Source organism: Aythya marila, assembly GCF_965140915.1.
Source record: "Aythya marila genome assembly, chromosome: 3".
Classification (NCBI taxonomy): Eukaryota; Metazoa; Chordata; class Aves; order Anseriformes; family Anatidae; genus Aythya; species Aythya marila.
In genome coordinates this window covers 24422023-24482970 of record NC_139044.1, presented here as the reverse complement: position 1 = coordinate 24482970, position 60948 = coordinate 24422023, and the positions used below count along the sequence as shown (strand labels likewise).

General features: G+C 41.1%; 1 protein-coding gene across 1 annotated transcript; it reads right to left on the bottom strand.

The window, feature by feature from the left end:
* Positions 1–5362: 5362 nt before the first annotated feature.
* Positions 5363–38609, bottom strand: KCNK1 (potassium two pore domain channel subfamily K member 1). Its single transcript, XM_082757185.1, has 3 exons — positions 38050–38609; positions 10994–11389; positions 5363–8523 (listed from the first exon to the last, which is right to left on the bottom strand). Exons 1-3 carry the CDS (start codon positions 38402–38404, stop codon positions 8264–8266), a joined length of 1011 nt encoding a protein of 336 aa, XP_082613311.1. The 5' UTR covers positions 38405–38609; the 3' UTR covers positions 5363–8263.
* Between the last annotated feature and the right edge of the window lie 22339 nt (positions 38610–60948).

Below are 60948 nucleotides of genomic sequence, written 5' to 3'. Positions count from 1 at the left end.
GTGTTAAAAGAAGACCGAGAGAAGGCTGGATTACGTTTGAACAATAAATAGAGGAAGAGAGAGGAACTATTTCCATTCACATAAAAGCTTGTACAAGATCAATGAGTTGTATACTGACCCTGAAAGAATTTGGGTTGGAAAGAAGAAGAAGAAGAAGAAAAAGAAGAAGAAGAAGAAGAAAAAGATATTTAACTGTAAGGATCAGAGTGCCGGAGCAGCCTTTGAACAAGGAGGCTGGGAGCAGGTGTCCAGCTGTCACAAGACAACGCCTGGTCAGGTTACAGAGGAGATTGTGTGAATACAGGAATGGTTGTCAGTTTTGGAAATGATGGTGTAAGACATGGGGCTTTGGAGTTTTGGTTCTTTTGGTGCTATTCAGTGTTCCAGTTGAAGTGAGATGTAGCCACATGCATCTCTGATACTACATTCAGCCACTGAATCCCACGTTAGGAGAGTTTCACAGCTTTTCCCAGGGTTCAGGAAGGATTTTCTTTTTCTTGCTTGGTGATTTTGGTTTTCACTTGTCTAGGCCACCGGAGCAGTCGTAGGCAGCAGCAGGCTGCTGGTCCAGGTGTATGATGCCTCAGTGACACCAAGGACACTTTCAGGCACCTGAGCTGTTGGTGTCCCCTGATCCAGGCTGACCCAGGCCAGCTGAGATGATGGGGCACTGAACTTGTTCTTCCTGGGAGGAAACTCACATTTGGTAGCTGACAGAGCATGACACTAAAGGAAAGAATATGGGGAAGAAAGACATTGCCAATTAAGAGCTCCTTGCAACTGGTGGACTTTTTCCTCTGACTTAAACTGAGACCAGCCCTGCATTTGTTTGCACATGTCAATACACCTGGCTAGTAGAAGCGCCTTGATCTATGAGAACTTTACCTACAGAAGCCAATTCATAGACCAGTATTTGAAAAGTGAAGCTTTCAGCCCATACCACTCCCAAGCTGAATGCTCAGCCAGGCTTTCTTCTTTTACTAGAAGAGGAGAACTAAATCCTGGTAAGTGACAACAAATAGAAAATGATGCATAAAAACACTCCAAGAGGTAACAACCCATGTAAACACAACCAAAGGAGCCGTTATTTGAAGTGCCTATTTTTTACCCAAGAATAATTGTCAGCCACTAATCTGCTGTGTAAATACGTAGAAACTCTTTTCTGCTCAGCGGGAGCACTGCTTACCCCAAACCTCCTTCAGAGTCGGTATTGCCCAGCCATTAAACGGTGGGGGTCTTTAGACTAAACCATTTGACAGCAGCATCTCTCAGAGGACTATAACCAAGTAAAGACTTAAGCCTGTTAGAAGCATATACGACTGCTTCAGCTTTAATACACATGTACAGCCAATGTGAAGCCTGCCTGTTTGTTTTGAATCTGTCCCTCTACATGCTAAATATTCATCGAGCACCTCCCAGCCTCTCACAAGGATTCCCATGTAAAGTATTTAGCCGGGGTTCAGATTAAGCTGTACCTTATAGAAGTGTTAATGCTCCAGCTTGTGCACAGTGTTGAAGTTTGAATATGAAATAGTCTGAATTTATGTTAAAATTGATTTGCTCCCAGGGGATTGTGTGCCATGGATGCAGTGTGGGGGATAGAAGAGGAACTGAATCAAAGCAGAAGAGGTACAGAAATTCACATCCCAGCTCAACACCTGTTCTTACTTTCTCACAGCCCTGCCACCTCCAGAGACAAGGAAGACCACTTGGGCACTAAGAGGCTGAATTTGGGCTCTTGGGATCTAGGAAAAGCCCCGGTTCTCATATATGCCTTTATTCTGGGGTAACCTACCAGTGTCAATAATTTCCACATCTGGGAAGTAGCAGCACAGATAAAAAGAGGACAAAATCTGCATGAGATACGAAGGGTTATTAAAGTACCAAATCGCCCACACAGCCTCAGGGAATGCCTCACAGAGCTGCCAACGTGATGGTGTTAGGACACTGTCACATTGCTGATGCAATGCCTCTAAAAATCATTTAAAAATTAGTTTGGATTGCGTTCAAGAAGGGTGGTAGCCCCTGGATCACAGGTGATCATAAAGTGTAACTGTGATAAAAAGGTAGAAAAAGAACAGAAGCAAATGTTTGCAGCTGATAGTGTTAGCTATCCCTCATGTCAGGATGCAGACAAATTATCTTCCTGAGGTCTTGCCGAACAGAGGTTTCTGTGCTTTCCATTTATTCCCACTTCTCTGCTGCTGTGATCATTTCTGGGAGTTTCCTGCAGGCTTGGATTTTGCAGCTGGGGAAGAAAGTCCTGGGTGACTATTTGCCAGAGGACATATTTTTGTTCAAGCATTCAGTCCCAGCCTCCTGTTTGCATGCAGATCAATACTTTACTCTGTTTAGTCACCAAACTCGCATTTAAGGGCATTTGGGACTAAAACCATTGGAAAAACTATTGATGTTTTGAGATGAGTTTTTGTTTCAATGTGTAACATGCAAGGAAACCAACACCTTGTTAGCTCCCCTTGTGAAAAGAAGAGCTAGCAATACTTGTACCATCACAACAATCAGCTTCTTGGCAGCTACTTACATGGGGGTCCCCGAGGTGATGGAAAGCACTGGTAGGGGTATGGCAGCTAATGCTGCCATAGTTGTCTTCTTGCTTTCTATTTTTGTTTTCTCTTAATGTACAAAAGGAATTTGCATTAAATGGTGTGTGGATTTGAATTTTTGCAAAACGAATTTCAAACAATGCTGGATTACCACATGCAAACGGGAGTAATCTGCAAAAGCAGCTACCTAAACATTTTGGGGACTTAAGCCCACAGGTGACACTGTACTTTACTACTGGGTATCAGTATTTTTCACATCTCTTCAGAAAGAATACCTCAAATCACACCTGTCAATCACAAAACAAATTGAACAGGTCTTTGCCCATAGTCAGGACACCAGCCCTGGACAGCAGAACCAGGATTTGGTAATTTCCACTTAAACCAACATTACAGTTTGGTGCCTTCTGTTTATGCAGGCACCTTAATTAATCTTTGCCAATGCGTGGCTGAGACAGCCACTTTACAGTTGTAGGATAACACAGCATCGCAGGCTAGGATAAAATTAGTCTAAATAACAGCCAGAAGCACAGTAATAAGGAACTTTGAGAGAAAAAGGAAAGAATGTAATCCTTCCAGATGAGCTATTAGTTTTTATAGTCTTTGTTACAAGCAGCATGAACTTTGGCTGGCGTACAGAGAGAGCAGCCGGGTGAATTGCACAGTCCTTGCGTGGCAGACGTTGGGACCAGCTTTAGGACCAAGCTGGCAGGACCAGCGGTGGCTGCAGCCAAGCTGCCGGGTGCTCATGTGCTCAGGGACGGGGAGGTCTCAGCAGCGATGCTGACCTACGCTCCTGCTTTTAGGGCTGATCACTTAGTGGACTTAATACAGGAAGATTTGTTATTAGAACAAGTGCAACATGATTCGGGGAGCACAGAGACATACGTACTGTGGAAACTGCTCTGCTGATTTGTGGTACATGCAGTGCAACCAAAGTGACAGCTGTGGATTATAAACAAATTGCAAAAAGGCAAAATTCCATTGAGTTTAGCTTCAGATGAATTTTGGGCATATCATTCTTCCTTCCTCTAGGTGTATTTTCCTCTTACTCCCAGTGACAGGTAACGAAGCTTGGTGAAAACTACATGGTCACTTAACAGCCTGCTGGGATGATTTCACCCTGACATTCACAACTGCTCAGATTTCTGCTTCCACTTGTGACAGGCGATGCGCTCTGCTGTCAGCCCGCACACCTGCCCCCAGCCACACTTTCCTTCCTCATTCCCTAAATCTGTCATTTGGCACAGATTCCACACACGTGGCAGTCTCTTTGTCAGCTAAGGCAATGGCTCTGACAAATCCACATCATGACCAGCAAAATAACTGCATCACAGCACACATCATCAGTGGCAACGCAATGGCCTCTGAGCGTAATTGGGATAAGAAATCCACAGCAAAAAGCAAACAGAATGGTATCTTAGGAGGTGATGAGATTTACACCATTGACACTAACAGTGCTGCACATTGAGTACTAAATATGCATTAGTGAGCACATGAATTTATGGAGCTGGTCACAGTGACTTCAAAAATTACTCTTTGAAGCAAGCAACATGAAGATGCATACTTTTTGGCTACGAGCTTCTTGATATACAGACTACAATGATAAATGATGACCATTACTAGTGAAATGCTCTGAAGAGAAGCCCTGTTCTTCTGCACGTCTGGAATGACACTGCTTGCAGGAATAGCAACTTAATTTTGTCTCCACAGAAAGCAGATCTAGAAGAATGAATAATAATGGCATACCATCGGGGCAGTGATGGTGTAAGCAAGTTACAGTTCATCTCAGTTCACTTCTGACTACAAAGCAAACGGTAATGTGAAGTTACAAAGCTCTGTTCCTACCTACCCAGTGGACAGCAATGTCCAAGTAACAGCAGGTAAAAGGCATTCCCCTGCCTTTTTTGAAAGACCATCCCATGCAGCTGCTTTGTGAATGGGAAACCTTCATTTGATCCTGTGTGGGACTATCTCTTGCTGAGACAGAGCACGCACATCAGTGTAGCAAGTCTTACACAGCACGCCTGAGTCGACTCTCTGCACCTCCCAGATACTGTCATGGATGCAGAGCTGCACATTGCTGGGAGCCAGGAGAATATCCTGGGGAGCTGTTGCTACATGCTTGCCCCCTCCTTACATGAGCCCACATGTATCAGCTCTCGGCCAAAAAAAATACTGGCCTGCACAAACACTTAGAGTAATGCAGGACTCTGACATAACCACCAAGCTAGGTAACTTTTGTAGTACTGGCATTAAAGCTGCAAACCACCCCAGTCTCTGAAGTTACCTACGTAAAATAAATAAATAAATAAATAAATAAATAAATAAATAAAAATTACTCATTTCATTACCCATTAACTTATTTCAACTTTCAGCAAGTCTTGTGTTCACCTGCAGCAGATGCCATTGGTAATCCTTCGGAAGAAACTCTTAGGGGACTGGACATGTTCTCAGAGGGACAAACACGGCCATCACTCTGCTCCAACATCAAAACTCAACTGGTTCTTCCATTTTCTTCCCCCCCTCCCCCCCCCCATGCAACTGAATAGCCCGCTAGTTCTTTCCCTTGAAATAGTAAAAAAACAAATTTGTATTTAAACTGGAAGACAAAGATGGAAAGTGTCAGTTGTAGCACGGGAATAAAGCTAGTAATGGGATATGTGACTGGATCAACTGGTAACAGGAGGGTGGCTACATGATGACAGGACCCAAACAATTTTCTCTTATGTATGAGTTACACACTCACTTTTCTGACTCCTTCTTGCAACTTTTATTTCAGCACTGATGACCCATGCTCTCCATTTGGGTTTACATATGCCTACTTCATAGTTTGCTCCCAGGAAAGATGCATGTTTCTTACCAAGGTACTTGCACAAGTCTGTCATATTCTCATCTGGATACCTGCTTTAAGCACCGTGATATTCTGTGTTGGCTTCACAACATGTAAAACCAGTAGGAATTGAAGCTCATTATTTTGATTAGTGCTACTGATAACCAACAATGACAGTTTTTTATTGATTCCCTCAAATATTGGAGTAGTTGGGTTATAAAGACAAGATAAATGTTATGCCACTATTTTTTATTTGCTATAATCAGCATCTGAAACAAAAACAAACACACTTTGGAATGCTTTTTTTTTTTTTTCCTATAGGAATAATCAATACAATGCTAAGCTACAATCAATATCAAGGTTAGGTAACACACTCTGGCATTAACCATCCCTCCTTATGGTGAGGAAGACTAACTAAAGGATGCACAATCTTGACAAATGCAGACAGGCTTTTTGCACAGTATGTGCACGTGCACACACACTACTCAAAAAAATACTCCCCACTTCATAGTGCAGGCAGCCAAAAGCCATACTCTTTAAGTTTAAAATAACAAATACTCACCTATATCACAGTACACTGCTTAGTTTATCGCTTCCACTGTGAATTCTGTGCTTTCATTTCATGTGTCTACATTTTGCAATTGTGTACACACTGCAAAATTACCTTTGTATATCACTTGGCATCTGTGCACACCCTCTAGAGCTTAATGTTATGCTGACATCAAAAGAAATCTTGAATTTTAAGGTACTTAAAACAATCAATAAAATTTCACTGAAAAAAAAATCAGTATACATGTTTCTTGTAAGACAGTATGCTTAATTTTATGTTGGTGTCATTTTAATGCCACAGTTTTTGATTATTCATTGTATAAAGAGTAACCTAGGAAAGAAAATCTAAAACACTGTGCCTAAGTTGGTTAAACTCTGGTGATTTATGATATATGTACTGTATATAAATATATTTATGTATATATGTACATATATATTGGTTAACATTCATTATAAATAGAACCGTGTTAACTTCGGCGGTATAAAAATAGCCACTTTCCTGGGAACATGCAAACACAGTATGCTCTCACCTAATCTACAAAACCCAAAACAACCAAAATCTTTTAGCTCTGGTTTTCTACAAATATAAATTGAAGACTTTTAGCGATTTAACCATAAAGTAAGTTTTTTCAGTAAAGATACAAAATCTGTATGATGCTAGCTATAATTAAGCTCAAACACAGAATATTTCGGGTTATTTACTTTCAAGTATTTTCCCATGTGAGCTAATTCTAGACACGCTGCAATATTTTTTTTCTTTTGCAGTAAAATATTGTTCAGCTCTAAACACTAAAAGCCAAATTACAGGCAATCTGGCATGCTTGCACTGCAGGGAAAAGGCTCTCCTCAACACTATTCCTATGTGGGAGGCTGTCCTAATATGGCTATTTGTGCTCCAGATCTTTTGTTCTTTGCAAAGCATTACCACGATTCCATTTCATAGATACTTAAGGCCAGAAGAGAGAGTACTGTGTCCACTTAGTCTCATCTCCTGCTCCCTGAAATTCACTCCGAGGTCCCTGCATTCAGCACAGTGACTGGTAGCTGGACTAAAATGCCTCTCCTGTAATAGCCAAAGAGGTTCCAGCTTCACAAGTTGAGTGGGATCTTGACTTTTTAGTGACTTTTCCCAAGGGGAAAAAATTTCGGTTCCATCCGAACCAAATGTGACATTTTTCCTTTTTTCTTGCCGTATGAAAAACTGAAAAATTTTTTTGTTTTGCCCTGAAACTTTCCATTCTCCTTCAAAGTGTTCTGAGTACCAGTTAGAAAGAAGAAGGGGCTGTGTTAAAAGTTGACGCTACTTCTGTTCTTCCCAATGCCTAACAGCTCAGTACCCCCAGCTTGGGCTATGGAAGCAGCAGAGCCAAGTCCTTCCTTGCTGAAAAGATTTCAGCTCTCTACTACAAGGATGCCTTAAGCACATGACTATGCCAAATATGGCACATGCTGAATTTCAGTTTTTTCATTTTGTTCCACTTAGCTAAAAAAAACATTCCTAGCCATTTCAGAGGAGAGAGGACTGAAATGCAGCTGGTTTCCCATCCCTAAGACTATCTCATCCAGCATCCCTAACACTCCCTCTCATCTTGCTAGCTCTCAGAATTGACAAAAGTATTTTTTCAAAGCAAAACAGCATGGAAGACTCAAGGCACACTCTCTTCAGGATGTTTTTCTTGTTATTAGGGGACATTTTACAGAAGTAGGATATTTAAATGTAAATGGCCTGGGCAGAGGAGGAAATGGCGCCTTGCTTTTTCATTCCTAGAGTTATTGTTTACACATGCATGTTACTGGACAATAGGGGGATGATCTAGATATTCGCCTCCAGCAGGTCTACGGGTATTGGTCTGGAAATGGTTTCCAGAGTAAGATATTTGGTGCATTTGGGTTAGATCTATGACTACCTTTCTGTGAGAATTAAAAGTGCACATCCCAAAATTTGCTGTTTCACCCACTTGCAAGATAGGGCGTGCAACTAAATGAGTTGGAAGTCAGCGAAGGCCTACTCTCCTAAAGATATATGAAGTTGCTTGTGCAAGCTTTTCTCTCTGGCACCTTTGAAAGTGATACTCCTAACTCCTCATCTCTTAAGCAAAATGGTCTAATGTTCCCAGCCACATCCTACGTTTCTTTCCCTGTTCCCAGGATGGCTCCCACATTTTTCCCAGAAGTCTTTTCTATGTCAGAAGTGATGAATCCTTGTTAAAACAGCACAGTCTTCCAGCTTTAATATTTTCAGGAAAAAAAACGCGAGGCATTCTATATCTTATGGTAAGTAGCATAAGTGCACCAAAACAATGTTATGGACGCCCCTGTATTAATTATTTAGAGAGCTGTCATTGGAAGTTGGAGACTGGGAAGTCACAAAAGGCTCGTTTGCCTTCTGATCGTCCTTCATGGAGGCTGCTTGGTCTGAGATGGAAGAGAAGGAGAGCTGGTCATGTTCCATTATGTTCACTTGGTCTTCTTCCTTGTCCTTCTTCACATAAAACAGCTTCCTAAACTTTTTGAGCTCATGGAGTTCACAGAAAGTCTCAAGAACCACCAACATTGCGATAAGGCCAAGCAACAGATAACCTGGGTACAAAAAAAAAAAAAAAAGTTTTAATTATTATTGGAGTAAGTAGGGCTGGAACAGTTTTAACTCTGTACCTTTTTACCTTTTCCCATCCCTGCCATCTCCAAAGATTATGTTAGTTTTCTAAAAAACAAAGCAACTAGAAATGCGTGCAAAACCAATAAAAACAAAATTAAATTTTACTGTAAAATTGCTGCTGATATTTTAAAAACCTGACAAAATTGCTGTATCTGATGAAACCTTGAAGATCATTTACAGCATTTTACTAACACATAGAAACTATCCCAGCTTGACAGTGTTATTTAAATGTTACTCATGACTTTGGTAGCATGACTCTGACTTTTAAAGGTATTAGTTAGCTCCCATAATGTGAGACTTTTGGAAATGAGGTTTTGTATGGTTAGCAGATCTTTTGTTTTCCACTCCAAACATATGTATCCAGAATTTGAGGGAAGGTGTTAAAATGAGCATCTCTTAATCCCAGTTTTTCATTAGATAATGATCATTACAATCTAACAAGGAACATGACTACTTAATTATTTTATCATTTCAATGACTAAATCAAGCAGAAGCTAAGTGTATAACTATTAATACATCAGGTTAATCCAAAGGCTAAACATTAAATGTACTGAAAGATGAACACAGATTAATTATTATAATTTACACATGGACAGTGCTTTGTTACCACAAAAGCATATATTTTACATGCAGTTGCACGTTATTCAGTGAAAATAACACTCCTCCCTCTCTCTCTCTTCCAGGAGCAGTGTTAAATCAATACCATGATGCCAGGTACTGATCTAAATCAACAGTACAGCTAAAAATTTATGAATTGTTTTTAAGCTTTATCTCATGAAATTAAATGGGAGCTATGCATTAAAGCAGGGAGAAAATAGCAAAGCTATGCCAATTTAAAAGCATCTATAAATTTGCACCGATAAATTTTAATTAGCTCTGAAACACAGTCCAGCTAATCAATGGTTGATTTAGGGAGACCTGTGTTTCCCTTGAAAAGCCTGTAGCAATCATCCAGCATTTTCAGATCTGAACTCCAGAACTGTTATTGGAAAAAACTTAGGTTCAGAAAGAGAAAACATTTTATACAACCTGTTTGGTTCTACAAATTCTTTCTTCTTTCATGTGAACAATAATTCAAAAGTTATGACTGTAGATTATTTAACTTCAAAAGTTTTAAAATACATAACTTTGCCTACTTCTTCCATTTAGAATTTCCTTCAATATATTTCTTAAGCATTCTGAAGCTTGAATTTGAAAATTTATCTCTGTCCAGAAAAGGAAAATTTGACTTTTCAGTTGGGGCGAATGGGGAGGGAAGGAGAGGATTTGATCCAACATATTCTTTTATGGTTTTAAGCTTTCAGAATGTCTACAAGGCCTTTATTATGTATGACTTCCACTCCTCACTTCATCATTTAGCATCCCCAAATCAACTCTGCAGATCAGCAGGGTAATCATTAAAATCTGCTGGTAAGATAGACAGAACGGGGAGAGGAAGAAACCTGCAATGACCATGAGTCTGGGGGGGACTGAGGAGAAAAAAATAAAGTGCTCTTTTGGCTAGTTCAAGGCCTTGCTTCAAGGAATGCAAACTGAAGGCACAGTTTTTCTTTAGGTAAAACATAAAAACAAGTTAATGGACCCTTTACCTATATTATGATTGCTGGGTCACATACAGGAGCACAGACAGAGACATACCTGACATGAAAGGTTTGTTTTGTCTGTCTAGATCTTTTAACGAGTGCTTCTGCTGATCCAGGACCGCGCAGACTGATGCCGTATCAGAAAATATATTCATTCAGAATGTTAACACACAGATAATTTTCTCAGCTGTACTCTTTGATCAAACCACTGTGCCTCTCTTCTGTGTCAAACATAATTAAACTACATAAATTTAACATTCACGGTCTTGCTTTGTTATCACCTCAGTCTATTTGTCTCTCTTTGACAGCTGGTATGTCCCAACACCAGCTTCAGCTACCTTCTGTTACAACCAGAGTAAGAAACTTTGCTCTTCTGCCCATTTTTCACTGCTCCTTGATTCACCTCTGTCTGTCATCTCACCTTATGAGTTGACCTTAGGTTACATGAACCAACTCCTGACTCTGTGATGCGCTGTGAAACCTTAGCCTGATATGCTCCTGACCATCTCTGTAACAGTAATGTGAGCAGTTTTTGCTATTATTAGTAGGAAAGAAGTAGCTATAGATCAGCACAATGGAATTCTGTTTTCAGCTTTTCCTTTCTTTACTAAGAAGCTGACCTTATTTAAAACTTTCCTCTTTACATGATTACCTACAGTGCCCAATTTGCTAGCTGATGCCTCAAAGCAATCACCATCCCTGGAATGGATAGGTAAAGCCTGTTTTCAAATTATTAAGAAAAAAAAACAACAACTAAACAAAAGAAAACCAAACAACAACTCATTTAATTGTTTAGTTTGACACTTACATGTAATTCCAATTTTATACAGCTCTCGGAATTTTTGATTGTAGCCTTCTCCTGGCACATAGTCTCCTAGGCCAATGGTGCTCAGGGAAATGAAACAAAAGTAAAAAGATTCCAAAAAATTCCAGTCTTCTTCCAGAACAGAAAATATTGCTGCTGGAATAAAGAAAAAGCAGGAGACAGTGATGAACCCAAGGACTACAGCATGGATGATTGCAACGATCTGCTTGGAGAAGCCCCAGCGGATGTGGAAATAGAGCACAGGCCGCCTGGTGACATAAACAATAATGCGCTGCACCACTGCTGTCAGGAAAAGCAGCGTAAACGGGATCCCGATGACTGAGTAGATGATGCAGAAGGCCTTTCCTCCATCAGACAAAGGCACTGTGTGTCCATAACCTGAAATAAAGCAAAGGGAAGACAGACTGAGCCAAATCTGGGACCCTCATGTACCTATTTGATATTGACTATAATGCACAAGGTAAAGAACTGCTTTGCTAGTGCTAAGTCTGAATTCTGCTGTTCTTGACAAATGCTATTCAAAGAAGGTCTGCTTTAAGCAAGCAAATAGAGCCTAAGTGCTGGCAATAAAGAAGTAAAAATCCAAAAATATTTTTGGATTTCAAAACTGTGAACAAAATTGTATTAATGCTTATTTTGGAGAAGAAAGTAATGCCTACTTGGGAGCAGGGAACCTGTGGCAGGAAATCTGAGTTTTAATCTGGGTTTTCCTTTTTGTTGAAGTTTTACAAATTGATGCAACTTTTTCTTTTACCCACTTTATCAAGTGGTATAATCTATACTTCAGGAAAGCATTCCTATATTTACTTTGTAGTAAAATACTCTGAGACCTCCTGTGAAAAGCATTTAAATTGCACTTAAAAGCATTTAAATCAGCATTCCACATGGCACACTTCCATATTCCCAAGAGGTGTTTAGATGATAACCCATCAAACACCTAAAAGCAGAACAACATTTTCACAGCCAAACTCCAGGATCCAACCATTGTGGTTGGATTTTTGCCTAGTCATTTGCGTACCAGAAATATCAATAGTGATCTGTTTCAGCTGCAGGAATGCATCCACTGTTTTACAAGCTGATCACGGCCAGCAACCTCAATTCCACAAATGTGTGCAATTACACTCGTATACAGCTCAAGCAGCTATGCTGCCAAAGCACACCCTGCCAGACAGCCTGGTTTTAAGTGTGAATCACGGGTGCAGAAAAGAACAGTAAAGCCAGCATAAACCAGGAATGCTTTCTTCTGTTTGCCAGCCAAGAAAAATTTGTTTTTATTGCAGCAAGGAAGGAGAAATCTCTTGAAATCTTGTTTGTAGTTGCAGCTCTTTATCCTGATATTCCAAGCAAGTGCAGACAGGCCCTAGTAATTCTGCAGTATTCCCCCCTAGTAATTGGGGGCCTCCTACCTTCTGCCCCATTAAACCAACTGTTCATGGAATCATTAAGGTTGGAAAAGACCTTCAAGAATATCTGATCCAACCATCACCCTTCTACCAATATCACCCACTAAACCATGTCCCTAAGCACCATGTCCAATCTTTACTTGAAAACCCCCAGGGACAGTGACTCCACCACCTCCCTGGGCAACCTGTCCCAGTGCCTGACTACTCTTTCTGAGAAGAAATATCTCCTCATTTCCAACATGAACCTCCCCTGGCACAACTTGAGGCCATTCCTTCTACTCCTATCACTAGTTATCTGTGAGAAAAGGCTGACCCCCAGCTCCTCACACCTTCCTTTCAGGTAGCTATAGAGAGCAATACCCCTCTTATATGAACACCTGGTATTTCTCCTCTAGATTAGTGAATGTAATAGTAGAAGTATTGCTCTTTTAAGTTTTCCAGCAGAGTAAGAAAAAGTAATATATTTTTTTTTAATACACAGAGATGCTTCCAGACAATGAAAGATGGGCAAGATGTTGTATCATTCCAACACACAAAATCATTCCAGAAGAAATCTATGACACAAGTCTTCAGTTGTATTTGAATTCTAATGACTACCAAAAATTCATCTAAGTTCAGTCTTTTGAACCCCAGAAGATCATAATGGCTTTTTTCTTGTTCACCTTCTGTTTGCTGTATGTGTTTTGAGATGAGAGAACTGAACCACACAGAGCATGTCAGATGCAGCTGAACCAGATTTAGAAACTGGCCAAGAACACTTCCAACACTTCCCACTTCCTGATTTACTCTGCCCCTAGTAATACCGGATATCTGGCTGGTGCTTCTGACCACGAGTGAGAACTGAGATGACATCTTCTTGGCCCTGTCTATCAGAACAGCAGGGCCTTGCCCCTCAGAGGTATCCAGGTATTCATCTGTGCAGATCCCATCGCTCCATATGTGAAACTATGATGGTGTCTGCTGTGTGCATCACTTAACATTTTATCCCACTCATTTTCAAGTGATATTTTATGGCCCAGCTGCCCTGTGGTTCTTACAGCTTTTTTTTTTTTTTTTTTTTTTTTTTTTTTTTTTTTTTTTTAATGAAAGTAACCAACTCCAAGTTTCAAGGAAAAGAAAGGTGTGTTTGAGTTGATCATAGCATATCAAACTGACTCACGTTATACAAACATGAAAACAGCAACTGCAATGCTTTATCACATCACGGGAGCTTCAGTAAAACAGCACTAGAGATGTGTTACTTGATTAAGACATAGGGCAGACCTCATTTGGTCTAATCTACCTCATTCTCTACATCCATGCTTAAGAATGAATTCACACTGACAGAAGAACAGGGAAAGGTTACTAAAACAACCAGAGGAATAGAAACTTTTCCACGAGTGAAAGATAGAAGTGGTTGAATTCCTTGACACAGCTGAATGGAGGCTGAAAACTGATATACTATCTCCCTGTTAAAGCAGCAGCAGACAAGTGCTACCAAAGGAAAAGAAATGTTTCAGATGAAGAATCATGTTACCACACAAACAAATAGTTTTGATGTAGCCGTAACTAAATTTAATCTAGGAATTAGAAATAAGGTTTCTAACCTTCAGAGAAGAGTTTTGCAACAGCCACACACATGCAATACCAGGGAAGGAACACAACTATGTTTAGGATGGAGTCCTGGTTATTCATCATAACCAGATTATGATGAAGCTTGGTAACTTTACAGATGGTGTTATACCATGAAGCTATACATGACAAGCAGAAATGGAGCTTGCAGATCTACAAAAGCCCTTATGAGCTCAAGATTCCTATAATTAATGTATGCTTGAACCGTACAATTCATCCAAGTTTTTACTAATTTGAACCCAAATATCTGTATCATGTGTAGAAAAAAATAAAAAAAAAATAACCCCCTGATGCGTTTGTCAGTTCTTTAGGCACAGGACAGGTTGATGGCAATTTAATCCCAGCCTCTGTGCTGACCCAAGCAGTGATCAGCTCATTTCTCAGTGAGGACTGCTTCTGGTGCTGTTACCTCTCTATCACTTCTCTCATAATTCCTGAAGGACAGGCAAATCATCTCTCCAGGTGCTACACAGGATACACCCAGATTCAGAGGAAAGTGTAAAATCAAAGACTTCACTACAGGAAAGTTTGCAACAAGGTTTGGTTAAGTTGGGTGCTCAGACCAGCCTCTTGGCTAACCCCTACCAAAATTTTCTGAATTCACAGAATTAGCTGAGATGCCTAAAGCAGATGCTACCTTCTAAGGTCTGTTCTGCCATACCACATAAAGGTTAGAAAGGGGATTGTGCATCTCTCAGCTGTTAACAGGAAGCATAGCAATGCTGAATGCAGGCTTCAGCTTCAGACCAAGGAGAGACTATACACTCCCCTCAGCCAGCCACAGTAAGAATATGACATCTTCCAGCAGCAACAGAGGAGGGATCAACACGTGCTTGCTCCTCAGGATCCAGAGTCACTGGTTGGGAATAACTACACTGAAAAGCTTGAGCTAAAACAGTCACAATTTAGAAGGCTGTGGCAGGCAGGGAGGAACATGGCCCATATTTTTTCCCAGTATGAAACTGCTTGCATGACTTATTCCTAGCGATTCCTATATGCTTTAGCCATCGCTGTACAAAAGTCATTAAAAACCAAACAAAAAGCCTACAGCCATGTATTAAAACACAAGAAATTACAGATCCACGGAAGGAGACAACACTCTATGTGTGCCTTCAGCCATTTACACTTTGCAGCCTGTTCAGGGAAATGGCTTTCTGTGATCCCTCCATAAAGCGCCTAGCGTACGCTGGTTCTGCATTAACAATAGATAACACAATGTATGGCAGTGTGCCTTTTTCAGCAGAAACTACCATGCTCAGAAGCATTACAATTGCAATCCTGAGACATCATTTTTGTTATGAGAACAGGATGCTCACAGAAAGCATGCTCACTATTTATATTCTGCTTATTAAAATGAATACGTCTCTTTAATCTATCAGAGAGGAGTTGGATAGACTTGCTATGGGTGACTAGAATTAAATTGCCCACGTAGCATCTCCACAGCATTTCATAATTACTGATTATAAGAGAGACAAGATTTACAGTGTGCCATATCTTCATGTGTATAATCTGAACATCAGACCACAAGCACCTGTTTAAAAGCACTAACCTTTGAAAAACCAAACCTTCAGATAAGCTGCCCAAGTGCGGAAGCAAAATGACACCAGGGATAAAAACATATTATTCATGCACAATCCCTTCTGTTGTCTATTCATACATTAGAGGTACAATTCCTTCAAGAAGCTCACAAAGAAGCTCATACAAGACCAGCAGGATTTACCACATTTAATAAGATCAACAGTTCATCCAGTTCAGCATCTTGACACAGACTGGTGTTTGATCATGCAAAGACCAAACCTTACAGGACATGCGTAGTCGGGCTTCGGTTCTGCTAATGTAAGAGGATTTTTTTTTTCCTTAAAAGTCATTTACCCTCTTATGACTCAGAGGACTTAAACTGGTAGAAGTTTACATAAATATACAAAATATCTGTATCTGTTCTGATGTAATTTTGAATGTCCCCGCAATCCACAAAGGTGCTTAGTTTTAAAAGTTATTTACAATTCTTAAATCTCTTTATATTGATCTTGGTGCAGGGAATTATACAGGTCAATTATACGTTCAATAAACTATTTACTTTGTCATTTGCTGTCTTTCAAGTTAGTCTTTTGTTCTTATATCTTTCTAAAAAGGCTTGGTCATGACTTTTCTACACTTTTCATTGGTTTATATCCCTCATGTGTGAGTTCTTCTATTAGTAATTTTCCTCTTCATTCTTCTCTATATCTAATTGTTTCTGTCGCAAAGAGATGCTCAGATCATTCTATTCCAGGTAAGAAATATTTTCTCCCTCCATCTTGATATACCACAACACTTTGCTTGTTTTGCAGAGCCCCTAGGTAGCTCACAAGACCATCCAACTCCTAGCAGACTGTCAAACCCAGCATCATGTACAACCATTCCATAAAACTCTTCTACCCTGTGTTAGCTTGGTGCTTGTTGGCACTGTGTTTTAACTTTCATCTTTCTCAGTTACTGCCTTTGACCAAGCTAAGCAGTTCTGTATCATAATAATTGCTTTATCTCTTCATAGTTCAGTCCTTCCTGGAGCTTATTAAGTAATTGGACTTCCTTTTGTTGAGAAACAGCAGCCCTCAAAGAGCTTCACCTGGCCAGCCTCTCTCAGGCTGTGGTGATGAAGCCCAGGTGTGTGAGCAGGCTGCAGGACTGGCCCTTTCCCTTGCCCATGTTAGACCCATGGGCACTGGCTGCCCATTATTGCTCTCATGAGAACGGGGCCAGCCCAGAGATCCCAGCCCATGCCTCTCCCTTCATGACTTAATCAGTCAATGCCAGCTAATGAGTTTGGGTTGTCTGTCTGCTTCTGCCAGGTGGTGTTCTTCTCCCCACCCTGTGTTTTGCCAAGCCACTGCTCCTTCAGGTCCCCCTGCCTAAGGTGACCCATTGCAATGCCAACAGCACCGAGCTCTTCAGGGCAGGGAGCGGGCCATCCTTGGCATGTCCAGGTGGCAGAGTCATAACACCCAACCCAAACGTGGTGGCACAACACTACACACACACTCATCCCTTTGCTGCTTTGAGTCAGTATCCCTGAAGAGAAATCATCCCTTTCAAGTCCGCTCACAATCTCCAAACGCCCCAACAGATGAAGGCAATTGTGTGCTACATATTAAAGTCATGTAAAAGCCTTTTTCATTCATCCCAAGCATAACACGACTCACTGGAATATGATGATGATGGAGGCCAGAGATTACATTTACGTAATTTCTGCACAATTGTTCTTATAAACCTTTGACATTTTCCATGTGTTAAACGGTGAAATACATCCTTCTTCGTAACTGGCCTATAACCCTCCGAAATAAAAGGGAAATGTCAGTTGATGGCAGACCCATGTGGCAGAGAGATCAAATAGAAGTTTCAAGTACTTTTTCTACTGCAAGGAGGAGCATAGCAGTAACCAGTGATCAGAAACTTGCCCTACAGAATTCATATCAACAACACAATTAAAGTAGCTGATTAGGAATTTTATGTAAAGTCAAGCAGTTGACTGGGCCATAAATTAGCAGGCAAAAGTCACCTACTATACAGAACGAAAGCAATTCCAAAGACATGCTGCATTATGCAGTATATCTGTACATGGCAAAGCATCTGCTGAGAATCGAGTTGTCTTTCAGGAAAGTTATTTTGACTTCTCTACTTCTATCAGGCATGCATTGGGAAGGACATAAGTTACCAACTTTAGAGATGGCAGATAGGTAGGTAGTTAACTAGCATTTTAGTGCACCACTGCAGGTAAGCCTCTCTTCCTTGTATCACAGGTGGGAAGAAGAATTTAAAAGACTTGTAAAAGACGTGAAAATTGGTCCATAGCTTAAAAAAGACAGTGCAAATCAGTAGCGCTGTGCTGCTAGAAATGACTTTTAGTCAGGTTTGAGACACGGCAAAGCCATTAAAACAAAACATTTAAAAGAGAGTTTTATGTGAAACAGCAGGAGTGAAAATTAAAGAGGTCACCAACACCATTTCAGTGAACAAACCTGAGAATTCTGATTTCCAGCCAGGCTGAGACAAACTACCCTACATGGCTGAGAGGAGAAGGGGAAAAAAAGTCTATGATGGGCATTTTTAAGCAGAGGAAATCCATCTGGATGTCACATTTTGCTGCCTCCTCAGGTGAGTCATTAATGGAACTGGTTTTGTGTGCACTGGAAGGAGGAGGAGGAAGATGCGCTATAAACTGTTAATTAAACAATCTGCATGGAAAAAATGAGGGAAAGTGAGAAGGAAATTTGTTTGAAACCTAGTTCATTTCACTAATTAAAGCATACAATGCTGTCCTCAAACAGCTGCATCGGCATAATTAGGGAGGTGATGAAGGGTGTGGCAGAAACCTCTTAAACCAGTTTTGCCATGAAGGAAAGCAGTCATTACATCCATCCTCACACAGCACCAGGAGGGGCGATTTAAACCTCCAGCCAAAGTGATCTGATTCAGTGCTGCTCCAGCTCCCTCCAATGATGTAGCCCTCAAACCTTGCTAGAATAAAAGTGGTAAAAGAGTATTTAAACAACTAAATTAACCTCAAGGGTTATTTCTTCTTCACAATGATTTCTCACCTTCTCTCTTCTCAAAAGACCAAATCCTGTTTTGCCAATTTCTAGTTACGATTTCAGTGTGATATTTATTACAGGGACGTGTCAAGGGACTTTTTCCAAAACAAAGAGAGATTCCAACATAGTGATCTGCATGTACTTACTGTGTGTACACAATTTCAATTCCTTATGAGACTACTTTTTTGCTGCCATCAGTCATCAGTGCCCACGACCGCTAATTCCTCACAACCAGTGTCCTGCCAGCTGAGTTTGGAGTTAGCTCAAAGAACTGCTTCATATAATACCCTCACTAATGTCATCTGCTGCACCAAGAAAGGTAGAATGGCTTTGAACACTGTCAGTTTTATAACTAGATTGATTGTATGAGTAACTTGGACAGCTGTCAGGAACATCTGAACCCAAAATATCAACCCGATAGCATCTAAATACAGGCATCTATATTCAAAGGTAGCTTCAAAACCAACTTCTACCAGAACAGCTGTACATCAGAACATTTATAGCTTGCAAATCATGTCGTCTATCACATCTGTTCCTACACAGGAAACAATATTTTTACCCATCCAAAGAAAGAAACGGGGCTAGAAATTCTATCCACAGATGCTGGGAAAAGAGGAGGCTGATGAATAAAGCCATGGAAAATGTTTGAAGGAGAGCAAGAGATACTCCCCATACTATTTAAGGGGAGCAGTTCACTTTACGGTTTTTTATATTTGGAATTGTTTAAACCAATTTGCATCAGACCTAGCAAATCACTCAGGTTTAATTCCCATCCTGACCAACATGACATGCATCACCCTAAATACCCAGTGTGACAGAGGTTATGAGGTTATGGCTACATATTCAGACTTAAGCTATCTACTATCAGAAAGAATGACAATTGTTGACTAAAAACAAACAAACAAAACCAAAAACAAACCAACAAAAAAGTTTTTTATGCCAAGAGCAAAAGGAGTAATGACTTTTTTTTTTTATGAAAAAATGTGAGGCTGAATTTGTGACTGGGAATGAGAAGGGCTGAGGTTGGCAGGGCCCTCTGGAGCCCACCTGGCCCAACCCCTGCTCCAGCAGGGACACCCAGAGCAGGCTGCCCAGCCCCACATCCAGGAGGCTTTTGGAGATCTCCCAGGAGGAGCCTCTCACACAGCCTCTCTGGGCAGCCTGTGCCAGGGCTCTGTTACCCCACAGCACAGAAGTGAGGCCTGGTGTTCAGAGGGCCTCCCTGTGCTCGTTTGTGCCCACTGCCTCTTGTCCTGGCACTGGGTGCCACTGAAAGGAGCCTGGCTCCATCTTCTTTGCAGCCTCCCTCTAGGTGTTCACACACATTGATGCAACCCCCCTGAGCCTGCTCTTCTCCAGGCTGAGCAGTCCCAGCCCTCTCAGACTTCCCTTGTGGGAGGGGTGCTCCTGTTCCTCCATCATCTTTGCAGCCCCATGTCCCTCTTGCACTGGGGAGCCCAGACGTGGAGCCAGCACTCCCCAGTGCTGAGCAGAAGGGAAGGATCACTTCCCTTGGCCCAAGGCACCGTCAGCCTTCTTTGCTCCGAGGGCACCCTGCTGGCTTGTCTGTGGCCATTAATTATGCAAGGAAAGTTGAGAGTGCATTAGGGCTTTCCACTTGAATATACCAACGGACAGCAAATTGATACATACATTGTGCATCTACTTATTTATTTTTAACTCTAGAAAAAACGCAGTGCCATCTGCTGATAATGATAACTTGTGTCTTTTTATGTGTGCACACTATTATAAGTCCACTTACAAGTTTCTAGAGGGATACGCTCTCAGCTTCTGCGGCCTCACAGCCCTGGAAACCCCCAAATTCCAAAGCACATTTTGGAATTCCAAAATTCTGTCAGTGAAATCCTCACATTATTCATGCTAATCAGTAATCCATTTCTTGTCCAAGGCATGTCTAAGGAATATTCTTCTTCTTTTGAGCTAGGAAATGTGTTAAGATGGTTGTTGTCTTGGTTCCTCCCTAGCTGCCAAAGCAGGCTAAGTCTGTTCTAGGAGAAATTTCTGTACCCTGTATGATATCAAGGTTGCTGTACACCTCTATATATAGGAAGAAGATGGTAAAAGTGAACGTTGTGTCCTGGGGATGTCTTTGCAATTCCTTTTTTTTTTTTTTTCCTCCTGTATCAATTATGTACAAGAGGAACTATTGCCACTTTGAACATTAAGAACAACTGACAATAAAGCACAAATAACCTTTAATTTTTCTGTCTCTGCATTCTGGCATACTTTCATATGAATTATTATTAATCTTTTTTTCTCACTTGGAGCTGGAAATTTATAAATATATTTTCAAACTAGGAAAAAAATGTACATTCTTGGAAACTGATGAAAATACTGTCACCATGCACCACCTGTGAGTTAGCTACTCTCATAATCCACAAACACTGACATAAGAACGCGTGTTAAAGGCATTTTTCAATTAAATTCAAGTGACAAAACAAAGCAGTACAAGTACCCTGTTATCATTTCAATGTCTGAGAGAAAAGCTGAAGCCAATGCAGGCAGGGAGATTTAAAATTTTTATTTACAGATGGTAATTTTCTATTAAAATGTGATAATTTTGCTAACTCTCTACTCTCTAAAGAGGTAGTCAGAGAAACAAGGTGCCATGATGAAGAAAATGTTTTTGTGTTTGATTTGTCAGAAAACCAAGCCCTTTAAAATCGGAAAATAATTTGAGTGAAACGGGAGCTGAGGTCTTATTTAAAAATTTCATCTCAATTTCATGAAAAAAGCTACATTTGATCATATTACTTAAGGGATCAAGTATCTACCAATTTCTGTCCAGAACCAATTATTTTCACTATTGGAATATAAAGTATAGCAATGGAAGAAAGAAATGGGGGAGGGGGCAAGAATTCTAGGGCCACTTTGTTTACATTATATGCCCACACTTACTGTGCTACAGTGGAACAATCAGTTGCATGGACCTAAGGTCATCATTGTAAGTGAGGGTTTACCTTCAGGTTTGCTCTACTTTGTTCATGAAGACTGGATGTACATTAACAGGTGAGGTGCACTTTGCTGCTCTCCAAGACTACCTCCTTCAGCTTTGTTCAATTGAAGAGGAGTCCACTTTGAATGCTCCAAGACTGGCCCACAGCGTGAATCACGAGCAGAAACGATCCAGGGACTTGTGGCACTGCATGCCTGACCTGAACCAAAACACTACTGCAGATGCACTGACTTGGGACCAAGAAATCAGGCAGACCTCAGCTTCTTTCAGAGTTTAAATTTAATTGATGCTCCTCTAGCATCACCTCCTGCATTCATATTCTGCAGGGCCTTGACAGAGCATCTTAAGAGTATAGCTCCCTAGACAGAAAGCATTTCCTCTTCTGATGGGCTCCAGGTTTTTGTATGAAAGCCCTTCACTTCTCTAAAGTAACGTTTCCGAATTGCCATCATGACTCAAACACAGCGATGCAAGATGAGTGATGACAGCATTCACACTGTGAGGCTACCTGAACCACAGCTCTCAAGAACATACAAGGACATTCCATAAACTGGGGAGAAATTAGACAAAACTCAGCACCAACCCAAGGGAGTGCTTATACTTTTTTAATTCTAATACAATATCCTACACTTCTTTCCACCACAAGGTTCACTCTATGCCTCATTCATCACAGCATGTAACTTGATGCAAAGATTAGAGCTGGATGGGCAAACTGAAAGGCTAGCAAGCGGTAACATTTGGTAATTTACAGTGACTGCTGTTTTAGTCAGTTATTACCTATAGTTTCTATTTAAAGTAGCAAAAACACCTTCCAACTGCACAGCAGCGATGATAATGCTGAACCCATTCGCACACCAGTAGCTCTAAGGAATTGATTGGTACTGATGCTACTTGGCAAAAGGCTGCACTGTACTAGAGCCACACAAACAGCAGATCCACTGCATGGGAACCAAATTCAGCCCAAAGAGTAAGTACAGAACTCAGTCCCTCCCACACATCAGATGGTTATTAGTGAGGGGTCCTCACAATAGCATCTCTTCTCAAGCAGAGTCAGAGAGAAATACAGCTCAAAAGGTAATAATTAAGTGAAAAACAATAGCATTGTTTCATGCCACAGACAGACACTGCATCTCCTTAACCCCGCCTGGATACATTACATGGGAGTGCAGCGTACATTATCAGCCCAAGGGAACTGTTAGACCTTTCTGGCACAGCCTACGTGAAAGCACATGTTGCTTACCACCAGAAAGGGACCTGCTGTGTGTGAGACAAAGGTGGCAGGACTCCAGGTGAGGCATATAACCCATTTCCTGGGCTATTAAACACACCTTTAGACAGGACACGTAGTCTGTAGGACAAGCTTGGGCTCCCCAGGCATTCCCACTTACCCTTTGTGAACAGTAAGCCAGATTTTTTAAACCCTACTGCCCCACAGTAAGCTACATAGTACCTACAAAACTGTTCATTGTGGACCTTTTTTGTTATGACAAGCTAAACCTTCAGCCTGGTATGAGATTTGTGTGGGCTGGACCTGTGTTCTCTCAGAGTCCTGGTAGCTTCAATAATGCTTTTTGGAGCAGTGTCATTAAAGACTTCATGCTCTGTGTGCATGGCTTCAAACAGTGCTCAGTGCAGGAACAAAGACTAAATATGCGAGCACATTCAGCAGACAGAAGTCTGCTAAACCTCTGAGGAAGCATTCAGGCTTCAGTTCTGTCACAGATGGTGGTCAAAAGATATGTGTGCATTGCTAGGTTTGCTTGGTTTTACCTTAAAAACAATTTTATTTTACTTTTTTTTTTTTTTTTTTTTTTTTCCCCTAAATCTGAAGTCTGTATACTAGAATTCGGGTCCTCTCAAGAGTTATCCCGGATTTAAGACCCTATAGGGTTAAACTGCAATCAAACTAGGATCCATCTCGGGTTGGGATTTTGCATCCCCTTCCTCCCCCAACCTCTCAATAACAGCATATTTCTAGAAATACCTATCCAAAACCAGAGCATCATATTTTTAGATCTGCCTCTAGCAAGCAGTTAGCATAAGTAATGAAACACGTCTCTTGTATCAACAGCTATTTTCCATGAAACCTAGGATTCATTTTTCAGTGGGGGGAAAAAAAAGATGAAAATGACAAAAGTCTGCTGAATAAAAGCCAACCCCAACAGGTCAAAAGCAAGGTTAGACTTCCTGAGGGCTCCTCTGAGACTTCAGCAAGGAAAATTCCAATTATTCTTTTATTGCTTTACCTGCCCGCTAGGCAACAGATGGTCAAAAATCTGTATCAAAGTGGGGCCCCCCATCAGATTACTTTATTATGAATATTTCCTGACAGAACAAACTCTGCCTGGGAAACTAAAATTTGATTAAAAAAAAGAAATGTGAACAGGCTTTACTAGGGAAGGTCTACTTGCGGTCCTCTGAAATGTTAGAAAACAAGGCAAGGTTTTGCGCTTCTCTTTTGTTAAGGGTTTTTGTATTCTGTTTAGCAACACATGTGCAGCAACCTTCCCACAATAATGGATTTTTGAAGCCACAGATCACCAAGATCAATATGTAAAGAAATGGATTCATTAAAAACCTTCTTAAGATCTTCAACACCAATTTCAAGGTATTGAGAAGAGGTAAAAACCCTTCTGCAGTTCTTCCTAGGATTCGCATCCTTGAATATCCAATGTTGGAAAGAAAAACCTTAACGTGGAAAATGTTTTGGCAGAGAGACCAGGAAAGAAAGCGACATTTTTGACTAGATTTAGTCATTAGTTTGCACGTGATCTTTTCATTTCATGTGTTCATTTAATAAAAAGCTCGATGAGACTTTCACCTTGTCTATAGCATAAAGGTGATATGTTTAACACAACAGTAATACTTCTAGATTTTGTCTATAGATATGGCAGTCTGCAACAATATCCCCTACAGAAAAATTCATTTTAGCAGCTTAGAAATGCATTTAGCATTTCATTTCAATGAATGTGAGAAGATAAACACGTTCTGAAGAGACTGGCAGAAGATAGAGCTTTTTCTTTCTTGGGAAAGGTCTGGAACCATGATTTCATTTCATGCTGTAATTTTCTCTTTCCCTACCTCTGCTAATCGTTCTGTAACAGGTTTTAAAGTTCTATCAATTACTTCAGCCTCCACCACTTGAAAGACCTTGTTTATGCACATACTACAGGGATGTGCCAGCTGCCACTGATGAGCCCAGCACCTGTGCAGTATGGTACTCAGCTTGAAGAAAACAAGTCTGGTACTGTGTAGTGGGAAGAGGTTTCTAAAATTGGTAACAGGCACCTGGTGCCATTCCAAATCCATCTTGGGAGGTGTCACAAGCTTTAAATGTGTTGCAGTGGCACTTACTGCAGTGCTTTCATCACATCTAATTAGTGAAGAATACCTATCTGGTCTTGCTATGTTATCATTTCTTGCACTGAAACGAGCCACAGTTGTTCTTCCAACCAGCTGGGAATAAAAAGAAACAACCAGCTGCAAATTAGTATGCTTCCCACCTTCACTTCTGAAACAAAAATTGCTTTATTGGACCATCAGGAAGAACAGGACATGAAAACAGTGAATGAAACTGGTATTATGGGCAGTAAAGAATTATCACACAACATTAAAAATTAAGCAATTTCATGCAGGAAAGTTAAAATCAAACCTGTAAGCAGCATCTTTGCATTAAAACACAACCTCACGTAGAAGAAAGTACTATCTACAAAATACAGCAGGGGAATAGGAACGTATACTTCTAATCTTGTAGATTTGACATGTGGAACTTGGGGAAATTACTAGCATCAGCTCCCTTGTTGACAGAGGAAGACACATAGTCCTTACATATCTCTGTAAGATAATTCAGTATTTCATGCTTACATCAGACATAATAATGCGTTTGCATACAAATAAGTCGTATCCCTACCTTTTGTTTTAATAGCTGTTCCTGAGAAATATGAAGGATTCAACAGTATGTGGAGCAAAACAGATGCAAATCAACACAAATAGCAGAAATCAGTGAACCAACTAACTGAAATACACAGTTAGAGCGCATCAATCTCCAGTTTTATGGAAGGTACGTTCCACCTGGAATATTCATTCCTAACTTAAAAAGTAATCCTTATCACTTCTGAAATTAAAAGACAAAGTTTAATCAATGGCCAAAGTGAAATATCTTTCAGATTAGATAGTTTATTCCAAATCACAGTCCATAACACGATGTTTGATGGTACTCTGCCATCCAAATATAGCCTAGCTGAACAGACTCACACTTTCACATTCAAAACAGAACATTAATTTACAAGACCCAATGGGGAAATACTTTAACTGTTGCGAGCTGGCTTACTGAACTGTAAACAGGTTTTACAGATATTGAGTATTGAATCATTCACACATTTAGGACAGCCCATACAGCAAACACCAACTGCAGGAACCATGAACTAAATTAATCACACTGGAATCAGGATAGCCAGCATAATCACGACTGTATGCCCTACCAACAAATACAGGGACAATAGAAGAAAAGAACAGCACTGTAATTGCACATACTATTTCTGTTCATAAGAGGAACCGTAGACAGCTTTAACTAGAAATTCTTTAGAAATAAATCACAATGTAGTGCTTAGAAAGGCAAACTACAGACACAAGACATTTAGCCAACAACATTAAGATAGAACAATTTAAATGCTGTGGGGTTTCAAACACCATTATTGTCTGTTTAGATTAATGGCAATTTGTTTTAAGATGGTGAATGTCTTTCCAGCTTGCTAGCAAAATGCCTCCTGGTAGGGTATATGATATCTTCAGAAATTCTTGCAACTATAGTATGACTGACCTAGTGCAGATATATCATCCTAGCCTCTCGGGGACAGAATAAGATAGCCCTGCACACAGTGAAAGCAGGCAACATTAAATCCATAGGGCAATTCATCAAAAATGCAGTGCTCTATCATAATTCTGGACCTACTGCATCAGACCAAGACCATCAACACCGATCAATGATTCTGGGTCCCGTTTCCTCAGGCTCCAGTACCTTAAGGCAGCATATACATCAACCTGCTGAGCATCTGCCCAGCCTGAAAGACTGAATTGTGTGGGGGGTTCACATTCAGCACTTTCCTATCAGTGCTTGCATGTGCAAACCAAGGCCATCAAGAAAAAGGCTCTACGTGGGATGCTGTAGATGGCAGCTCTCAGATGCCAATGTACTGGCAGAGGAAGAATGTGATAAACTGGCTGGTGGTTCCAAAATAAAGACAGGCAGTGAAGAGCCAGGGTCAGCAATGTGCAAATTGATAGTTAGCACATCTTTTCAAGTGAGGTATTTCTTTGCAAGAGCCTGGCCCTATGCAAACATCAAGTTTCTCATAATTTTCAAGGATCAGGACTTATGAACTAGTTACGGTAACTAAACACAAAGGTAGGACTGCATTAGTTCTGTATTAGATTCAAAAATGACAAATTATCAAATAATGCTAGTTACCTATCAGGGTAAAAATAAAGCTCCCCCCTAAGATGTGTGTACCTGGGGTAGTGGATAGAGTCCTAGCAAGGTGTAGAAATATGTCAGAGGCAGCATATCTATCAACAAAGAGGAGCTTCTTTCAGCTTTGCTAGCTGTCAGTTTAATCTTGCTTGAAATATTGCTCCTTCACGAGGGGTAATGAGCAATTGCCAGATACATCATCATTACAGGAACACATTCTTAGGTTGCCAGCTCCTTTTACACCTGTTGTTGATCTGGCCATGCATTTCTGATCCTTCCCATGCTTTCACCAATTTGTTAGGTATCTGATGTAAGAGTTGCAGCTGAGAAAGAAGATCCTTTTCCCTTTGTAGCTCTACCCCTCTTGCATTGGTTGTAGCTTATCTGACTGCAGTAACTTGGAGCAAACTAATCCTGCAGAAAGCACCTGCTTTTCTTCTAGGCCGATAAACTGAGCTGGCTTACTGCTGTGGTCCAGGAAGCAACAGAGCTAGCACAGGGAAGAAGGCTGCACCACACATTGGGAGTCAACAGTCCAAGATATTTTCCTTCCAGTGGCAGGGTTGTTTGGTAGGCTCAGCACATTTTGTTTTACCTCACCCTGGGCAAACTTTCTACTAGATATAAGGAGAGGTAACCAGCATGCTAAAGCAGAACAAACTCTGCCTTCTTCCCACAAAGGCTATTCACACTTTTGATAAGTTGTGTGGGCTGCATTAACTGTTAACCATCTTGTCTTCTGCACAGAATACACAACTGAACTATTTCCTAGATGGGAGTGGCAGTGCTTCTGGAGTCTCCATGGAAGACACAGAAATGCATATTACAGATTTCAATATGGCTTCTCTAAGTCCTTATTCAAGAAGCTGCAATTTTCACTATTATTACTGAGCAGAGAAACTCTTACTAAAACAATATGAAAATAAACCAAAAACCAAAACAAAATGAAAAACAAACAAACAAAACAAACAAACAAAAAAAAAACACAAACAAACACCACCAACCCAACCATCCAATGCAAGAAAATGAAAGCGTGCTAAAGCACATCTATGGGATGGAAAAAGTCAGCTTACTGTAGGGAAACATGACCTAGCACCTAGCAGGAGGAACAGAGAGCTGCAAGACAAAATTCACAGGCTCCTATTCTCAGCCATACTAATGGCTTACATGAACTTTCACAACTGCTTTTTTCTCTTTGACTCAGTTTATCCTTTTGCAAAGTACATACAGAAATAACACTTCTGTTCTTTTACTTGTGGGACAGAAAGTGCTTTAGCCAGTAAAGCAGTTCCTGTTACACATGTGCTTCAGCATCTACTTCTAGAAGGTGGTTCAGAGATTTGAGAGATTATCACCATCTCCCTTGTGACATCTAAGGACATGGTATAATGCAAGGCTAATATCTGGAACAGCCGTTTATGGTGTTGAAAGAATTCCTATCTTTTAGTTGAGGCTGAGATTTGTTATTACCAACAACTTCTAGGATAAGTGACATTTTCCTCTACGCAGCACACAAAGTTGTCAGATAGCAGTTACTCCAGAAAGCATGACCTGAACATTCAACAGGCTTCAAGTAGTACAAATGGCTGCACGGAAAGATCTGAGAGATAAAGATTTATTTTTGCACTACATATAGGCAGAACATATAGGCATACTATTTATAGGCATAAACGTGTAATAACTCCAGTAATGAAGTAAGGCAGGAGCTTGCCCTATCCCTAGATTTTCTCGTCTTATCAATGTGCACTGCTGATTCACAGAACGCAACGTCAGGCAATGTTCAGAGCTGTTTGTTTGCCCAACAGGAGCTGCAGTACAGGACCAGCAGACAGGTTGTGAACCTTGATTTCTCAACAGACAAGCTTACACACACAGGTGAATTAAACAGGCTCTTACACAGAAGAGCTTCATTGCCCAATACTAACCATTCAGATGATTAACAGCATTTTGCATTCCTTCCTGTGCATCACTCTTACAGTTTTCTGTAGCTAGGACTTCCAAATGGTAACACAATGACACATCTGAGTCTTAGTCCTTTTAGCTGTACTACTGCGTCAGTATTCCAAGTTAATATGTAACTGTGAAAGTAAGTAACAAGACATGCTGTGAAATGAAAATTTAATTACCCATTAGTAAATCATATACACTAAAGCTTCCAAAGCTGTAGAAGAAATGGAAGTTCTATGGTTTCCTTTAGGGTTTTCTTATTTCCTGTAGGCCTATGTCTGTCTCATACAATACGCAGTTGGGTAAATAGCTACTTAAGTAATACACAGAGTAGAGATTTCATGGCCTTCTCCTGTTAATCATGAACACAAGAAGATATTTTTAGGACTTCTTTCCCCCTTTCATGAAGTTAGATGTAAAGGATTGTAAAATGAAGTGTCCCAAAGTTAAACGTTTGAGCTACTACTATTTTTTTCAAACCTATCTCTGAACACATTGCTACTTTCAGAGCACACTGTTGCTGTTTCCCACTACAGCTTTCTTTAACACCATGAATCCTACTATGATTCCAGCCTACTAGGGGAGAGACAAAACCAGAATGTGTCTTGCCTTTGCATTTGGTGACTCTGAAGGAGCAAAACCCTTTTCAAACTATATAAAACACAAAGGAGGGCACCCACTCTAGCTTGCCTCTAGACTTTGGTGCTACTATTGCACGTTACAGTGTCTGAGCCTGCCAATCACATTTCAAAAGCTCAGCCTAGCAAAATATGTGGTCAGAATCTTCCTTGTACACTTTAAACAACAAATAAAGTAAAAGCCCAACTATCACACAAGAGAAAGGTCAGTGCAGGCTTTAAGATAAGAGCAAGCATGAGCCCTATGCAAGCCAGTGCTGTCATAATTTGAGGTCATCTATCACTTTTGCATCTTCTTGCCAAGAATTCTTCTTGCATTTTAAAATAACTAGTTAGAGTATGTATCTAATCTTTGCATATAACCCAAAGGGAGAAGAATCTGGGGAACAGCAGTAAATTTTATAATCATTGTCAAGCCAGCTGCCTCCTTTTCCTTGATGCAGGAGACCTTTGCCCCACAATTCTGTATTCTGCTTAGCTTCGGGATACTCGTGTGTTACCCTTAAGCACATCACAGCTGAAAGGAAGGCGCAAAAGCAGACATGCACTTGTGGCAGGATTCTCACAGGCTTAGTAGTTGTGTCCTTTTCTGTAGATCAGACTACGTTTCCTTCCCCAACAGCATGAGAGACAAGCCTTGGGCTCATCCTTTTTAGTCTCACTGCATGTCTCTGTATGAAAAGCCTGGCACATAGCTTTTACCAACGCTGCAGCAAGTATTTAAACTGAAACAAATATGTACCCTAGTTGTTATTTTAATGGCATACAGTCATATCAATATCAGCTAAATGCAGTTCCATTACTGTAAACACTGGATGGATCATATTTAGTGACTAAATAAAATATTTTCATATTGATTTGGGAAAAGTATTCCTCTTATACTCATTTCAGCATAATAGAACCACCATAATAGAACTGTAGAGCCAGTACAACAAAGAACCAGTCCCACAATCTAAGTGCTGCTTGAAGTGAATTTACATCTGTAAAAGCCAAAATTTAGAACTTACATTCACGTATCATTAGGATTAAGTTTCTGTTTATTGAGTTTTGCTTGAAAACATTCTGCATAGAAGTTCTGGCTACTCCAGAAGTTTGTTTTGTAGTAGATGACAAAAAAGAATGCAGAAAGTCTCTACTCCGTGTCAGCTTAACATCAGCCTAGACTCACGATTTTTAGGAGAAAGATGGAAAGCTGTTATTGAAGTTCCTACTGGTAAATAGTATGCAGCTTGGTCAGAGGGAGCAGCTCCGCTTTCTCACAGCCAAGCAGAGTGGTACCGAGACTGCTGGGTTGGCTTGTTCTGCTGACAAAACCTGTCTCCCAGGTGAGATCAGGCTGTATTCCCTGGTCATCTCCCTGCTTCTGTGTCTGCATTGCCTCAACGCCTCAAAGACGCTGTGATGTCTTCTGCAGCTGCTTAAATTACTGGCACAAAAATCGTTTGAGAACACGGACTGTGGTAACACTCAGTGGTTTTGTGTCTGTGTTCTGGTGACAGCTTTGATTCATATGAGGTTTTCCTCCAAGTTTTCATCCGCTGCTTTCAGAGATGAACGCGTACCTTTTTCTTTCCAAGGGAGAGAAAATCCCTGTTCTTGAAAAAGCCACTCTGACATTTTTCTGAAGCACAGCCACTTGAAAAGCTTTGTTTTATTCATTTCTTTCTGTCCTGTTTCTTAAACAGATCACTTTGCATTTCTTGTCAGGACAATCTTATAAAAGACTTTAGCTAGGTTCTTTAGAGAAAAACATAGTGACACTTCTCATAGGGTCTCCTGGGTCATCATTAGTGACCACTCTAGGGCTACAGTTAAATTTCGTACAAATATCAACCTACAAGCAGCTGAGGTCAGATCCAGAGACGCAGTAGGAATTTAAGTAGCTAACTCTTAAAAAACATTTTATTGCTACTCTCTAATCCTGAATTCATTGAAATTCACAAAGGTATCCCAATTTTTCCTCAGATTGCTAAAATTCTACTTCTGCACATGCCAAGGGACATTTTGGTCTTCATATGGCTTAGCAGCTTGTGGCCTAATTCATATTTAACTTGGAGCAGTGGCTAAACCAGAAATTTCTCCCTGGATCATCACGTTCTTCTATCAAAATAAAGCATAGGTTAAAACAATGGTGCTACAGGTCAAAATGAAACAAAGAACAAAAAACAGTCAATAGATAAACGAAACCAAGAAAAACCAGGTATTTCAAAAAAGGTATTTTAAGTTGCATACACATACAAGTGAAAATCCTATTCAACAATGTCTAGGAACTGCAGAATTTGGTTATTAAATGCATGCATTTTAGAAGTCCTGTTCTGAAGGTGTACATAACTTCTGGCTTAGGAATCAATCTAGAGATGTCAGCAGAGCAGTAGTAAAAATTCCAACTTTGCGAAAGGATTACAAACTTTTTAATAAAAGGCAAGTTTTTGGAGATATTACTCTTCCTTTCAATAAGGACGTAAATATCACAGAACAAAATAAAGGCAAGCAGAGTAATAATTAGAAATAATAACAGAGTAACTAGAGGCCATACAATCTGTCTATGACATGTAGTTTTAAAACAACAGAATTAGGAAAAAATAGAGAAATAGCAAAGTTACCATTTATGAAAAGAATTGATTCATAAGCCCAGGGCAGAATACCATCAACCTAGTCCTGAGGTCAGTTATACTCTATGTTCAATGGACTGTTTTATTAATTTCTTTTTTATTATTTTCTCCTTCATTAGAGGAAAAGTGACCTCAGACCTGAAATGGAAGGACAAGAAAGGCAGTAGTATTAGTCCTTCCAGTGTGGAAAGCTGCTGGGTTAGCTCCTCATCCCCGGGAACTTAGCAAGGCAGGCGGCACAGCGCGATGCAGAAGCAAGGACAAAGCAGGTAAGAGAGGCGCTTCATCCAGCACCAGCCAGCACTGCTCTGAGCAATAACACAGTAACACTACTCCTTGGCTTCTCTGGTTTCTGCCAGGAGATAGTCTTTACTACTCCTTGACCTGGAAAGCATAAACATTGGATTAGAGCTACTGTTGCTGCCCTTTATTTTGGCATGCACGAGCAGGAGTTTGGCACAGCCGATGGCTGTGCTCACATGAGAAACCAGGAACCACCAGCTGGCCCAGAACATGAGACAGGACACGCACGGATTTCCTCTCTGCTGCTGTCTGCTTTAGTAGAGAAGACAAGAACTTTGTCCCAGACACACAAGAGGTAATATGACCAGGCTACTGGCTGCAGCTGTCATCTCTGCTAGCTAAAGAACAGCTTGCATCCTGCAGCATGAAGCCTAATAGCCTTCCCCAAAAGTTTACTAACTTTGACTAATACCAATAATTTATAAAACTCGTATCAATTTGATTTTTTCCCCATCCAAACTCAGAAAAGTTGAGGGGTTTGTTGGTGGGGCTGTTTTTTTAAACTTAAGTTCCTTCTTGGGTAATTTTAAATTTGAGGTTGTTTTACTTGTCTCGGATGTTTCCATGTTTTTACATTCTAAGATGGAGAAACCAGAAGCATCTAGTCTACCTTCCCTGTCTTATTCTATATGTATTCCTCTTGTTTTCTCCTATAGCTTCCTAACATACGGAATGGTAGTTTTTTGTTTGTTTTTTCTTCCTCAAGACTAGAAAACCATAGTTCAAATCCTTCTTCTGAGAACAGCATTCAGCAGAATTCAAGTTTCCTGTGTCCCAGGAGACAGCACCTTAACCCTAGGCCCAAACTGAAATATGGCAGCAGCAAGTCTGGAGCTGTTCTGTGGTCTTTAAAAATTGGGATTTTCCCCAAGAGGAAAGCAGACACACAGGCAGACAGAAGGACTTTCCCTTTGTGTTTATACTACCAAAGCAAGAAGTGGGATATCTGGTTCCTGATCTATCATCCCAATAGATCAGGAAACAGTCGTTCCTGATCTGTCTGGAAGGGAACAGCCTGAGGGAGCAGCTATGACTATCTGATGCCAGAGCAGTCTGTAACATCAGACCATTGTCCTGGGGTATGTGTTCAGATCCAAGGAGGGAAAAAGAATGTGATTTCTCACATTCTAAGTCAACATCTAAACAGTTGGCATGTTGAATGTAATCCTGCTCTGGCATCTTTCTCAACTTGCCTCTTCTTTTCCTTTGCTTTCCTTACCAGTACTCCTGCACAAACATCCTTCTATTGCAGAGCACAGCACAGCACAGCTAGTTTCATCTCCTAGATAATCTCCAGCAAGCTCCATTTTCCTGTTGCTTTCTAAGTAACTAACAACTCTTTAAAAGCTCCTTCCCAAAGTTTGGCATCCCAGACCTGGTCAGTAGCTGCAATTCAAAGGTATTTAAGCGATCCATGAGTGGTACAGGCAGAGCAGCAGTATAATGAAGCTTCAGTTTTCTGCTGGAGTCAGAGGTAACCAAGTTTAAACTATCACCAAGTTTGTTTATATTCATACAAGCTACAGGAAATCCTATGCCAGGTTTCTAGACATGTATTTGATATTACTTATGCAATGCACTTATTCAGTGTGTGTTAATGAGGCAATACAGTCATCCTCAAGGATAGAGACCACGTATTCTGATGCCTACAATATCTGTATTAAAAAAAAAGTTTTACACTAAAATAAAGTTTAGAACAAATAAAAGCCTTCTTTGCCTAAAGCCTCTAAAATATCTTTTTTCTAATGAAGTTAAATTCACCTTCTTCCATATGTTATGAAATTCCCATGTGGTCTCTTCAACCTGAGGGCTCTGTTGTAAGCATGTATGAATCTTACAGTGGCTTATTGCAAAGACATCATGATGCTTTCACATCATTCCTTAATTGTCCATGGATTTGTCAAGATTCATAATGCACGCTAAGTCTGCATTGGATATGGGGTCTGTTCCCCCAGGAGGCGGAAATATAAGAGACCGTTTCTTGACAGAAGAATATGGAGAAAATGATGCAGACTGACAGGGTTTTCCCTCCCTAATCACTTCATATCAAGCCTACCTTCTTTTGCAGCACAGCCACTGACTCCAGCACCACCTCCCAGTCTGCTGTCTTTCATAAGAAAGGCAGAGCTTAGTTTCTCTTGCAAGTCATCAGTAACACTGCTTACAAGAAATCAGACCTAACAGAGAAAGCCCTTAGGAAGCAAATGATACATTCGTTAATTCCTCATACTGCTTGCTGGTAGAGCTCATATAAACTATGTAACTTGAACACTAAAACTTTCCCTGAAAGACACACTGTTTCTTTACTACTTCCTCAGCTGAGCACTTCCAAGGTACTAGATGCTGTCAGCATCTAGCTACAGTTATTACACAGATCTCTTTACTCTTCTCAGAATACAGCAAGCAGAAAACTGAAGCCAGTGCATCATGGACCTTGGGCATCACTCCTCATGGTGTGGCATAACATAACCCAGTCCCCATTGACAACACTTAAACTGGTACAGGCTAATTTCTGCAGATGTTGATACCCACTAACCACCTCACAGACAGCCACATTATGGGCTTCAGAAGCATCTGAATACTAACAGCTCTCTCCTCCCTCTTCTTACTAATCTAAACTCTTGTGGTTTAGACAAGGATTTAGTCTGTTCTTAAACAAAAATGAGAAATGTGCATTGCTGTTATGGAAGACAACTTCTCCTCACCTTTCCTGAGGTCAGGGCAAAGTGCATCTTGCTAACTCTGCCACAAAACAGAAGGATCCGAAGAAGCTCTTTCTCACCATCCCCTCTGGTGAACAGATGTTAAGTAAAACCCTTAGACATATTTGTGATGGAGGAAAAATACTCAAAGCCAGACAGCCAGAATAAGACTTATCCTCCTTTCTCATGAAATGCTGTGGTATATCCCTACGCTAAAAAGACCCTTTCCAAAAAGGTGTGTCAAAATGCAGGCCTTACGTTCCTAAATTGGCATCTCCCTTCCTCTCCTATCTGTGTTCCTTCAAAAATAAAAGCCACTTTACTCTTCAAACCTTCCAGCACAAGTGATATCATCTTCCTTTTTTATTCCGTTCTGCCTACAGTATTCCCCATGGTGCAGCATTCCCATATTGCACTGATATGCAGTAAAATCTTAGAGCTTAACAGTGAAAGCCCACTACCTGGGAGAGCAAGTGCAAAACATTATTTCATTTTTATTATACAAATGTGTTTTGTCTCTAATAATGGCCCCACAACAAAGCCAACCAGAAACAACTGCTTCAGCAAAATTATTCATGACATCTAGCACTGACCATACGTGTGCGTAAGGACATAATTGTAACGAGTTTGCAGGACAGATGCTATTTAAATGCACACAACTGTACATTCTTAGTGTTTATGTTGTCAGTGCTTAATGACCAAATTGCTTCATCTTGCAGACTGCTCATATGTCATTCTGTATGACTGCTTAATCTGTACAGGGAGGAATAAATATGTTAGAAGTCGTTAAACCTGCTGCCAGTCACTGCTGTCATCTGCTGAAGCCTCACCCCCAGCCCATTTTGCTGCCCTCTGTTCACCCACCCTTCAGGCAGCCTGTGACTGTCCTGTGACAGTCTGAATGTGCTCTGTGAATTTCTTCCAAGTAAAAATTTGCCTTATTGTATCTAATCTGCAAATGTCCTCCATTGAAGAATAATTCAGACTTCGTAAGTAGCTTTATCATTTCCTTCAAGGATTTTCTCTAGCTAGTAAGAAGCCAAAGAACATAATAAGGATGGGAGGAAAAAAAGAAGTGGAGCTGAGCATGCTAAAATTAAATGCTTTCCCCATATGCTTTATATAGAAAACTAGAAGGCTGTGAGATAAGCTTTGTCCTCTGAACAAGAGGTAGGTGTGCATTTATTTACATGATGAATGGCAAACTCAGTCAGCTGAGCATATGGGACATTCAAGCACTTCCTGCAATTTCGCATTGCTTCTCCTAGCCCAGAAGCAACCATCAGTTGGTACCACCAGCACTGGTTCCCTTTTCCATGTTTGTCCTTACTGTTGAAAAATAAGAGTTAAGCACTGAAGTACTATCACAGTTCCGTGCTTGTCTCACTACTATTGCTACTGTGTATTGATTAAAGCTTAAAAATGTATTCAGTGGAAACATTTAATTGCATATGTCACAAGCATATCACTTTCTCTTCATATAAACTCCTTGTCTAGTTAGTAGGACCAAAGGGGTGGAGTAGAATCCATAACCCTATTTTAAAAAATAAAATATAAAAAGAAATTAAAAAAATCCAACTCTTTATAATGAGCTGACAACCTGATCTATAGATTCAATGACTGTTTTTTTTTGTTTGTTTGTTAAAAAAAAAAAAAAAAGTCAATGCTTGTCCTAATCATTCAGGAAGTGCCAAAACATGATCAAGTAAGTATACTGCAAAATATTAAATGTCATTATTGATATCAGCTCATTAAATTTCCATTAACAGTAAAAATGATCACTTCAGGGCAGAGAAAAAAAAAATCATCATTTATAGTAGTACCAATGTACTGCCAAGACTCAGATCAGTTAGAGGGCAAGGCAAGGCCCTTTGTTTGGACTAGTTTTAGGGTGAATTTTTAAAGTTTCTCTTATTCAAGAAGCCTTAGCTATTTATTTCAGTAAGTAATTCAGTCGCTCATGCACTTTCACCCACAGATATTAAACCAAATCTGGAAGATTTTTTTTTTTTAACAGCTTGACAGCAAGGTGTCGTCTCCCCACCCCCACCCCAAATTCAAAGGAGATGGAGACCCTAAGAAGAGATTTCTAAAAGCATTGCAGAGTTCACAGAAGATGGGCACCCACCTTGCTGTGTTTTCAAAGGCACCAAAAGTTCAGGAGAGGACAGGGGGATGAGAGGTGGGGGCTTGGCAATCAGCACAGTGACTGCCTCTTTAAGAATTAACTAAAGTCAATACTTTTGCTCTTAGTGCTAAGTAGGGCGGACTTAAAATACAGTTTCACTTTTAATAATTTAACATGTAGCAAGGGCATCAATGTACGTGTTTGTGGGAGGTCGCACCACTGCTGTCCTGGGTTGTGCACCTTACATAAAAGATAGCTTACACAAGCAAACTGTGACAGTCCTGGGAAGTCACCCAGTGGCTCGGATGCCTCCCGCTTCCACTCTGCCCAGCTCATTTCTGGGATGCCTCCTTGTTATCACCACCACGAGATATCCCACAGCCCTCCTGAAGCCAAGGGCAGGTGGGACGAGAGCGCGGTGCCTGCAGACAAGGTTACTCAGAGCCTCTGCGACACAACGCTGGCTATGTAAAGCGCCTCTTCTCCCCTCAACCGCGGGATGCCCCCTAACTAGGTGAACCCGCGAGCCGGTGAACGAGCGGCTTCCCGGCTCCGAGGCAAACTTCCCAGCCGCTCACCGGCCGCCTGGGGCCGGGGCCTCGCCTCAGCCCCGCTCCGCACCCGGGGCCAGGCCCCGCACCCCCGGGGGGCCCAGCCCGGGCCTCGGCGGCCTTACCCGTGGTGGAGAGCACGGTGCTGGCGAAGAAGAGGGAGGAGGTGAAGTCCCAGTTCCAGTTGCCCGAGGCGTTGCTGAGCACCGAGACGCCGTAGTTGCTGGCCTCCAGCACCCGCAGCAGGAACTGCTCCAGCTGCTGCTCCGAGAGGCAGGCGTGCTCCTCCAGGAAGCGCTGCTTCAGCTTGCCCAGCTCCTGCCGCAGCAGGTCCTCGTAGGGCAGCTCCACCGAGGAGAAGACCACGGCGCCGAACACCAGGTAGAGCAGGTAGCCCAGCACCAGCAGGGCGAAGCACCAGGCGGAGCGGTGCTGCTCCACCAGCCGCACGCAGGAGCTGCCCGCCAGCGACTGCAGCATCTTCCCGGGACGGGGAGCGCGGCCGGGGCCGGGGCCGGAGCCGCCGCCTGCCGTGGCTGCGGCTGCCGCTGCCGGCTTGGGGAGCGCGGAGCGGCGCTGATGTGGCGCTCACGTGGCGGCGCGGCGCAGGTAGCGCGGCCGGGGGCCGCCCCGCCGCCGCCAACCGCCGCTCAACGGCCGTAACGGCGGTGGATCCGCCCGCTCGGGCGCCCGCTCCGGCCCCTTTGTGCGCGGAGGTGCCCGCAGGTCCCCGCCCCTCCGCCCCCCTCACGCGTGAGGGGAGCCCGGGCACCGCGGCTGAGCGCCTCGGGGGCGCCCCGCTGGCAGCGGGGGGGGGGGGGGGAGCGGTGGCGGGAGGCTGGGTTTGTGCCTCCGGGGCGGTGGGCTCTGAGATCCCGTCAGCGGGAGCTTCCTCCGAGCCTTGGCTTCACAACGGGCCCTGCTTGGGGTTGGGGTTGGAAGCTGGTGGCCTCCTGAAGCCCCATCCAAGCTCAGTTCCTCGTATGCAGTGCTGCACTCCTGAAAATACTTAGAATTGATCATGAGAAACGCCCGGCTGGTTCTCATATCAGTGCCCACAGTGATAACGCTACATGTAACGCACCATCCAGTCAGCCCTCTGTGATGGCCCAACACAGCAATCTTCTCAAGCCTCACTCGAAATACTCCTCCTGTGCCCATCTCGAGGTCTGGCCAGCAACCACACAGTTAACCCACAAAGAAGGTTCCCTGCCACATGAAATGAGAAGGAGAGAAGTGTGGCTTCGCCAGCACAGCTTCTGGTAAACAAGATGGGATCTCAGCACCGCACCCAGCAGGAGCCGGCTGCTTTTGCCCCACATCTCAGCCACTGCCATAGAAAGAAAGCAGCAGTTTGTAAATTTGGAAGTTAATGAGGTTAATCTGGGGAGTTTGGACAGAGTAAATCAAGTGCAGCAACATATATTTATCTGTGAGGTACGTCTGTAAGCTGTAAGGACTAAAATGGGAGGAGAATACAAAAATGAAAGTCACAAAACAGTTTTGCATGCCAGAAACTGTGAATGATTCACTCGCATTTCCTTTCATACAACAGCTGAACGAGGCTACGGGCAGACTCTGGCCTGGCAGGACATTTCATCCAGTTTCTGGCCCGTTCCCCACTGCCACCTACAGCTGAGTTGTTCCAGGGGCTCGTACCCCTGTCTCTTGTCACATAGTCAGGACGTAATTCTGAAGGCAAAGAGGCCGAATGCCTGGCCAGGTAGTGCCTTTGGGTGCTGTAGGAGGTATGTATGTGGCAGGCCAAACAAGCAGACTAGATCATGTGCCAGTAGCCCAGGCATGCTTCAGCCTACAAATGTATGTGTGATGTGCCTGCACTTGCACCTTCTGAATCCAATTTTACAACTGGGGAGGGGGCATTACAGACACTTGGGTGTTTTGGTAGAAAGATGCACTTTTCCCCTATGGCTGAACTCCTAAACTGTTAAAAGGCTCCAACTGTTGAAACAGTTTCAAGCTGCCTCCTTCATAGATGTAAATTGTAGCACCAAATAGGGATGCGGTGCAATTAAATTAGGGTGAGGGGTCTGAAGTGAACAACTGATGAAAATCTGTGCTACACGTCCAGAAATTAATTGACAGAAGCACAGATAAAGGCAGAGAAGTCATGTCCCTGCATCGTCACTTCAGCACCTTTCACTGTCATCAGTGTATCTTTAAAATATACATACATATATACATATATATTTTCCTGTAAAATGGTGGTATATAGGTGAAAGGCTATCTAAATCAATATAAATGACAATTAAAAATGAATACTGTCTGAAATAATGTAATGCAGACAAGCTTTTGGAGGGAGTATTCCAAACAAATGCTTTATTGCATTGCACTAAGACAACATGCATTTAAGCACTGCTGCAGAACAAGAGGTCAAGGAACCCATGGACCAATTTGGAATGCTTGGCCAACTCTACCCAATTACTTAATCACTTGTCCCCTCGATGTCCAGATGACTGAGTGTCTCAATCTATAATAGAAAAGCCATTTAGAACAATACGTCTGACATACTGGGCTCCATTTGGACCACGTGCACTCAGTTCACCAGATACAATAGGCTTCATAATATGATCAAATTTATGGCAACATCTGGTAGGTACAGTTGCAGTTGTGATGGAGAATGGGCATGTCTTTGATATAAAACAGTATTTTCCCAACCTTCAAGCCAAATATTTGTTTAAAGGTTAGAAAATGTTTGCCTAAGAACACACCTCTCTTCAGCGGTGACAGGAAATTGTGGCTGGGTAGTTGAAGAATTTTTTTCACTGGCCTCCTTCAGTTTTCCGTTTTTATGAATCAGTCATTCTCCATTTTTAGAAACCTCTCACACTTGCAGGCTTGCTGGGCTAGGAAGAAATGAAGGACTCTCTGCCAAGCAGAACCTGCCCTGCCCTTGTAACTGAGTCATTTTTCCCCAAAAAAGGTTTTCAAAGGCATGGGCTGGGGAGAGGAGGCACGAAAGCAGAGCAGCTCAGCTGTGTCACCAAAGCATTCACATTCTTACTTCCAAAGGGAATGTCTGGACAATCAGAGTTTTAGCCACTGTTGTTTAAGTTTGTGCTTTAAATTCAAGCCCTTAACATATCTGATGATTACATTACGGATTTCTTTGGGATAGATTTGCAGAAAGAAAAGTGTCATAATGTTTAGTTTTCGGAGTTTAAGTGATCATATTTACTGCTAGTAATTTAGCATAATAATACTATACACAAATGCAAGTATATAATTTCATTTTCTTTCCAGAGTAAATTAAGTCCATTTTCAAATCATTTTACTAGTTAAGGATCAAGCTAGCCAAGCATTCAGTGTACTGACTTCAGTATTATGTGCTGTATAACGGAAAGCTGCCACTTGCCTCAGCAAGAAATGAATTAATTTTTTGAGCATGCTATTACAGGTCAGTTTTTATTTATTTGTTGTTGTTGTTGTTTTCCAGCAGAAGTTTCATTCTACTGCGATCATCCCTCTTCATAAACCATTAATCCAGTTAATAAAGCAAACCATAACATCATATCACTCATACACTAGCTAAGCTTAGTGATGTCTGGGCTCCTTACTGCTGGAGAAATCCAGCTGCTAGCAGAGTGAGAAAAAACTTCTACTGGTAGATACTGGTGCTCATTATCACAACAAACTCAGTTCTGAGGCACAGCAAATGCAGGTACAGGCTGCCTGTCCCATGAGGGAACCCAATGGAGAGGGCAGAAGAGAAGATGTGCTCTAATTCACCCATACAGCTGAGATAGAAATTGTGTTTGTGCCCTTGGGTGCTAAAAAACTATACAGAAAGTAAGTAGCCTGCTCTAACTCTGCTACTCAGGGAGATGTAATGACTCCCCTGCCACATCACTGGGCTAGGAACCTCTCTAGTCTATTCCACAGGCTGCTAACCTTTGCTGAGGAAATCCTCTCTCATACATATGAAATGTAAGGCACTCTCAGAACAGCATGAATCACTGATGCTTTCTGTTAGGAGATGTGAAACTGAAATAAAGAGGTTCTGTGTTAATCACAGCCTATATTTCTCTGAGCTTTTATGCTAACTAAAGAAATATTTTATCCTGACACATTTCCAATGAAAATCTGAAGTGCTCCAAACACCAAAAGACAAGGAGGTGGTGGTAGGCTGGAAGGAGATGACTGCCTGGTGGGAGTCAGCAAGTGACCAGAGAAGGGGGCTGCTGTAGGCTAGTCTTCGTCCCAGTAAATGTAAGATGACCTGAGACAAATGCTAGCTTTGCTTGAAAGCAAGAATAGCTCTTGATAAACTTCCAGTGTCCAATGACTGGTCTGTGCTGAATGGCAATTTGCAAAAAGGAGATTTGAAGCTGGAGCTCCTCAGCTCTGCTTGCTGAGCTCTAGACCATGAGGAGGGAGAATGTGGGGAACGGGAAGCAACCACATTTGTTACCATTATCATCATCAACGTTATTTTCATTACCTAAAAGAAGTAATCAAAAGTTATTCAAATGCACAGAGACTTTCAAGTTGAATGAAAGGTGATTTTTTTATTTATTTTTTTTTATTTTTTAGAGCTAGTCTCAAAGCAAAATCACAAACTCCTCCTTTTTGACATGTCTTATGAGAAAATAACCTTCCTCTCTCTCAAAAAAAAAAAAAAAAAGTTTATTAATTGTGCTGAAGAACTTCAGGTAACTCAAATAATCTACTAGACAATAATCATCAATCAAATACGCTCTGCTCTGGCATGCCTATAGCATGAACTCAAAGTACATTGAATAGAGTGGGGGGAGATTGGGATGAACCAGAACAGTGTGGGAGCCAGTAAATGGTTACTTGCAGAGAACATGAAATAATATCAAAACTGTCACCCTGACAGCTGAATACTGAACAGCAACAGAGAATTGATTTGTCCTTCAGTTGTGTTTGTTGTTGTTGTTTTTCAAAGTTAATATCAAGTCTAAAATATCTCTGGTAGGTCCTAAATTACACGTACATGAAGGAAGGAAGACATAAAGGTAAGATTCTCTGAATGCTCTTGCATTAAGGATTCTGCCACATTTAATTGTTCTGAGGAGTAAAATCCTTCATAATCTGCCATGTCTGTTAAATGGAGGTTGGAACATAATGTATTTCCTCTTCTTGTAGAAGAAAATATATCCGAACAATTGTTTCTGAATACTCAATTTGTGGGTTTTTGCAAGTTAACAAGGTGATCTAGTGGCCCTGACTGAATGTCATGCCCTCGTGGGCAGCAGGATGAGGATTTTTAAGAATCATGTCGTCGCAGACACCAACACAAATGTAGTTGAGAAGCAGTCAGATGGGTTGCCATGTGTTGTGTATCAGATGGATAAGATGTTCTTTCTATTCTGGCTAAAAGAAATCATTTAGATTTGGGTCAAACAATATGAGTGTTATAAAAATTGAAACAACTCAGCCTGACTTTATAGAAAAGAGTAGTCTTAGAAGAGAGGATTCATTCCCATCTTAATGCGGCAGGAGGATGGAGATGTGATAGGAGAGTACAGACACATTCAGGTCTTTACAATTTATCACCAAGCATACTAGTGACAGGAGAAATATTGCCATGGAAGAAAAAAGAGTCAGCAAAGTCTGTGTCCATACCATTTCCAATATCCTGCCTGGTTGCATTCTACTTGAGAGGGAGGCTGGAGATTTAGTGGCTTCCTCAAAAATCATTTTATGCTGTTAACTTAATGGTGCAACACTGTCCACAAAGGATAAAACCACTGATCTGTTACAGCAAAAGAATGAATGTACGTGTTTTGGGGGGGCTATGCTTAGGGGAAGGTTTACGTCACGGAGTAGCAGTATTTAGAATCAAGAAAGTTTATATGCATGGTCAGGCACAAATTCTTTCTCAAGTGAGTCATGCCTTGTTCACAGTAAATGTAATTTCCTTTAGAATTGTAAAAAGGATTCATATTTAACCGGTGATCTCAGTGTCCGAGTGATACAGCTGATAGCTACTAGTTTTAATGAGATAACCATTTAATGTCATGGCAAAAATAATCTCATGTATAGATTTGCAGTCAGGTTTATCCTAGGATATTATCCAAAAAGGAGCTTGGTCACTCTAAGAGGTGTGGGCCTAGTGGTGATGAGGGCCTTGTACATAAATACATACATTCAGAGTGTGCTTCCTCAAATGTTTCATTGTTATTTATGTTCCAAGTTGTGTCACATCTTGGAAGAAAGGTAATTATCCGTGATTTGTAGGATTGTATTAATGCTGAAGGAATGTAATGACCCAGAGAATTCAGGATGTCAACATGACCTTATTAGAGTACTACATTAAATAAAATTCAGTGTTTTAAATAAAGTGACCTTGTCCTCCTAAGTCCTGTGGCAGTCAGCCAGCAGAATCAATCTTTTTAACCTCTTGTTCAAGATGCTGGAAAGAGGAAAACCAGTCAAAATACTTAATACATTGTAGTGAAAACAAGGGGTCATAAAATGCTTTATTTCTCTTCCTTCTACACTGTAGAATTTTTAGTACTTCCTCCCCCGTCTTGGCAGCCTGGCGTTAAATATGGTTATGGAAGAAAACTGAAGAATGCAGTAGCTGAGGTGGACTCACAGCTGTCAGAGGCTAAGATCTTATCACCAGCTGGACTGAACTTGGTTTTGTCTCGAAGGTGCTGCCCTGGTCCTTGTGCACACAGGAAATGACGCTAACAGAAAGCCTGCCAGCTTTCTCAGGGAAATTTTCAAAACACAAAGCCCCAGAAAGGGTTATGCACTGATCAGTTTGTCTGTAATAACTTTTCTTCAGCAGTTACACCTTATTCCTTGTTTTCCATGTGTGGTTAGTTGAGGCCCAATCCCAGTCTCCCAGTTTATTACTATAACTGGGGAGTATTGGTAGGTCCTTTGCCTGTTGTAATTCATTCTGCATTGCCTCAGAGTGTGTCCTCATACAGACAAGTTTATGTAGCCGGCTAAGCTGGACGAGTGCTGTGGCGGGACATGCAGCAGTGAGCCCGCACACAGTGTGGTGACGTTGCCCTGACAAGTAACGCACCCTTGCTCCCATTCACGGAAAGGTCGCGGTAACTTGCCAAAGCTGTCAGCTTCAGCTGCCTTTGACTCCACTTGTTTCCCTGGCCTCTGGTTGTGTGCTCAGCACAGCACAGCTCTCCAAGGCCTCCCTGACCTTGGTAATTAGCTCAGACTGAGCAGCGTGTGCATTTGGACTTCCTCATGTGCTAGAGACAGCGTGCCGAAGCCTAGTTCAGATGCTGATTGCTCTTCAATTCTGAACTGGGCAGCTCTTGAAACTGCTGTCATTTGTAACAGTGAACTTCTGGATGTCTGTGACCATCCTGGCCAACGTGAGGCCTTGCGGTAACCACACGTCATCTCCAGGCCAAGTGACTTTGCTGCAGCAGGGAGTCTGGTGGTGCATGCGGCTGCCTGTGTGAGCACCACACGCTGGCCATGATGCAGGTTCTTAAGATGATGTTCAGATGCTTCCTCCACACAGCCCAAGAAGTAAGGGGCCCTGGAAGGTGGAGGGATGCAGCTCTGAGAAAGACTTGCTTTCCCATAGCTGAAAGCTAAGAAGTATGGCCACTTGGCCTCTTGGGGCCAGGCTCTTGACTTAACTCATACAGAATTTAAATTTAAACCATTTTACAACTGGTTGGCAGTCTCTAGTACATAAAACACTCTCTAGCCTGGGTCCTCAGCTATCCCTGAAAACCAACACAACACTTATGTCTGATCTTAGATCTTCCCTGTGTTGGATGGATCCTACAACTTGAAGGACTATAATGGCTGTCTGTAGGCTAGCACACACAAAACATTTTCGTATAACCATCCTAGTTGGATGGAGAACACAGGCAACCCTTTTGCCTTTACAGCCAGCATACTGGAAGGTAGTGGTGAAGCAGGCACCATTCCCTTTGGTCAGTCCTGACAGCTCTGCGCTGGGAGTGCATCACAGAACACCACTCCCGAGCCTTGGTGTTCATTCCTCACCGCCCAAGTCCCATATTATCACAGCAAAGTAAGCAGGGGTTACTCTGAGGAAATACAACACTATGATCTTAGAAGTTACAATGAGCAAACAGAAGCAATACTGTCTAATCTGTGATACTTCCACCTAGCCATGATATTCAGACAGATCAATTTCCCAGGCAACTCTGCCTCAGCAGGGTTAAATTTCAAGAACTGCAATTCATTGTCTCGCTGAACCAACGCCTGGAACAGCCCATGGGTACTATTGCCACATGCACCTGCTATAATGAATACCAAACCCTACTTCAGTGACCTGAATCTTTTGAAAATTTAGTCCTTTATTTTTATCCACTTGGAGGGAACACAAGCTGCAGTGCCCTACTTTTTCTCAACTGTGTCATCTGACTCATCAATCAAAACTGATTTTGAGTCCTATTTTCACCCACTGACTCTCAATCAACCCAGCAAACCTTTCAGAAGTACAAAAGGACAAATCTTGAATCATGTGAGGCATTTTAAGATTTGAGAAAATCACTACTTGGCAAAAGCCAAATATTACACTTTCCTCTGAAAAGATACACTTGGATAGAAAGAACATCATGGGAGAAAAGAAAAAGTTTTGTGTAGTAAGATAGCTTTAGTATGAGGGGATTTTATGCTATTGGGCTGACTGATTTTTAATCTAATACTATCATCACTTAATCCATTTCTGTCAGAAAGAACCGTGCATTCTTGTAACATTTACCAAATGTTCATGAGGGCATGTGTGCAAGAATTATGAAACCTCTCTGGTGTACAGTTGTTAAACAAATGGTTTAAAGTTTAAGTTTACACAGAGTAACCTTTGTTAAATACCTTACTGTTTTCCCCTGTATTTTCAGAAATGCATGAAGCAATTAAAAAAGAGAGGGGAGAGAGAGAGAGAGAGGAAAAGAAAGAAAATAAAGATTTATTTTTTTTTCCCTGTTATGTCAAAACAAACATCACAGACCTGATCCTATTCTGTCTAGCTCATAAGACATATATAGGAAACAATTGCAACATATGCTAGCAGATAATCATTCCCTCCTCCCTCCTGAAATCTTTCACAGAATGCAGCCTGCTGTCCTTCAAACAAGTTCTCAATCTTGCCAGGAATCAAGAATAAAAGACTGGAAAACCCCGTTTTCAGAGGAAAAATATATTTTTTACAGAGCCAACTTTCCTCTTTTGATCTCTCACACTCGATTTGAAGACAGATCTACAAAATACTTTCTCAAGATGAGATTGGGGACTAGTATTTGCAATCCTTTTTGATCATTGCCAACTATGTATTCTGATTTTATGCTGCCTTATAATTTTCTCTACCTCCCCCACTTCTTTGTTTAAACTAATAATACAAGTGCCCATTCTTGCTCCTGGCTAAAGCCCTCTTCTCCTACACACTCCACCAAATCAATTTTATAACTACATTTTTATAAAGAGGGAAATTAAATCAATGTAATGCTATGTGTATATTTCAAGCTGTCCTTTCATTAATTAACTCTCCCAGGTTCAGAGGAGTGTTGTGGGTGCTGTGCAGCACTGAACAAAGAAGTAGCAGACAGTGCACACACATTTAGGAATATCTCTTATGCTCAACCTGTGACCTGTATTTGTGTGCTGTCTCTTTCTCATGTGACATTTTGATGAAACTCCTTATACTTTCTGTACATGCCTACTACAAAAAGATCTTAACTATGACTGAAGTCCTATGCATCACCTCAGTACAAATAACTAATGACAAAACCTTACACCAGGCTGCAGAACTGACCATTAGCATGGTTTCTTGAATGAAACAGATTTGATGTTAAACTAATTCCAGAACAGCTTGTATAAAACATTGTGTTGTTTCTGACAGGCTATAAGCTTTAGATGGACTTCTGTTTTCTCAAGTCAACATCAGATCTCTCACCAACATAAAATAAAAACATATAATGATAATATTAAAGTTTTAATTGACAATAATCAGATATATTGCCACAATGACAAGTACTGTTTTTGTGTTTACTCTGCAAAGGGAAGTATTTTTCTGTGCAGTGCATGGAGAAGGAAGGAGGAAGAAGAAAACCGTAGTATTACTGAGCATTAAAACAGCTTTTAATATTAACAGTCAATAGGGATAAAGGGATTGTTTTTACATTGTTCTGATGTCTTTTATTTCACTGCTGTTACTTTCTTTCCAAGCCTACTTTGACAATAAAATCCAAAGGCTTTCATAGGCTGTACAGCTATCACACCCCATGAAAGGTTTCTTTTTGAAAAAGCTCTATCAGTAGCATACAATTTACCTGCAACAATGCAAGTCAATGTTGGTGGGCAAAAGCTAATCTGCTGTTGCAACTTGGTACATCCAAAATCCATTAATGAATTGAAAGGGAGTGCGTTGTTTGTAGAAGCAATATCTCATGGACTAAATATACTTCATTAATCGGTGTTTGATTAGAACAAATAAAATGTAAGGTACAGTATGTTCTGAGGAGCCAAAATGGAGTACAAGAAAGTCTCAGTAAGTTTTTTAGTAAGTAAGATATATGATGAAATATATTAAAGGTTAGGCTTCACTGATATTAAGCTTTTCTATACTGTGGTCTATCAAATGACCTTTCTCCCAGTGGTAGGTCTTCATGGTTTGTTTTTCTCTTGCTTTATTTTAACCCTGTAGCTTTCCGTTTATCTCAACTCTTCCTTCCCTCCCACCTGCTGAAGGTTCTCTCACCAACACTTTCCACACTTTTCAAATGTTTCTTTTCTTTTGCTATTAAAATGTCTCTTCCTCCACCCAGGCATCCCCAGCCCTTTGATTTTCTTTGCCCTTCCAGGGGTTGTTGTGGATCCTCCTCCCCTGAACTGTCCAAGCAGGCCGAAGACAGGCAATGTTGGCTGCCTGCCTGGCATCTGGTTGGTACCATTCTGAATGTGTCACCTGCACTGACCCTTAGAGGTAATTACACTGCTCTGGGTTTTTGTTTACCATTGCCTGCTAGCCAGCACATTGCCCTCATTGAGCGAGCTGGATTAATTATTTTAATCAACACCAAGCATATCTAACCTCTGAATTATTAATGTGTATTGCCATCATAGCACACTAAAGGGATTACAGTCTGCATCCTTGAGTCTCACATCACGAACCTCCTAACACTACGTATTTTTCAAACTTTCCACTTTATTGATGATGATTATTGTAGCTATTAGATGTTGACAAGTCTGCACTAGAAGCAAGATCTTTCCTTGCTTTCACCATGCAGCATGCTCAGTGCCACCGCAGGTGCATCAGCGACGCTGGTTCCACATTACAGGGGACAACACAGACGAGGACCTCAGTGACCTCCAACCCTCAAGCTTCCAACCTGCTCCTTTTTACTCCATCACCTCTCAGAGGTGTCAACAGGACATCTGAGCATATACAAGCCCAGGAACAGTTATATTAATATCACCAAGGCATGCTCTAATGTGTGGGTATGAACAAGATGCCAGAATGAGAAGACAGGGATGCCTCTAGCTGTTTTTGCTGGTAAAATCCTTCTTCCCTGAAACAATCTCAAAAGAAGCAGTTGATTCCTATCAGCTGGTGGTGTACACAAAATGGTGTACAACAAATCCACAACAAGGCTGTCATATTGTAGAACAGTTCTACACTACCAGTTCTACAAGGCTCCAAATTTGCTTGCTGAGTTACTGCAATGGAAACTGAGACAGTCAGGTGATCACGGTAAGAAGATAATCAACAGGAATCAGCTGTTAGGTATCTCTGCCTCCTGAGGACCAATTCTGGTTTGCACCAACAAGAGTTATGCCCAAGGACATTTGAAAGGAATAAAAGAGATTGGTATTGGAGACAGGAATATAGGAGCTGACACAAAATCCAACTGCTGATACCTGCACCCTCATGCTGTAAGGCTGGCATTAACACTGATGAGTTCTTGACTTTTTTCCTGGTGGATGGAAAATCCCCAGATCTAACTAAATTTCTAATTCTCTGAAAAAAAAAGTAGTCAAAATCAATGTTGCAAAGACTGATAATGCGATAATCTTGCTGCTCTTCTCTCTCCTGATTGGTTTCTGCCTTTTTCAAGTTTCTCGGTGACCTTCTCCTGAGATCTCATTTTCCACAGAGCTTAATGGTAGGGTGAGCAGTCACCAGCTGAGAAGACACTGTAGTTCCGCTCTGTATAGTTTGTACAATTATGTGATCTGTCCACGAATGCATGCCTCACTGTTACCAGGATCTGGTTCTACACGAGGCAGTGAGAAAATCCATGCACTTAAGACGAGGCATGGTGAGATACTTGCATAAGAAGTGAATGAAACTTCCAGAGCATTTTCATCTGGCTTCTTGTGTAATTTCTGACATGGAAGTTTAAACAGCTTTGCCCCATTGGTTAGCTGCTACGAGCTTCAGTCCTTTCAGAGAACAAAAGCAGTAAAATTGGGCAAATTTAAAACAGTCAATACCAAAGAGTAATTAAACAGCAACATAGCCCTCTTCTTTTGCAGCGTAATCCTGCAAGAGTAACAAGTAAAGGATAGTTCCCACAGGACGCACTGTTTCCTAAGACCAGTTTTTAAGTTGGCATTAGATTTTAAGTTGATAGTGGACAATGTACTTTTCAAATTAGCAAGGGAAATCACAAATGCTAATTCTTATGTAAGCTCATAGAGTCACAGGACCCATTAAAGAATATAATATTCATGAATTACCAAATTATCATGTATTAAGATGTGACCATGGAATCTAGCATGGCTAAAAATAGAGTAAGTATATTTTAGTTTAGCACAAAGACTCTAAAAAGCAGGGATATGTTAGTAATGCCACTGTACAATTGAAAAATAGTGATGAACAGACCCCTCAGTCCTCAAAGACTTCTCAATCCAGTCATACACAGGAAACAAGCTGAGAAGACAAGATGAATATTCATCCAGCAGCTAGTTGTTGAATTTTCTCTCATCTCAATACTAGTGAAGACAAGTCTGTACCAGGCAAAACCAGTGAAAAAAAATCTTGTGATGTTGCCTTAACTTTTTAAGGCACTCAGAAGTAACTCATGTCAGTTAAAAATAATAATAGAAATCACAGGATCATGAAGTGGCTGAGGTTGGCAGGGCCCTCTGGAGCCCACCTGGTCCAACTCCTGCTCCAGCAGGGACATCCAGGGCAGGCTGCCCAGCCCCACATCCAGGAGGCTTTTGGAGATCTCCCAGGAGGAGACCCCACAGCCTCTCTGGGCAGCCTGTGCCAGGGCTCTGTTACCCCACAGCACAGAAGTGAGACCTGGTGTTCAGAGGGCCTCCCCGTGCTCCAGTTTGTGCCCACTGCCTCTTGTCCTGGCACTGGGTGGCACTGAAAGGAGCCTGGCTCCGTCATCCTTGCAGCCTCCCTTTGGGTGTTCATACACATTGTCGCAACCTCCCTGAGCCTGCTGTTCTCCAGGCTGAGCAAGCCCAGCCCTCTCAGCCTTCCCTCATGAGAGAGGTATTCCAGTCATAAAAATATTGACAATAAAAATAATTAAAAAGTAAAATGATAATGTTGATGATTAAAATGATGTTGCTTATTTCTTCTACATAAAACCATAGCAATCAGGTCTGTGGTTCCAAAGAACTTTCTGCTCAGTATGTTATTGCATAATTATATGCTCAGACTATTACCAAGTCTATTTACCCACCAAATTGATCTAAGTTATTATTCGATATTATCATGCCATGATTACTGAGCAGTTTAATGATTTTGAACACTGAAAAGAGAGAAAGTTTCAGTGTTTTTAATTTCCCAACAGCCTTTGACTGAAGTTCTGTTTTCCTCATTTTATATCTGGAAAATGGAGTTTTCAGAAAAATAGAAACAGACAATTACATTGAACCCCAGCCACCAAGGGATATGGACAGGCATTTAATAGCATAGTCAAGAATGCCAGCAAAGCCCTACTGAAATCATTAGGAAGTTGACATTTACAGTTCATGGCAGTACTCTTTCGCAATCTCATGAAGCACTTGACTGCATCCTCAACCTCTAATCCCCAGCTGGTATTTAGGGCCCTGTCATGCTAGTCCTGCTTAGAGGAGAAAGCAATGATGGAATCAGCTGTTTGCTGCCAGCAGATGAGTCAAAAAGCAAAGCACATGCAAAGTGAATTTTCTACAGCTTGTGGAAAAGATGCTCAATTTCCAAGCTGGCATTTGCCAGCAGGTTTTGTCCCTCAGTAGGTTCTTACCTTGCTCCTTTTCTAGGCCACACTCTTTATCATTTAGCACTTTGTTGAGGCCAGTGGGAGATCTGGCCTTAGTGACTTACCCCAGTGCCCATGCTGTGGAGGAAATGTGCTTGGGCTACCTGAGCTGCTGGCATGCTGCCTTCTCCTGTATGGCAATGAATAGCCAATGGCACTAGCCCTGTGTGACTAGTTCCACAGGTGAAGGGGACAACAGACCCAGAGGAGCATTACACATAAGGACTTGCAAGAGCACAGCACCTCAGGGAAGCCAGGTGGCTTGTGGTTGGTCTCCTAAACAAATTCAGGAGCTAGAAGGTAGGTACTCTGAAATTTTTAGCCACAGGCTTCTGTCTGCTTAGACATTCCCATTCATATTGTGTGATTGATAGAGAGACATTATTTTGGGAGAACAATATGTGCTATTACCACAGGATCGTATAAATCCTGACTGTCTTCTGGGAAGATCAGACTGAAAGAAAAGCTGAATGTAACTATCCTAAGGCATTAAATACTTATGAAAAATATATATCATAGCATTTTACATACAATTGCGCAATATATTGTTGACTTCACTCCCAAGATACTCCTTTTTTTATCTTAAGTTGTTGACAAATGATTCAATGTTTTGCAGCAGAAAAAGATCTCCCCCCAAATGAAGTCCCCAAGACGTATTTCTTCTGCGTGATGTTAAAGCAGAAAACTGAATTTTCACCTCATCATTTTATATTGAAATAGTTTTGACTATGAAACTAGAATACCCAAGAAAACTACTATTTTAAATATAGCATCACCAAACTACAGAGGAAATTACATTGTCTGATGAGTATGAAAATCTGTTTATAATTAGATTAAAATGTCATTCTTTTCAGAACATTTTAGCATTTCCCCAGATGATTGTCCTTATGAAATATATAGTTTCACAGTATAGCCTTCCTCTTATTAAAATTAAAACCCCATGGCATGCTTTCATGAGAGTATGTCTGCATATTTATCTAAAAAAAAGGCAATGTAATAGTTGATGTGTTTGTTGACTAGTTTCCTCTCATTCCAGTAGCATAATTTGTTATCATTTGCTTTTCTCTATATATTTTTAAGTGCTAAAAGTTTGGGAGAATAACAATTCTTCTGTAGCTAAGGGTAGCGGAGAATTTTACTATAAATATCTAAATTTTATATTTTTCAAGTGATGCTTGGTTATATAAAATGATATTTACTCCACTTAAACAGTAGTGCAATTTCAGCAGCTATCCTATTTTCTTTTGTTCTGCAGTCTTATTATATAAATAAAGGATAAAGGTTGTTGAAATCAAAAGATATTTAAGATAGTTAAGAAAAGCACAACTGAGCTTTTGCAGAAAAGATGCTAATTGACCTTCTGTTGGGTTTGGTTGTGTTTTTTTTGTTTGGTTGGTTTTTGCTTGTTTTCATTACCTTTAACAGCACAATAATGTCATCCCTTACAGGTTTTTTGCTCTTGTGTCTCCTGGCCACGTTGTCTCTGCCTGATGTCCTGCTGTCTGTCATACACTCCCTGCTCAGGGGTAGAGTCTATTTTCTGTACTGGCTGCTGTGAGGTCAAGACTAAGTGCTCAAATGATTGATTTGCATTTTAGATGTGGGTGCCTCTGCTCCATGGCTGTGGGTCACATCCCTGTGAGGAGCAGAGCTGCACTCCCCATGTACTGCTGGTGGGTTTTCTAATGTTCTCAGGCATTCACACATTGTTGGATTTGTGTGTAAGCCAATTGGAATAGAAAACAATGGAAATATTTCCCTTTTAGGACCTCCGGTTTTCAGAAGTAAAAAGAAAAAAAAGAAATAGTTCCCCTTGTTAGCCAGAAACAAACTTTAAAAATCACACCTCAGCCCAAATAAACCCTGACTATGGTTGAAAATATCAACTGATCAACCTGTGAACTTCAAATTCTTGCTTAGAAAGAAAGAAGGAAGAAGGAAGGAAGGAAGGAAGGAAGGAAGGAAGGAAGGAAGGAAGGAAGGAAGGAAGGAAGGAAGGAAGGAAGGAAGGAAGGAAGGAAGGAAGGAAGGAAGGAAGGAAGGAAGGAAGGAAGGAAGGAAGGAAGGAAGGAAGGAAGGAGAAAAAGAAAAAGAAAGAAAGAAAGAAAGAAAGAAAGAAAGAAAGAAAGAAAGAAAGAAAGAAAGAAAGAAAGAAAGAAAAAGAAAGGAAGGAAGCAAGCTAGCTGTCATTTGTGAATTTGTGATGTTAGGTAGGTAAGGCAACAACTCCCATTTTAGTACATTTTGTACCACACAATGGTGAGTTCAGGTATTCCAAATCTAATTAAGACATACACAATGGACTTGAATTCTATTCATTAAACTGTCGTGTAAGCAGAGCCATCATCTCCAGGGTGAGCATCTCCGGTGGCCTGGCCTGCCTGGCCCTCCTGGCTTCCAGACAATGTGTCTGGATGAAACAACACATTTTCTTTTATCAAGAACTCCTGGCTCCAAAGATCTGTCATTGCAAACAGCCATGGGAACAAATCATATGTCAGCCTGAAAAATCAATACTGAAGAACAAATTGAACTATAATAGTGTGTCTGTCTGTAATTTAAAAACAGATGAGCAAAGAAAATGCAAAGGACAGGAAGCAGCCAATAGAGGTTTACAAAGATCATTCAAAGGTGTAAAAATTGAAAAGGAGCCTCTTCTTCTGGATCCAGTCTGACTCCACACCCACCAAAACCAAAGAAGTGGTTTCATCCATTGACTTTGAAAGTCTCAGCCTCAGTCCAGCCCCACAGAGGAAAAGAATGCAGACACAAATACAAAGTACCTAATTTCCATTTTTGCCTATATGCTCATGCTAAGGCACCTTAATAAAGGAAGGGTCTTGGGCATATAGCAATCTAGGCTTTGGACCTTAAATGTGGAGCACTCAACAAATGGAATGAACCAGAATTGTCCCAAAAGGCCTTATTAAAGTTATAAAAGAATTACAGACACATTGGAGAGGTCCTACTGAGAATTACTATTGAAACCTATGAGCAGTTATGAATATCCTTTTGCAATACTCTTGAGACTTCCTGTAGCATTCTACAGAAGACGCAATTCTCCTTTAAACTCCACAGGACACTTCAAAAGCCTACGAGAGTTTTCATTTTCGAATAAACATGTTATATTGAACAGTTCTTTGAAAAAGTTCCTTCAAGGGAAAGGAAAAGAAAAAGTAATGTAAGAAAATAATAAAACAGTTATAAAGTAAAATATTCACTACCAGGAGAAAGGAGATAGATAAAAAAAAAATGTTAATATACACACATCAGTAAGTAAGAATATTGTGAAAGTCAAGAGTTGATAAAGAAATTAATTAAATTAATTAATCATGAATGGTAACCGTCAAATAACTATGAATGAAAGGCTTCCAAAATTGGCTTCATGAAGTTCCAAGAAATCATTAAACCTGGCCATCTCAAATATTTCCTGAGTCTATGGAGGCCTTTTTTATTTTTTATTTTTATTTTTATTTTTATTTTTATTTTTATTTTTATTTTTATTTTTATTTTTATTTTTATTTTTATTTTTATTTTTTTTGTAGATCTAAAGCTCTTTGTGTGTTATCTGGATTTGCCATTGTGAACAATATTGCAAGAAAAAAAAATGTGATTCTTGCTGAAAAGTACGTATGTAGGTATTAAGTCTGGGTGTAGAAGCAGTGTAATGACTTTTAGAGAGCTTTGTACCTGAGCTGGTGAGACCTGCAAGTGCACCATTAGGAGATGTTATGTCCCCCCTATGAAACCAGCTCTACTCATATATTTCTGCTCTGCGGCACCAAGTCTGGCGAGCCAAAATGCTACGAACATCTGGTGCTTTATAGTCACTGAACCTTATTTATGGTTCAGCATACAGCTATACTTAGTTTCTGTTAAGAGGGCAGCTTGCCTATGATTATACATTCCTCCTGCTTCCCCAGAACACCTACTTTTTTTTTTTTTTTTTTTCCTTTTTCTATTTTGTTTGGTAAGGAAAACTAAAGGGTTGTACTTTAGAACTTCACAATAGCTTGAGTTAACTTGATTTTGTAAGTGCACATAGGGAGTAAGTTACTACAAAGCTTGATCACGTAAGGTATGATGAAATGTCTGCTCAATCTGAGGAAAACTAGCTGTGATGAATGGATAAGCCTTGCTTACATTTTGTAATTCCTCCTGGTGTTCTGTTACCTGGAGGAATTTCTATCTGACCCGCCATGCAATTGAGGAAAAGAGAAAGAACAGGTATTACAGTTATTTATAGAACATTAGCCTGTGGTTATTTCTTGCTTGGAACAAAATTTCCCTTTACTCAGGGGATTGCCTGTAAATATGAATGGCTTTGGAGGACAACAACAGCCACCGACAAGGTGGCATTTGGGATCTTCTAATTCCTGACGCTTTTGCTGGGTAAACATCTGAGAGCTAGATTCACAGGAACAAACCATGCAGGATGCCATACCAGAGCAGATAGGTTTTCACTGTAAACTAACTTTGAAATGCTAATCATTTGTTGAAAGCTATTTATGAATTATTCCTAGATTTCCAGCTACTGTTTGTAGCTGCTCTGCTTCTTATCATCAGGATTGTCGCTGTGGGGCAAGAGCCAGGGGGAACCTGTGGGCTCATCTGTCCTTGTGATGATTTATTCCCCAGAGCCTGGCCAGTGTCTTCACTACAGGACAGGCTGACCTGATGCCAGGGCCCTAAACACTGTGTTTGAATCAGCGGTCTCAGTGGTTGCCACAAGCTCCTGGCTGCTGGTGAGAAACTTATGTAATGAATTTCTTCCCAAATATTTTCCTGAGAATGCCGAAATTAATGAAGTACATTAGGTTGTTTTACAAGAAGTCCATCTTGCTTTTCCTGAACTAATTACCCTGCAGTCACGTAGCTGGTTATGCTTTCCTAATGCGTTATGAAATCTCTAGAATCCGGAGCCAGAGTAATTACAAGACATCAGGTTTATTTGCGATTAAAAGCGGTGACTGTTTTTACAGTTCACAATTCATCAGAGAAACTCAGAGCATTTTTATAAACACCAGTAACTCTCAGAACAGTTGAAGGAAGAGAACTATCTGTATACTTACACTGACTTTTCTTCTCAGAATAATTTTGGAATATACAAATGCAGGAACAGCTCCACTCTATACAGCACTGTCTACATTATATGAGCAGCCCAACAGGGTTTAGGGTAGGAAGTGAAACAAGTGAAACTGTGGTTGCCAGTGAAAATGACAGAAACCATTTTGAGATGCAAAAAGTAAATACTCAAATCAGAATGTGGCTGGGTTATGAAAGCTAAAATCTCAGTGCACTTGGAAATGAAATCATGCCATTTTTAGTGACTGCAGTGCCAGGTGTGCCATTTACAACCCTTTAAATGTAACCCCTATTAATACAAATCTGGACTTGATGTTAACACGGGGTCAGCAAGATGAGTCATAGACAGTGAAGTAATAGTGAATCACTAACCCCCCTATAATAGGTGTCCTTTAGACTTTAAAAGCTAGGCATTAATGATGTATGGCTGCTCTGCTTAAGATGGTACAACTGCCAAGCTCAGGTTTCCTCTGTTTCCAGGTGAGGGCACTTACCCTCCTCCTGGGCCACTAGAGGATGTGCAGATGTGTGCTTGCAACTGGAGGATGTGCACAGGTGTTTGCAAGGGGGAGGCTTAGGTCACGGCAGGCAGCTGATATGGGCTCTGTGGCATGCACAGGGGAGAAGGAAGCCATCCTGGCATCCTGCAAATGCAAGTACTGCCTGTGCTAGAGCACGGGAACACTGCTTAGTGCCTATTTGAGGAAATGCTGTAAAGGGCCCTCTGATTGATGGAGGGGTGATTAAACCAAGCCACAAGGAGGCTGAGTATTTTTGGTAAATCACACAACTAGCTGATGAGAGAGGCAGAGAACTGACACATCACTGAGGTGACTAAATGAACCCATATGTGAGAGAGACAGTTAGGAAATTAACTAACACCTCCTTATTCCCTGCCCAGGTTCATAAAGCAGAACGTGTTACGTGCTCCACTCTGTCCCTGCAGCTTCTGTGCACAGGCTGTCCCTGTCGACTAGCTTGCACTGCACTGAATGCTAAAAAATACTGTGCATGATGAAAGGCTCTGAGCCAATGGGGTTGAGACAGCCTTAATTAAAAATGCAATTAAAGCCCCAGAATGAGTTACTATTAGCCAAAGGGCCTTGGAGAAACCAGAAGGTTGGATTTTATTTTATTTTATTTTATTTTATTTTATTTTTTCTAACATATTAAATGGGAATGGAGCTAGAAGATAACAAAGCAATTACGAATGAGAAATGGATGAAATTAATGATGACTCAAAATGGCTGGGAGAGGCTTTTTTTTTTTTTTTTTTTTACATCTGTCTATAGCATATTAAATAAAGAAAAGAAAGTTTGAATAATCAGGAATTCAGAATGATGCTTTAAAATTAATTGCTGATTAAGAACACTGAAAGAGTAATTGGAAAATGTAAAATATATGATGAAATGGCTCCAGAAACACGTATCTCAAAGGAGCTAGGGGAATGGTGGGATCTGTAAATGGATTTGATGGAGTTCTGTAGGGTATTTGCAACATCTAACTTCATGTTCATACAGCTCATGGCAGTGCTAAGTTACAAGTCTCAGCTCTCAGAAGTCATGGTGAGGGAGTCAACTCCAGGAGATGACAGTGCAAATGAAGACAGAGGGAGTCTCTTACAGGAGCCAACCCATTCACCTGGACATCTGAACTAGTGCCTTGGTGCAGATGATGTGAAAGTCCCCCTTTGTTTCACGCTGCAACACTACATGGAGAGGCTAGGGGAAAAAATGTGTTTTCTATCAAAATATGATGAAAATATGCTGCTGATGATGTTACTGCTCCACTCAGGTTATTACAGCACTGTTATTACCTGCATGTTAGAGCCTTCCTGATACTGAGTTCACAGTGGCTCTGTATTCCCTTAACTTCATCAACTTCCAAGGAAAAAATTAAGGAAACTCTGAGGCAGAAATGAGGCATCTTCAAAGGGCAAAGAGCTTCAGATACTTCTGCCACTTCAGATACTTGTGTCAGTACTAAGCTCAAAAGGGTAAACTTCAAAGGTACTGAAGCCTCTTTTCTTCAGCAGTTGGGTGAACCAAACGTAACACATATCAGCACAGACATGATTAGCCTGATTCTAGGGCTAAGAACACAGCTTTCATGCATCTAAGGGCTAGGAAATCAAAAGTGATTCCCCCTTGATTTCAATCCTTGTGCCTTAATCCTTTAATCATAAAAGGTCCCTGGCAAGAATCTAAGAATCTTTTTTTTTTTTTTTTTTTTTTTTTTTTTTTTTTTAACAGGAAACATTAAAGAACTGTGGAGTCAGTTTACCTCAAAAAGATCCTGAAATGGAATATGTCACTTAAAAAAGCAAGTGAGAGGAGAAGACAGTAAGATATCCAGAGACCAGTGGTTCATCCTTCCGTTACATACCAGCTTTGCCTTTTTCCCTCTCCTTTGAAGATTTATGCATCCCTGATCATTTGCATTCACTGCCTGGGTTCTGAAAACAACACTGAGTGACTGTACACAAGGTAGTCTGGAGGGAGTGTTCCAGTAGTCACATAAAAAAATCCCTGGTGTATTGGTGTGAAAAGAGAAAATAGCTTCAACAAGAAGACCATGTATGAAATATTAAAATGCAGCCTACTCTGGGTACTGTGGACTTGTATCTAGCATTAGTAGACCACATATTATCATTGGGTGGCACCAGGGAGTTTAAGAAAACAGGGGAAAAATTATTTTGCATACAGTTTTTCCGGTAGACTGCTAATTAAAAACAAACATTAAAAAAAAAAGAAAAAAGCATTTTCTCATTCCCCTCTGCCCTTCCCTTCCTAAGCAGCATAGCTGGGGTGAAGCTTTCTGTATGCTGCCGTTCCCAGCAACAGCATGCTGTGTCCAGCCATCCAGATCCACACAGACATCCCAGAAAAGGGCAAAGGGGTACAACCATAATTCTGGCATTTAGTTACAAGGGAAGACCTACTGAAGGCCAATGAAAAGTAGCTGACTGAAATATTTCTATCTGCTTCTACTGTGAACACCCATTGGTGATCTATATCTCGTTCAGAAACTCTGGGGACAAACTTGCATGAAACTGTATATATGCACACCAACAAATCAAGAGTTGCACCAGTTCTGAAAAGCAAGGACCACAGCAGAAAGACAAGCTGGAATTTTTTGTTCAGTTTTGGTCCACTACCTTGTACTTCTTTAGACAGATCAGTACAGTGTCCCATTAGCTCCTCTGGCCTGGCCGCACTGTGATTTCTGGGACCTTACTGGCTTTCCCTCTTGTGTCAGCAGAAGATGCATGAAAAGAAGCATAATTTCTTCCTCCATTGGATGTGAAATGTATCAATTGCTGTCCCAATGAGAATGCTGTTCCCTAATGCAAGACCTCTTCCAGTTTTTCAGGGATCAGATCCACTCTTTAATGATTTTCTGTAACAAAGTGCAATGATCCAAACATTTTAACACTGTCCTGACGGCTTACAAGAAGGTGACTTCCAACCCTCACACCCTTCCCACCAGCCAGCACAGACTGGCAGTGAGGGAAAGATCCCTTTCCAGACAAAAAGGCAATATCATCTCATTCTAGGACAACAGTCCTGATGCCATCACTTAGAGGTAGGTTAGGTGCTCTTGTTCTTCAGCACAGCAAGAGAAGAACATGTCAAATTGTTCCTGCTATGGAAGAACCAGTGGCCTTCCTCCACATCTTTTCACCTGGCCAGTAAACTCCACTGCAGCAGCACACTTTGCAGTGTG

Bases quoted from the DNA above. Each gene is read 5' to 3' on its own strand.
- KCNK1 (XM_082757185.1), bottom strand. From the start codon at position 38,404: ATGCTGCAGTCGCTGGCGGGCAGCTCCTGCGTGCGGCTGGTGGAGCAG. The intron at 11,390-38,049 runs GTAAGGCCGCCG...GCTTTATTTCAG, and splicing joins CACCGTGCTCTCCACCACGG to GTTATGGACACACAGTGCCT. The intron at 8,524-10,993 runs GTAAGTGTCAAA...TTTTGTACCCAG, and splicing joins GTATAAAATTGGAATTACAT to GTTATCTGTTGCTTGGCCTT.